At 45.7% G+C, this 71,555-nt stretch overlaps 3 protein-coding genes across 7 annotated transcripts in view; all 3 read left to right on the forward strand.

The window, feature by feature from the left end:
* The first annotated feature begins 1,523 nt into the window (after nt 1-1,523).
* LOC123483165 (tripartite motif-containing protein 16-like) lies at nt 1,524-11,353 on the forward strand. The gene is made up of 5 exons (XM_045212682.1): nt 1,524-1,640; nt 8,728-8,961; nt 9,101-9,260; nt 9,387-9,446; nt 10,764-11,353. The coding sequence occupies exons 1-5, from the start codon at nt 1,524-1,526 to the stop codon at nt 11,279-11,281; spliced, it is 1,089 nt and encodes a 362-aa protein (XP_045068617.1). The 3' UTR covers nt 11,282-11,353.
* An 8,302-nt stretch (nt 11,354-19,655) lies between these two features.
* LOC123483159 (leukotriene B4 receptor 1-like) lies at nt 19,656-47,605 on the forward strand. 5 transcript variants are annotated; one of them, XM_045212676.1, is made up of 8 exons: nt 19,656-19,938; nt 33,167-33,181; nt 43,185-43,577; nt 43,940-44,209; nt 45,106-45,209; nt 46,340-46,436; nt 46,657-46,700; nt 46,874-47,605. In XM_045212676.1, exons 3-8 carry the CDS (start codon nt 43,194-43,196, stop codon nt 47,193-47,195), a joined length of 1,221 nt encoding a protein of 406 aa, XP_045068611.1. In that variant the 5' UTR covers nt 19,656-19,938; nt 33,167-33,181; nt 43,185-43,193; the 3' UTR covers nt 47,196-47,605. The 5 variants fall into 5 exon arrangements, with proteins under 5 accessions (XP_045068611.1, XP_045068609.1, XP_045068610.1 ...); XM_045212674.1 differs by lacking the exon at nt 33,167-33,181; XM_045212675.1 differs by lacking the exon at nt 19,656-19,938 and having other exon boundaries at nt 32,744-33,181.
* Nucleotides 47,606-64,302: 16,697 nt separating this feature from the next.
* Nucleotides 64,303-71,555, forward strand: part of LOC123483174 (leukotriene B4 receptor 1-like) — an 11,946-nt gene continuing 4,693 nt past the window's right edge. The window contains exons 1-3 of the mRNA XM_045212693.1: nt 64,303-65,788; nt 65,967-66,529; nt 67,471-67,747. Of these exons, the coding sequence (XP_045068628.1) occupies nt 66,018-66,529; nt 67,471-67,747 (789 nt within the window). The 5' untranslated portion in view covers nt 64,303-65,788; nt 65,967-66,017. The remainder of the gene's footprint in view (nt 65,789-65,966; nt 66,530-67,470; nt 67,748-71,555) is intronic.

The raw sequence follows: 71,555 nt of genomic DNA on the forward strand, positions 1-71,555 counted from the left end.
AATTGACATATTTTAAAAATATAATTAAACATAACGAGCGTGGCTCTAGATTGCAGGAAAAAGCAGATTCAGGTGTTTGACAAATGCAAGTTTCTCCAACTTCCGGACTGGCGGCCTAGCTCCCTCTGGACTTCCCTCAAGCCTCCTCACATACTTTGTTCCCCCTCAGATTTTTGGGATGCAAGACGCCTCTGTCTATCTGTCCGTCTCTCTCTTTGTGTCTGTCTGTATGTCACTCTCTCTCTCGTTCTCGCTCTCAAACATGTTTGTGCTTTTGCCTACTCCATTGTCATTATCTATCCAAACATGTTTTCCATGACAATTCCATAATGAGTTGGCAAGATAGCAGAAACAGACTGTCATCCAGGCTACTCTAACCCCGCCCCTCTGGCAGAACCACTCCCACCAGAACCACTCCCACACTCTCTTATGAGGAAACTAAACTGATCAGTCTCTGTGTTGTCTGTCTGTGTGAGAGTGAACAACAGTCCAAATGGCTCAACAAGGAACTCTGCTGAACCAGGACCAGCTCTGTTGTTGTTCTATCTGACTGGATCTACTGAAGGAGCCGGTCTCCATCCCCTGTGGACACAGTTACTGTAGCAGCTGTATTGAGGGCTGCTGGGATCAGGAGGATCTGAAGGGGGTCTACAGCTGCCCTCAGTGCAGAAAAACCTTCACTCCAAGGCCTACTTTGATGAAAAATAACTGAGATGGTGGAGAAACTGAAGAAGACAGGACTCCAGGCTGCTCCCCCTCCTGCTCTGTGCTATGCTGGACCTGGAGATGTGGCCTGTGATTTCTGCACTGGGACCAGAAAGCAGAAAGCCCTCATGTCCTGTATGATGTGTCTGGTGTCTTACTGTGAGACTCACCTCCAACCTCACTATGAAATTCCTGGACTAAAGAAGCACAAGCTGGTCAAAGCCACCACACAACTGCAGGAGAAGATCTGCTCTCATCATGACAAACTGCTGGAGGTTTACTGTCGTACTGATCAGCAGTGTATCGGTCTACTGTGTGTGATGGATGAACATAAAGGTCATGATACAGTGTCAGCTGCAGCAGAGAGGACTGAGAAACAGGTAAGACCAGAACAACTTGTTGGAGATTAACAAATATGTAAAGATACAATGGGAAGGCTGTTTGAATATGAGAGAAACATATGTAGTTAGTTATTCACATGAAAAAGATTCTCCAAAAGATTCTCCAAATGTATCACCATTAAATGAAGGTTAAAATAAAAAATAAAAATAAAGTTGTTGTCGTCAAACACCATCATCAAAGTTCAGTCAAAGCTCGATGAGACGTACTGTAACGCTATAATCATATACAGTATTTAACAACATAGATAATGACTTTTAAAGAGACTTCCAAAGAGACTGCCCTATTCTCTATGGGCCCTATGCCATTAGCTGTATGTTTGTAAGGATATTACCATACTATTGGACTATTGGCCGTGCAATATGGTATCATAGTATTTTGACATAAAAACATTGACATCAGTGTAGGTTGATAGCTAAATGAAGAGTGTATCTCCACAGAGGCAGCTGGGGATGAGTCAGCAGAAGTTCCAGCAGAGAGTCCAGGAGAGAGAGAAGGTTCTGAAGGAGCTCAAACAGGTTGAGGAGTCTCTCAAGGTGAGTATTATTATTATTGATCAGAGGAGACGCAAAATGTCACTTCCCTCCTCCAGTAAATGAGAGAGAGGCCACTCTTTAATCCGACTGAGGGGAACAGGGCTCTGAGTAAGAGAGTGAATAGACTGCTTAACATGGACCCTTCTCTCTCTCTCTCTCGCTCTTTCAATTCAATTTAAGGGCTTTATTGGCATGGGAAACAGTAGGCAGTAGGCAAGGATGGTGAAACAAGGATCTTTACTGGTGGTCCAAAAGCCAGGATACAAAACAACAGACTATACACAAAAACAAATGAGGAGCACATAGGTCTCCAAAAAACAGGCTGACAGCAAACAATACGAAATACTAATTCTGACTGGAAAAACACAATGACTTCTCGAGGACCTGTAACTCCATCACGTGATCCGACACTGATACGTACTGCTTGACATCATGGAACTAGCAGACAAAACTGAGCAAGGGAAGTGAGGGCATAAATACACAGGTGAATCAGATAGCCACAGGTGACACCAATAGGCAGATAATTAGTCACGACTGTGAGTGAGGAGGTGCCTATGGTTGTCGGAGGATGACACCTAGTGGGTCACTCCGGAACTGCGACCCACTCCTGTAATTAGAACATGGCTTTTTTGGCGGGAAATTGTTGTTTTGGCGGACGGTTGTTGGGGTTGGTCCTGTGTTCTCCCAGGCGTCCTTTCCCCCTTGCAGCAGGTGTGGGATGTGGGTGCGTTTGCACGCTCGGCCCATTTCCTCCGCAGTCAACCATGTGGTGTGCATTTTTGTGTTTGGAAAGGTGCAGTGTTAATTGAGCGAGAGGGGAAATGGTTGCATATCCTAGAGCCGACGGGTGTCTATGAGCAGGGGTAGTGAGAGAGAACTTTCAATTTTGTGTAGATGAGGGATATACATTTTTAAATATAGTATACATCTAATCAAATTTTGTAATGTCCTATCATGATGGAAAGATCCCCAACCCTATATCCTGGACACCCACCTGAGTGACCCATACACCAAAGAGAAGTTCCCATCTCTTTTATGGACCTGCTGTGAGTATGCAGCCTAAACAGAGAAATAAATGCGGTCAGAGACCTACTTGAGCAGCACAGGCCCCTCAAGATTCTGAGCCTGCCTGGCAGGGTTGGTCCTACAAAGCCAGAGCCCCCTGATGGGAGAGCATTATATACAAGGAAATTCTCAAAGCCGCTAATGAGAACCTTGACGACCTTTTACTTAGCCGGTGGGGATTCCGGTGGGGTACCCCCACCCAGGTAGTGGCAGTGCTGGCAACACTGGCTGCAATAACCCATGGGGAGGGGGTCACACTCGGACAATCAGAGAGGGGGTTTATCATTGTGGCCCAGGTGGCACAAAACTTTGTTGGCAATGACACAGGTCAAACGTTTTTTTGTAAGTCTTCACAAGGTTTTCACACACTGTTGCTGGTATTTTGGCCCATTCCTCAATGCAGATCTCCTCTAGAGCAGTGATGTTTTGGGGCTGTCGCTGGAGCAACACGGACTTTCAACTCCCTCCAAAGATTTTCTATGGGGTTGAGATCTGGAGACTGGCTGAAGCCACTCCAGGACCTTGAAATGCTTCTTACGAAGCCACTCCTTCGTTGCCGGGCGGTGTGTTTGGGATCATTGTCATGCTGAAAGACCCAGCCACGTTTCATCTTCAATGCCCTTGCTGATGGAAAGAGGTTTTCACTCAAAATCTCACGATACATGGCCCCATTCATTCTTTCCTTTAACGGATCAGTCGTCCTGGTCCCTTTGCAGAAAAAACAGCCCCAAAGCATGATGTTTCCACCCCCATGCTTCACAGTAGGTATGGTGTTCTTTGGATGCAACTCAGCATTCTTTGTCCTCCAAACGCGACGAGTTGAGTTTTTACCAAAAAGTAATATTTTGGTTTCATCTGACCATATGACATTCTCCCAATCCTTTTCTGGATCATCCAAATGCACTCTAGCAAACTTCAGACGGGCCTGGACATGTACTGGCTTAAGCAGGGGACACGTCTGGCACTGCAGGATTTGAGTCCCTGGCGGCGTAGTGTGTTACTGATGGTAGGCTTTGTTACTTTGGTCCCAGCTCTCTGCAGGTCATTCACTAGGTCCCCCGTGTGGTTCTGGGATTTTTGCTCACTGTTCTTGTGATCATTTTGACCCCACGGGGTGAGATCTTGCGTGGAGCCCCAGATCGAGGGAGATTATCAGTGGTCTTGTATGTCTTCCATTTCCTAATAATTGCTCCCACAGTAATGGGATGGACCACAGTAATTATTTGCTAGGATAATAATTGCTTGTCAATAAATTAAATGTAATACAATGGCATTCCGGGTTATATGATAAAATCCTACGTATGAACTGCCAACATTATTACGCATATTAATTGATAATGATGGAAAATAAGATATGCAAGATATTTGAATAGATATATATTTTAAAATAGTAATATATAGAGGTGAAAGCATTGGAAATGCTTTTTGGCGGTTAATCTGCTTCTGTTTTGTGCGTGGCACTGTGTGCTGTTTTCAATGGATGGGTCCTGGCCTCTCGGGGCCCTAGGGATCCGGAGGGATGTGGGTGGGATGCCGATCACTGGGATGATGGCTCAACTTGGGATGGGGAGGGGCTTTAGCGGGGGAATTAGTGGAGAACAATTGAAGGGATACTTAGTAGCAATGCAAATATCATGGTACAGCTATATGGACACTCAATCATTACGGTATTTTTTTATGGTAAATTTACAAACATATATAATGATAAATAGACTTGAAACTTGTGTCTCATTATGGTGTATGATGAAATAAGTATAGCCAGTTATAATTGTAATGGCTTAGCTGATAATAACATTTATTTGCAAATTATGGTGGAAAATAAGTATTTGGTCACCTACAAACAAGCAAGATTTCTGGCTCTCACAGACCTGTAACTTCTTCTTTAAGAGGCTCCTCTGTCCTCCACTCGTTACCTGTATTAATGGCACCTGTTTTAACTTGTTATCAGTATAAAAGACACCTGTCCACAACCTCAAACAGTCACACTCCAAACTCCACTATGGCCAAGACCAAAGAGCTGTCAAAGGACACCAGAAACAAAATTGTAGACTTGCACCAGGCTGGGAAGACTGAATCTGCAATAGGTAAGCAGCTTGGTTTGAAGAAATCAACTGTGGGAGCAATTATTAGGAAATGGAAGACATACAAGACCACTGATAATCTCCCTCGATCTGGGGCTCTACGCAAGATCTCACCCCGTGTGGTGAAAATGATCACAAGAACGGTGAGCAAAAATCCCAGAACCACACGGGGGGACCTAGTGAATGACCTGCAGAGAGCTGGGACCAAAGTAACAAAGCCTAACATCAGTAACACACTACGCCGCCAGGGACTCAAATCCTGCAGTGCCAGACGTGTCCCCCTGCTTAAGCCAGTACATGTCCAGGCCCATCTGAAGTTTGCTAGAGTGCATTTGGATGATCCAGAAGAGGATTGGGAGAATGTCATATGGTCAGATGAAACCAAAATATAACTTTTTGGTAAAAACTCAACTCGTCGTGATTTGGAGGACAAAGAATGCTGAGTTGCATCCAAAGAACACCATACCTACTGTGAAGCATGGGGGTGGAAACATCATGCTTTGGGGCTGTTTTTCTGCAAAGGGACCAGGACGACTGATCCGTGTAAAGGAAAGAATGAATGGGGCCATGTATCGTGAGATTTTGAGTGAAAACCTCCTTCCATCAGCAAGGGCATTGAAGATGAAACGTGGCTGGGTCTTTCAGCATGACAATGATCCCAAACACACCGCCCGGGCAACGAAGGAGTGGCTTCGTAAGAAGCATTTCAAGGTCCTGGAGTGGCCTAGCCAGTCTCCAGATCTCAACCCCATAGAAAATCTTTGGAGGGGAGTTGAAAGTCTGTGTTGCCTAGCGACAGCCCCAAAACATCACTGCTCTAGAGGAGATATGCATGGAGGAATGGGCCAAAATACCAGCAACAGTGTGTGAAAACCTTGTGAAGACTTACAGAAAACATTTGACCTGTGTCATTGCCAACAAAGGTTATATAACAAAGTATTGAGAAACTTTTGTTATTGACCAAATACTTATTTTCCACCATAATTTGCAAATACATTCATAAAAAATCCTACAATGTGATTTTCTGGATTTTCTCATTTTGTCTGTCATAGTTGACGTGTACCTATGATGAAAATTACAGGCCTCTCTCATCTTTTTAAGTGGGAGAACTTGCACAATTGGTGGCTGACTAAATACTTTTTCCCCCCCACTGTATATATATTTAGCATTTTAATGAGGGAAATAAGTATTTGACCCCCTCTCAATCAGAAAGATTTCTGGCTCCCAGGTGTCTTTTATACAGGTAACAAGCTGAGATTAGGAGCACACTTTTAAAGGGAGTGCTCCTAATCTCAGCTTGTTACCTGTATAAAAGACACCTGTCCACAGAAGCAATCAATCAATCAGATTCCAAACTCTCCACCATGGCCAAGACCAAAGAGCTCTCCAAGGATGTCAGGGACAAGATTGCAGACCTACACAAGGCTGGAATGGGCTACAAGACCATCGCCAAGCAGCTTGGTGAGAAGGTGACAACAGTTGGTGCGATTATTCGCAAATGGAAGAAACACAAAATAACTGTCAATCCCCCTCGGCCTGGGGCTCCATGCAAGATCTTACCTCGTGGAGTTGCAATGATCATGAGAACGGTGAGGAATCAGCCCAGAACTACACGGGAGGATCTTGTCAATGATCTCAAGGCAGCTGGGACTATAGTCACCAAGAAAACAATTGGTAACACACTACGCCGTGAAGGACTGAAATCCTGCAGCACCCGCAAAGTCCCCCTGCTCAAGAAAGCACATATACATGTCCGTCTGAAGTTTGCCAATGAACATCTGAATGATTCAGAGGAGAACTGGGTGAAAGTGTTGTGGTCAGATGAGACCAAAATCGAGCTCTTTGGCATCAACTCAACTCGCCGTGTTTGGAGGAGGAGGAATGCTGCCTATGACCCCAAGAACACCATCCCCACCATCAAACATAGAGGTGGAAACATTATGCTTTGGGGGTGTTTTTCTGCTAAGGGGACAGGACAACTTCACCGCATCAAAGGGACGATGGATGGGACCATGTACCGTCAAATCTTGGGTGAGAACCTCCTTCCCTCAGCCAGGGCATTGAAAATGGGTTGTGGATGGGTATTCCAGCATGACAATGACCCAAAACACAAGGCCAAGGCAACAAAGGAGTGGCTCAAGAAGAAGCACCTTAATCCCATAGAAAATCTGTGGAGGGAGCTGAAGGTTCGAGTTGCCAAACGTCAACCTCGAAACCTTAATGACTTGGAGAAGATCTGCAAAGAGGAGTGGAACAAAATCCCTCCTGAGATGTGTGCAAACCTGGTGGCCAACTACAAGAAACGTCTGACCTCTGTGATTGCCAACAAGGGTTTTGCCACCAAGTACTAAGTCATGTTTTGCAGAGGGGCCAAATACTTATTTCCCTCATTAAAATGCAAATAAATTTATAACATTTTTGACATGCGTTTTTCTGGATTTTTTTGTTGTTATTCTGTCTCTCACTGTTCAAATAAACCTACCATTAAAATTATTGACTGATCATGTCTTTGTCAGTGGGCAAACATACAAAATCAGCAGGGGATCAAATACTTTTTCCCCTCACTGTATGTATATAAAAAAACATGGGGATTGGAAGTGATGCAGACAATTACATTGATGGAAGTTACAATATATCTGCAATATTATGCTGATCTACCCCCCTGAAAAAAAAAGGAAAAAAAAGAAAAGGCATCTCTGGAGTTGGGGTTTTGATTCCGGCTCGCTAGCACCCCTCCCGATACCAGCGAGCCCTCCCGTTTTCCCGGCTTCTACGGGCATGAGTCTCCGTGGTGACCTGCGTGGCCGCAGTACCGGAAACGTCCCTGCGGCAGACGCCTTTGCCTCTCTATCCGGGACAAGCGCGCCGCACCCGGCAGCATAGCCTCCTCCTGAGGCGTCTCCTCCCTGAATTGAGCCTTGCGTCATGCCTCTCTCGTACGCCCTCTCACGACGCCGATTGTCCACCCGCACCGAGAGGTCGACGAGGCCGTCCAGTTGCTCAGGCAGTGCCCTGAAGGAGAGTTCATCCTTCATCCCCTCTGATAGCCCCTGCGCGTACAGGATCACCAGGGCGGCCTCCTCCCATCCTGCCTCTCGAGCCCGGGTCCGGAACTCCACGGAGTAGTTCGCCACCGAACGGTCACCCTGCCGACAAGAGGTGTCGAACACCTTGCGTAACTCCTGGGTGAACTCTGGCTGCTGGGGCTGGTTGGGTGTCCACCTGGCTCTGAATGGTGATCGTCAGCTGGCGGAGATTCTCGATGATCTGCTGCAGGCTGCGGTCATGCTGATCCAGCATGGCTCCCTGCGCTGCCAATGCGCTATGATACTGTGCTGCCTCCGCTGGGTCCATATTGGCTCAGTTTTCTGTAAGGGTTGGTGTGAGGTGTGACCCAGGTGTGGTGCAGGATAGACAGTAGGCAGTTGGCAGAGATGGCGAAACAAGGATCTTTACTGGTGGTCCAAAAGCCAGGATACAAAATAACGGACTATACACGAAAACAAATGAGGAGCACATAGGTCTCCAAAAAACAGGCTGACAGCAAAAAATACGAAATACTAATTCTGACTGGAAAAACACAATGACACAGGGAGAACACTTCTCGAGTACCTGTAACTCTGTTACGTGATCTAACACTGATATGTACTGCTTGGCATCAAGGAACTAGCAGAGAAATCTGAGCAAGGGAACACAGGGAAGTGAGGGCATAAATACACAGGTGAATCAGATAGCCACAGGTGGCACCAATAGGCAGATAATTAGTCCCGACTGTGAGTGAGGAGGTGCCTATGGTTGTCGGAGGATGAGACCTAGTGGTTCGCTCCGGAACTGCGACGCACTCCTGTAACAGTTTACATTGCCAAAGCAAGCGAAATAGACTCTCTCTCTCTCTCTCTCTCTCTCTCTCTCTCTCTCTCTCTCTCTCTATCGTACAACAGAGCTCTGCACAAGCAGCAGTGGAGGACAGTGAGAGGGTCTTTACTGAGCTGATCCGCTCCATTGAGAGAAGACGCTCTGAGGTGAAGGAGTTGATCAGAGCCCAGGAGAAGGCTGAAGTGAGTCGAGTTGAAGAACTCCTGAAACAACTGGAGCAGGAGGTGGCTAAGCTGATGAGGAGAAACACTGAGCTGGAGCAGCTTTCACACACAGAGGATCACATCCATTTCCTCCAGGTAACTTACTAAACTATCTTTGTACAATAACTATAGGCTACATCGATCCATAATGAAGATATACAGTTTCTTAATCTTCTGCTCTCTCTCTCTCTCTCTCTCTCTCTCTCTCTCTCTCTCTCTCTCTCTTTTTCTCCAGAGTTTTCAGTCTCTCTCCATACCCAGTGTATCTTCAGACTTACCCAGCATTGTTGTCCATCCTCTTCAGTACTTCAGAGATGTGAGTAAGTCTGTGTCTGAGCTGAGAGAGAAACTAGAAAACCTCCTTAAAGGAGAATGGACCAAGATTTCCAGTACAGGTGGGTTGAAAATAATACTAAAAGGATAAATAATGTTAAATAATAACTTATGTACATTTATACATGCAATATGGTATGGTAATAGTAACATTCCCTCTCTCTGTGAATGTGTTTGTGTGTCTGTAGTGAAAACAGTGGATGTTTTACTGCCTCCAGAACCCAAGACCAGAGAACAATTCTTACAATGTGAGTCTCTTTATCTCTCACAGAGATACATTAAATTGTTGTATTTAATTGTGTGCTCTTTATCCTGAAATAACTAACAGTCTCTATTTACATTTACATTTACATTTTAGTCATTTAGCAGACGCTCTTAACCAGAGCGACTTACAGGAGCAATTAGGGTTAAGTGCCTTGCTCAAGGGCACATTAACGTCATTTAGCAGACGCTCTTAGCCAGAAGCGACTCACAAATTGGTGCGTTCACCCTATAGCCAGTGGGATAACCACTTTACAATTTGGGGGGGTTAGAAGGAATACTTTATCCTATCCCAGGTATTCCTTAAAGAGGTGGGGTTTCAAATGTCTCCGGAAGGTGGTGAGTGACTCCGCTGTCCTGGCGTCGTGAGGGAGCTTGTTCCACCATTGGGGTGCCAGAGCAGCGAACAGTTTTGACTGGGCTGAGCGGGAGCTATGCTTCCGCAGAGGAAGGGAGCCAGCAGGCCAGAGGTGGATGAACGCAATGTCCTCGTTTGGGTGTAGGGACTGATCAGAGCCTGAAGGTACAGAGGTGCCGTTCCCCTCACTGCTCCATAGGCAAGCACCATGGTCTTGTAGCGGATGCGAGCTTCCAACTGGAAGCCAGTGGAGTGTGCGGAGGAGGGGGGTGACGTGAGAGAACTTGGGAAGGTTGAACACCAGACGGGCTGCGGCATTCTGGATGAGTTGTAGGGTTTAATGGCACAGGCAGGGAGCCCAGCCAACAGCGAGTTGCAGTAGTCCAGACGGGAGATGACAAGTGCCTGGACCAGGACCTGCGCCGCTTCCTGTGTAAGGCAGGGTCGCACTCTCCGAATGTTGTAGAGCATGAACCTGCAGGAGCGGGTCACCGCCTTGATGTTGGCGGAGAACGACAGGGTGTTGTCCAGGGTCACGCCTAGGCTCTTCGCACTCTGGGAGGAGGACACAGCGGAGTTGTCAACCGTGATGGCGAGATCATGGAACGGGCAGTCCTTCGCCGGGAGGAAGAGCAGCTCCGTCTTGCCAGGGTTCAGCTTGAGGTGGTGATCCGTCATCCATACTGATATGTCTGCCAGACATGCAGAGATGCGATTCGCCACCTGGTTATCAGAAGGGGGAAAGGAGAAGATTATTTACTGACACTCCTCACAAGCCCTAAGATATACATATATAACAATAGTAGATATAGTCAGACTAGTTAGCTGCTTGTCTGATTCTCATATTGCTATAATCTCTACTCTGCTATAATCAAAGACAGTATCTGACTTAACTGATTGTTATATCTATCTCCCCTCATTGGTCTCTGCTCTGCTCTTCTCCTAGACTCCTGTCAGCTCACACTGGACCCAAACACAGCAAACAAACACCTCACCCTGTCTGAGGAGAACAGAAAGGTGACATGTACAAGACAACCCCATCCATATCCTGACCATCCAGAAAGGTTCACTGGGTGGTTTCAGGTGCTGTGTAGAGAGGGTCTGTCTGGACGCTGTTACTGGGAGGTTGAGTGGAGTGGTCACACTGTTCATACAGCAGTCTCCTATAAAGACATCAGCAGAGGGTCAGGTGATGACTCCTTATTCTGGCTACATAAAAAGTCCTGGAGTTTACGGTGCACTAGGAATGGTTATTGTTTCTTTCACAATACTGTTTTTACTAAAGTATCAGGCCCTCTGTCCTCCAGAGTAGGAGTTTACCTGGATCACAAGGCAGGTACACTCTCCTTCTACAGCGTCTCTTCTGACACAATGACCCTCCTCCACAGAGTCAGGACCACATTCACTCAGCCTCTCTATCCTGGGTTTTATCTTACTGGTACTGCAGAGCTGTGTAAACTGTAGAAATCCACAAACCAGATTGATGATTCAACATGATCTGTTTTTGTGCAATTATTTTTCTCAAATAATTTATATTTAGCTATATAATTCCTTCACTGTTTATCTTTAGAGATTGAAGGAATTAAATATACTTTGATAAAACACTATGTTTTAATCTTATATGTTCATATTCATCAAGAGTTTCTGACACAATGACCCTCCTCCATAGAGATCAGACAACATTCACTCAGCCCCTCTATAATGAGTCTGGGGTTTGTTACCAGCACACTAATGATACTTCAGAGCTGTGTAAACTGTTAGAGGTAACCATGCTAGAGTGAAGCTTTATAATGCTCTTTTCTGATTTGATCTTTGGCTATTTATTTCCTTTACATTTGTAATCTAGTACATTCAGATTCAGCACAATATATGTTCATTTTCATGTACAATACTGAACATTAGTATTCATCAATAATCCTCACTAACATGTAGTTAGTGTGTAACATGTAGTCATACATACTTAGGGGAGAATCCTAACCTCCGCGCCAAGTCAAATTTTCACTTACGCTTTGAACACACCGACTGCGGCGTTGCGCAAAATAGTATGCAGCATCATCTAGATATGTGTGCAACAAAAGTTCAACATTCACCTTCTGCTACCATTTCTGTCAACCCGTTTACGCATACAGTTTGACGTATACGTTCGATAAATCCAACGTATGCACCACACAGAACACACCGCAACTGCCTCTGCAACGCAATGCTGCAAGATTAACGCAGCGTTCAAGATTAATGCAGCGTTCAAGATTAATGCAGCGTTCAATTGGAAATGAATGTACTTCTGGTGTACCAAAACGCAATGACACTGTCGGTGTGTTCAAAGCGTTAGTCATGCAATTGATGTCAATGGGAGACTAAGTGGACATTTTACTTAAGAGGAAGTTAGGATTTTCCCTTAACTGATCATTGGCCGATTTAATTCGGGTAGTTTGCTCATGTGTAGCACATATTGCTCAATCAACCATCATAAACCTGTCCAGCTGATGGGGCTGTTTGCCAAACAATAAACAGCTTTGCTAATCTGTAGATCTGACACTCAGTAACTCAGTAATTTGCTTAATTTTGTATGAAATCTTTGGAGATGTATGGTGTTTATAATCTGCTATCTATTGTAGTGAAGAATAGATAAAGTAACTGATGCTACTGTTCAGGGGCTTAATAATAAAGGGTTTAAAAGGTTTTAAATCGCTTGTTGTCTCTCTCGCTCTTACTCTCTCAATTGGTTGTTATTAACGTGCATACTTACAACTCACTGGGATTGGCTATAGCATTCATTTAATTACTTCTAGAATTTGTTTGTTTTATAAATTCTAATTTCCCCTTTAGTCACAGCTATTTCTTTCTTTCTCTCTCTCTCTCTCTCTCTCTCTCTCTCTCTCTCTCTCTCTCTCTCTCTCTCTCTCTCTCTCTCTCTCTCTCTCTCTCTCTTTCAATTCAATTCAAAGGGCTTTATTGGCATGGGAAACATATGTTTACATTGTCAAAGCAAGTGAACTAGATAATAAACAAAAGTGAAACAAACAATCATAAATTAACAGCAAACATTACCCTCACAAAAGTTTCAAAGGAATAGAGACATTTCAAATGTCATATTATGGCTATGTACAGTGTTGTAACGATGTGCAAATAGTTAAAGTACAAAAGGGAAAACAAATAAACATAAATATGGGTTGTATTTGGTATTTGTTCTTCGCAGGTTGCCCTTTTCTTGTGGCAACAGGCACAAATCGTGCTGCTGTGAAACACTGTGGTGTTAATCATGGGGGTTTAAAAAATTTGTTTTCAATTTTTTTGGGTGTAATCTGAGGGAAATATGTTTCTCTAAAATGGTCATACATTTGGCAGGAGGTGGCCTTTCTCAATAGCAAGGCTATGCTCACTGAGTCTGTACATAGTCAAAGCTTTCCTTAATTTTGGGTCAGTCACAGTGGTCAGGTATTCTGCCACTGTGTACTCTGTGTTCTGACAAGAGTCCCAGGGCAGAATGTCATTGGACTTCTGATCTTCTTCACTTTTTACCCTTGAAACAGACGTCTTTCACTGAGGAACTTGCCATTGGAGTCACACAAGACGACAATGTTAGCTTCTTCTCCACTGAGTGTTTGCCACCTTTGTGGACTGTGGTGTCTTGTGCTAGGGCTATCAGTGGTGTATGTAGGTGGAGTAGCCGGGGGTACAGCTATGGTTATCAGTGTCATGAATGATGATGATGTGTGTCAGTTGTAGGGGTGAAGTAGGTCTGAGTATCAACAGTGTGTGTAGACTGTGTATGTGTGTCTATGAGGGAGGAGTTGGAGACCAGGTTGCCGTGCTCACAACTCTCAACTTCCTGCTCTACCTGGCCGACCTACACCGCACGCCTGGTGTTTGTCAGTGTGTGAGAGAGGATGGATAGGGAGGATGAGGGAGAGAGGGAGGAGGAGGGGGGAGGAGGAGGAGGAGGAGGGAGATTATGGAAAGGAGGGATGGGGGGAGAAGGCAGTCTTTCCGTGCCTCAACACTATTGTCTCTTCCTTTATTCTGACCTGGCATGAATGTATGAAGTGTTATGAAGACTAGTCAGACCTTTTGGGGGGAAGGGCTCTTTTTAACTATCATCTCATCCAGACCAAAAATAATTTGATGACGTCAGAAAGTCACTTTAAAGTTTCATCCTGTGGTTAACACTCTTAGCCTGCTACAAATCAGAGGTGTACTGTAGCGTCACCATAGAGATACTGTAAAGACCTGAGAATCTAGGAAGATCCATTTAGTTATCAAAGTGGGACATTGCTTGACATTATGGGAGAATGCTAAAGGTATTTTGGACAAAGTAAGAAGTGTGTCAAGGGGGTACAGCAAACTCTGTGATAAGCATGAGTAAAATTAGAGAATTAGTGAATTAGTGTGTTTCAATAGTTGAATATGTACACACCAGTCAGTGCTATACCACAGTAGGATGAACAAAAATGGTTTAATTCATGTGAAAATCAAGTTCAAACAAAGAAAAAATTTTCAGACAAATAAAACGTTATTACAGATCATTGTTTTAACAAACTTAGAGTAGTAAATGTTTAATTGAATGTCTGTTATTTTCAAATAATTAAAAGATAAATACTTTCCTTTCAATCTAAATGATGTAATGAGTAAAATGAAAGAAAAAGAGCATACAAAAAGAACACATTACACTATATATAACAGGCATGATTATAACTGCCATAACGCTGTAGGAGTTGAAAGAACTGGAGACAGAGAAGTGGCTCATAAAATCTTATTTACCATGACAAAGATTAGCTTGACATAGATAGCTTTTGGTTTATCTAAGTGTGTTTAGTGACATAAGCTCAATTGTGCAAATGTTGACTTTATTTACTCCAGAATATTCATTTTGTTTGTTGGGCCTTTGTGTGCCTCCACCAGTGGTTCCCAACCTTTTTCAGTTACTGTACCGCCAACTGAATTTTGCTCTGCCTGGAATACCCATGAAGTACCTCCTCATGTGCATTTTACCAGTAGGCCTATGGTCTCATGAGTCTTTTGAAGTACCCCCTATTGATAGGCCAAGTACCCCCGGTTGGGAAACATTGATATATATAGTGATATCTGCTGTCATCATTGATATATAGTGATATCTACTGTCATCACTGATATATAGTGATATATAGTGATATCTACTGTCATCACTGATATATAGTGATATCTACATTCATCATTGGTGGTTGTGGGTGTGGTCCTGTACGTCAGCCTGAGCGGAACGTTCCCCTTCAACGAAGGCGAGGACATCGGACAGCAGATCACCAACGCTGCCTTCATGTACCCCCGCCAGACGCGGCCCCAGGATAAAGTGACTGAAGGGCAGTTTACATTTTATTTGAATGATATTTAATTCTGCTTATATAATCACGCTATACCACAATAAACATAAAGTTCAAATGCAGAGATCATTAAGTGCTTTTGAAATCTGTAGCCTATCTCTGCTGCACTGTACCAGCACAATGGACAGCGCCCTACAGCAAGGCCGTTTTGGTAATGAATATAGGCTACAATATAGATAGGCTGTTTGTAATAGGTGAATTACCCTATGTGAATGCAGCTGCACACAAACCTGTCTTACCAAGATAATTCAAAATGAATGCTGAAAGTATCCTAGTTATTAGTGCATGCAAACAAAAATACTGGATAGCAGTTTGAATACTGACACAACTACGAATGCGAACGAATGAATGCAAACAGAAAAAAACTAGTAGTAGGCCTAGTAAACAAAATATCAGATCGATAAAGGAATGACACAATTTACACATTTATACCAATCATTAGAAACACTTTCCTAATTCGGCCTCAATTCATCAGGGCATGGACTCTACAAGGTGTTAAAAGCGTTCCACAGGGATGATGGCCCATGTTGACTCCAATGCTACCCAAAGTTGTGTCAAGTTGGCAGGATGTCCTTTGGGTAGTGGACCATTGTTGAAACGCACAGGAAACTGCTGAGCTTCAAAAACCCAGCAGATATGCAATTCTTGACACAAACCGGTGAGCCTGGCACCTACTACCATACCCCGTTCAAAAGCACTTAAATATTTTGTCTTGCCCATTCACCCTCTGAATGGTACACATAATTAATGTCTTAATTGCCTCAAGGCTTAAAAATCATTCTTTAACCTGTCTCTTTCCCTTCATCTACTCTGATTGAAGTGAATTTAACAAGTGACATCAATAAGGGACCATAGCTTTCACCTGGATTCACCTGGTCAGTCTTTAATTGACAGAGCAGGTGTTCTTAATGTTTTGTATGAGGGGTGCAACTTTCACTGGGGACATTTTGAAATTGCATTTTTGTCCCCCTAGTTTTATCATTGAATGTGATACAAAACGAAGCAAAGGGTGTGCTTTAGGACCATGAGGACTCATCCGAGCGGTCGAGTAGGCTGGAGTGTTTATCGGAGAGTAAAATCAAATAAATAAAAATAATTATTATTATGTCCCCCCCACTTCTAAAACCAAAGTTGCGCCCCTGTTTTGTATCCTCAGTTAGGATAGTTACATTAACAGTAGACAAACGCAGTAAATAAAAACTAATGGTGGTTCAAATAACCAAAACATAGCCTACTACAGTGAGATGCAGCCATGCACAGCTGTCTTGCCAAATATATACACGCCCGCTTTAAACATGGAAAATCGTCATGCTCGCTCATGAGTTCAGCAACCCTTTGTGAAATGGCACAATACACTTATGTGAATCAAATTGGACCCACTTAATCAATTAAGCAATACCAGCCTACTATAAACACGTTTTCAGTATGTACTGTTCCATACCGATATGTAGATATACCAAGGGGCGTCATTTGGATTCTTGCATTGGAATTATGTTGAATTCTGCTTATATCACGCTATACAACAAAATGCTTTTGACCAAGAAGTGACAGGTTCAATGGCATGAATTCATGCTGCACTCTATCAGCACCATGGACAACGCCCTACACACTACAGCAATATTTTGATGAAGAAACTAACCAGCTAGGTTGTTTAAATCTTACCTTTGCAAAAGAGTTTCAGCCTCCTTGATGCTCTGTGGAACTTCCTGAGTAATCAATCATTCCATTTGCCCCAAAATCTTCTTGTAAGATCCCCCTCAAATGCTAATTGGATTAGTTGAGCTTTCCTCATGTGTAGCATCCTTCTTCTGTGCTAACTGAATATGTTTGTCAAGTGGAAAAGGAGTTTTCGCAAGTATCTGTGGACGCCCTAAAAGTCAGTCCATGATTCAGTGCAGTAAACACGGTCGGTATAGTGGAGCGAGGCCCAGAGAATCGTTTTAGGATATCCCAGGCTGTGATATCAAGTTGGGTCCATTTGTCCATATCGGAGCCAGAGAGGGCGATTTCATTCTCCAAACACTGGCGAACAACACTAAACTCAGCTGCCACCAAATCTATTTTGCTTAGATCCAGCAGTGGTTTCACCTTTTCTACATCTAGAAAGTAACGTCTCTCTCTATTTTCACATCCAGTAGGATCCTTGGTTCCGTCTACCTTCAGTGTGTACCAAGATCCTCTGATTTCTTTAACTATTTCCTCAGTGACAATCTCACTCATGAGCCCTATGATTTCGTTTTCAATATCATGTGACATGTACAGTGGGGAAAAAAAGTATTTAGTCAGCCACCAATTGTGCAAGTTCTCCCACTTAAAAAGATGAGAGAGGCCTGTAATTCTCATCATAGGTACATGTCAACTATGACAGACAAAATGAGAAATAATTTCCAGAAAATCACATTGTAGGATTTTATGAATTTATTTGCAAATTATGGTGGAAAATAAGTATTTGGTCAATAACAAAAGTTTCTCAATACTTTGTTATATACCCTTTGTTGGCAATGACACAGGTCAAACGTTTTCTGTAAGTCTTCACAAGGTTTTCACACACTGTTGCTGGTATTTTGCCCCATTCCTCCATGCAGATCTCTTCTAGAGCAGTGATGTTTTGGGGCTGTCGCTGGGCAACACGGACTTTCAACTCCCTCCAAAGATTTTCTATGGGGTTGAGATCTGGAGACTGGCTAGGCCACTCCAGGACCTTGAAATGCTTCTTACGAAGCCACTCCTTCGTTGCCCCGGCGGTGTGTTTGGGATCATTGTCATGCTGAAAGTCCCAGCCACGTTTCATCTTCAATGCCCTTGCTGATGGAAGGAGATTTTCCCTCAAAATCTCACGATACATGGCCCCATTCATTCTTTCCTTTACACAGATCAGTCGTCCTGGTCCCTTTGCAGAAAAACAGCCCCAAAGCATGATGTTTCCACCCCCATGCTTCACAGTAGGTATGGTGTTCTTTGGATGCAACTCAGCATTCTTTGTCCTCCAAACACGACGAGTTGAGTTTTTACCAGAAAGTTCTATTTTGGTTTCATCTGACCATATGACATTCTCCCAATCCTCTTCTGGATCATCCAAATGCACTCTAGCAAACTTCAGACGGGCCTGGACATGTACTGGCTTAAGCAGGGGGACACGTCTGGCACTGCAGGATTTGAGTCCCTGGCGGCGTAGTGTGTTACTGATGGTAGGCTTTGTTACTTTGGTCCCAGCTCTCTGCAGGTCATTCACTAGGTCCCCCCGTGTGGTTCTGGGATTTTTGCTCACCGTTCTTGTGATCATTTTCACGCCACGGGGTGAGATCTTGCGTGGAGCCCCAGATCGAGGGAGATTATCAGTGGTCTTTTATGTCTTCCATTTCCTAATAATTGCTCCCACAGTTGATTTCTTCAAACCAAGCTGCTTACCTATTGCAGATTCAGTCTTCCCAGCCTGGTGCAGGTCTACAATTTTGTTTCTGGTGTCCTTTGACAGCTCTTTGGTCTTGGCCATAGTGGAGTTTGGAGTGTGACTGTTTGAGGTTGTGGACAGGTGTCTTTTATACTGATAACAAGTTCAAACAGGTGCCATTAATACAGTTAACGAGTGGAGGACAGAGGAGCCTCTTAAAGAAGAAGTTACAGGTCTGTGAGAGCCACAAATCTTGCTTGTTTGTAGGTGACAAAATACTTATTTTCCACCATAATTTGCAAATAAATTCATAAAAAATCCTACAATGTGATTTTCTGGATTTCTTTTTCTCAATTTGTCTGTCATAGTTGACGTGTACCTATGATGAAAATGACAGGCCTCTCTCATCTTTTTAAGTGGGAGAACTTGCACAATTGGTGGCTGACTAAATACTTTTTTCCCCACTGTATGTGGCATTGTGGGGTATGGTGCTAAACACCCTGGCAAGTTCCTTGTCTTTTCAGAAAGTATATTCCACTGCCCGCCTCACCCCAACTCTATCTCGACCCATGTCCCCCTCAGTGGTTGCTGGTTTAAAACAAGGAACTCAATAATGTCCACAATTACCAACAAATACATGTGATTTCTTGCCAGCTGCTCATCATTAACAAGTGTTGACATCGATGTTCCCATAGCACTTCAAACTAGTTTTTCTTTCCACAGTGCAGTGCACTTCAAATGCTCTTTGTTTGATGCGTGCCTAGCAAATACTTTAGTACTATCCCTAGCATTCTTTCAGGTAGAATACCCAGCTTGGGTGAAGGCCTTGTCTGCGTTAGCATTTGACCCAACACAGAACTTTCTACATGGGAAAGAAAATGCCGCATCTGCAGTAACCGAGTATTCCAACCACTGTCTTCCTATGAACCAGTTGCTATTAACTGAACGTTTTTGGACAGAAAACCTGTGGCTAGTGTAGGATTCTAGGCTAACCTGGGCTTTCTCCTCTGTTCCAAGATCATCAGGAACAGTCGGAGGTGGAGGCGGCTGTGGAGCCATTATCCTGGCAGAGCTTGTGGAAGGGTGGGTAGGCTCTGAGCACGGAGCTAACTGGAGCTCGGCAACGTCATCGCTGCTGGGCATGGCGGCAGCCTCGGTGGTTTGATACTGCGGCTGCTGCTCATCATCGCTCTCCTTCTCCTTTGTTTGGGTCCTTTGGAGAAGCCAATTTCTGACATCCATCGTTGCAGATTTGCAGGACCGGATTAAGAAATTATAGTCAGCGATTGTGGACATTGTATAGTTGCTTGCAGTGAATGAGCTTCCATTTTGAGGGAGTTTGGATGCGATTGACTTGATGGCAACTCTTCTAAATGGTAAGTGTTCAACCTTTATGACCCTGGCTGCTGTACCAGAATGATTAATTCATTGGTTTTGCCCATTGGTGTACTGCTATTTTGTTAAGTGAGAGAGCACAAAAAAAAAGAAGTTAAGTATGTCATAATGTCCTCAATTAAAGTTTGTACCGGCAGATGTAGGCAATTGAATTGCTTATCAATTGAATGCTTATCATAATAGAATATGTATAAAATGCATCCTCCAAATGCAACATCTTCCTATGCCCACACATATTGTCTCAATAAAATGTTATATTTTGAATACCCTCAAACACCAAGTTTGGCATAAGCTACTTAATTTCAAAATAGGACATCATCACTGTGAATGGTGAATGATAATTCTTCAGGTTTTACCGGTGAAACGTCCAAACTGCATCTCCATGCCAATCATTTGATTGATCTCAATCAGTTTCATGGGACTATGAATTTAGATCTTCTTGAATTAGGCTACTGTTTCGTGAGCGAATTAGAGCAGATGTGTTAACAAACTATTAGCCTTTCTTGTATTTTTGTTTCAATCAAAGCATATATCCTGCCTAGTGGCGCGCTCTGTTGAGTTTTGGGGCATTCAAATTTTGTTGTGACTGTTAAGCTTCAGTTAACCATCCTAAAATCTCATTAGAAATGAGGAGGTGTTTTTGGTGTAACAGTAATGTTATAGGCTTACTATGCTATGGTGTTATATTCGGTTCTGTTATGTAAAATGCAAATTAATCATTTTGTGATCTTGCCAGACATTGATTCAGCTTTAATCAAACTTTACTAAACGAGCACCATTGTGAGAAGTGAGAATCTTTCATTTGTAAATAATAATAATAATAATAATAAGTGATGAGTATGACTATTAGGTGTTGATGAGATGTCATTTTAAGCGATTGGAGCGCCTTTCGTGGTGCTGAAAGTACATCTACTGGTTGTTTGGCTGCACGGTGCGTTCTAGTGGCAAAATGACAGTTGTTGTGCGTGGCTGCATTTCAAATACACTTAATCGAGGCAGATTCAGATTGGCTACTGCCATGTAGGACATTTCACATCAGCTATGAATATAGAATATGCACTTAGTTTGATTTACTTTTCTTTTCTGAAACTCCCACAGGAAATATTGCGCACCTGGAAAACTGGAGGTTTGGCCTAGGCCTACTGTAGGTTACTCATTGCATTGTGTCACAAATCCGGCAGAAATGTAGCTTATTGTTGTATTTTCTTCGAATTATAGAAGTTTAAGCTATGTAGACTGTAACAATCGTCAACTTGATCTGTGCGTGTTGGTAGGCGCAAATGTACGGCAGTTGGCATTTCGGATACACTTTTATATTGTTGTGGGGGCCGGGCCAATATCTTTCTTGTGATATTATATAAAATGTTGGTTGTTGATGTGTATGGCTACATTTCAGACACATTTTGTATATTTAAACAGTAGTAGGACCAATCTACCTTGTGTTTTTAGGACTCTAAAGCAATAACGTTGTGCCCCCCATTGATTTAAAATGCCCCCTCATGCATTTCATCTTGGAGCTGGGCCTGAGCAGAGGCATTTTTAGGATTTAGGATGCATTTCATGCAATTCTACATCATTTACATGACAGAAGACATTAGCTGAATATTTTTTAATCCCACATAAATTACTGAAATGAGTGGCTACTCTGACACTGACAAACTGATCAATCTGGTCTTGAATTCAAAAGAACAATAGCCCAGGCCAATGAAGCGACTAACAGATTGTACAATATTTGGAGGAAATATATAAATATATATATATTTTATAGGGTACATTAGGCTACTAAATAACATTACCAGTGGCACACTGACTCGCCATCAGGCATTTGCTTTCCAAACTACACGTTTTTCCCCGTGATTGTATTTTGAAATCTGCAAAAGGTAAACCTACAGCCACAACAAGCCATAGAAATATAAACCATAGATGGCAGTTTTTTCTACCCGCTCTGTTGACAAGTGTTTTTCTCCGCTCATAAAGGGTAAAGGCCTAGTGCACCAATGTTTTGGGGATAAAAAAATAAATAAATGTTTACTTTAATTTACATTTTTATTGTGATTTATCAGGGGGTGCTGCATCACCCTCAGCACCCCTACTTCCCGTGGCCCTGTCTCTCCATATGACTACTGCCTGCCCTGGTCTGACTGTAAGTAGCGCTGGTTAATAGCATCTGCTAAATGACTCAAATGTAAATGTAAAATGTAATCTCCAGATTTGACACTCAGTAACTCAGTAACTTGCTCCAATTATGGTGTTTAAAATCCACTATCTAGGGTGACAATATATAAAGTAACTGATTATACTGTTTAGGGGGTAAATAATAAAGGTTTTAAACGGGTTTAAATCTCTTCTTGCCTCTCTCTCTCTCGCTCTCTCTCTTACTCTCTCAATTGATTGTTATAAAGAGATGCATATGTACAACTCACTGTGATTGGCTATGACATTATTTCATTACTCCTAGAATATTTGTCAATTTAATAAGTTCACATTTTCCCCTTTGTTCTCTCTCTCTCTCTCTCTCTCTCTCTCTCTCTCTCTCTCTCTCTCTCTCTCTCTCTCTCTCTATCGCTCTCTCTCTCTCTCTCTCTCTCTCTCTCTCTCTGTCTCTCTCAATTTCAATTCAATTCAAAGGGCTTTATTGGCATGGGAAACATATCTTTACATTGCCAAAGCAAGTGAAATAGATAATAAACAAAAGTGAAATAAACTAACAGAAATGAACAGCAAACATTACACTCACAAAAGTTTCAAAAGAATAGAGGCATTTTAAATATTATATTATGGATATGTACAGTGTTCTCACTCACTCTCTCTCTCCCCCTCCTTCCCTCTAACACCACACCTCTGGAAGAACCCCTCCCACACTCTCTTCTGAGGAAACTGAGTCTCTGTGTCATCAGTCTGTGTGAGAGTGAACAACAGTCCAAATGGCTCAACAAGGAAATTCCTGGACTAAAGAAGCACAAGCTGGTCAAAGCCACCACACAACTGCAGGAGAAGATATGGTCTCATCATGACTCATCCACTCTAAATTCCAAGCATCTGCCTCTAACCCTAGGAAGTTCTTTGCCACCTTCTCCTCCCTGCTGAATCCCCCCTCTGTGGATGACTTCCGGCCAACCATTTTGAAAAGAAGGTTGACGACATCCGATCCTCGTTTGTTAAGTCAAATGTCACCGCTGGTCCTGCTCACACTGCCCTACCCTATGCTTTGACTTCTTTCTCCCCTCTCTCTCCAGATGAAATCTTGCGACTTGTGACGGCTGGCCGCCCAACAACCTGCCCGCTTGACCCTATCCCCTCCTCTCTTCTCCAGACCATTTCCGGAGACATTCTCCCTTACCTCACCTCGCTCATCAACTCATCCTTGACCGCTGGCTATGTCCGTTCCGTCTTCAAGAGAGCGAGAGTTGCACCCTTTCTCAAAAAACCTACACTCGATCCCTCCGATGTCAACAACTACAGACCAGTATCCCTTCTTTCTTTTCTCTCCAAAACTCTTGAGCGTGCCGTCTTTAGCCGACTCTCTTGCTATCTCTCTCAGAATGACCTTCTTGATCCAAACCAGTCAGGTTTCAAGACTGGTCATTCAACTGAGACTGCTCTTCTCTGTGTCACGGAGGCTCTCCGCACTGCTAAAGCTAACTCTCTCTCCTCTGCTCTCGTCCTTCTAGACCTATCTGCTGCCTTTGATACTGTGAACCATCAGATCCTCCTCCCCACCCTCTCCGAGTTAGGCATCTCCGGCGCGGCTCACTCTTGGATTGCGTCCTACCTGACAGGTCGCTCCTACCAGGTGGCGTGGCGAGAATCTGTCTCCGCACCACGTGCTCTAACCACTGGTGTCCCCCAGGGCTCAGTTCTAGGCCCTCTCCTATTCTCGCTATACACCAAGTCACTTGGCTCTGTCATATCCTCACATGTCCTCTCCTATCATTTCTATGCAGACATCACACAATTAATCTTCTCCTTTCCCCCTTCTGATAACCAGGTGGCGAATCGCATCTCTGCATGTCTGGCAGACATATCAGTGTGGATGACGGATCACCACCTCAAGCTGAACCTTGTCAAGACGGAGCTGCTCTTCCTCCCGGGGAAGGACTGCCCGTTCCATGATCTCGCCATCACGGTTGATGACCCTGGACCCTGGACAACACCCTGTCGTTCTCCGCTAACATCAAGGCGGTGACCCGATCCTGTAGGTTCATGCTCTACAACATTCGCAGAGTACGACCCTGCCTTACACAGGAAGTGGCACAGGTCCTAATCCAAGCACTTGTCATCTCCCGTCTGGATTACTGCAACTCGCTGTTGGCTGGGCTCCCTGCATGTGCCATTAAACCCCTACAACTCATCCAGAACGCCACAGCCCGTCTGGTGTTCAACCTTCCCAAGTTCTCTCATGTCACCCCACTCCTCCGCACACTCCACAGGCTTCCAGTTGAAGCTCGCATCTGCTACAAGACCATGGTGCTTGCCTACGGAGCTGTGAAGGGAACGGCACCTCCGTACCTTCAGGCTCTGATCAGTCCCTACACCCAAACGAGGGCATTGCGTTCATCCACCTCTGGCCTGCTGGCCCCTACCTCTGCGGGAAGCACAGTTCCCCGCTCAGCCCAGTCAAAACTGTTCGCTGCTCTGGCACCCCAATGGTGGAACAAGCTCCCTCATGACGCCAGGACAGCGGAGTCACTCACCACCTTCTTGAGACACTTGAAACTCCACCTCTTTAAGGAATACCTGGGATAGGATAAAGTAATCCTTCTACCCCCCCTTACCCCACCCCACCCCCCAAAAAATAATAAAATAAAATAAAAAATACATCTTGTAAAGTGGTTGTCCCACTGGCTATCATAAGGTGAATGCACCAATTTGTAAGTCGCTCTGGATAAGAGCGTCTGCTAAATGACGAAAATGTAAATGTAAATGACAAACTGCTGGAGGTTTACTGTCGCACTGATCAACAGTGTATCTGTTATCTGTGTGTTATGAATGAACATAAAGGCCATGATACGGTGTCAGCTGCAGCAGAGAGAACTGAGAAACAGGTAAAACCAGAACAAATTGTTGGAGATTAAATAATAATTAAAGATACAATGGGAAGGCTGTTTGAATATGAGATAAACATATGTACAGTGGGGGAAAAAAGTATTTAGTCAGCCACCAATTGTGCAAGTTCTCGCACTTAAAAAGATGAGAGAGGCCTGTAATTTTCATCATAGGTACACGTCAACTATGACAGACAAAATGAGAAAAAAAAAATCCAGAAAATCATATTGTAGGATTTTTAATGAATTTATTTGCAGATTAAGGTGGAAAATAGGTATTTGGTCAATAACAAAAGTTTCTCAATACTTTGTTATATACCCTTTGTTGGCAATGACACAGGTCAAACGTTTTCTGTAAGTCTTCACAAGGTTTTCACACACTGTTGCTGGTATTTTGGCCCATTCCTCCATGCAGATCTCCTCTAGAGCAGAGGCTCCTCTGTCCTCCTCTCATTACCTGTATTAATGGCACCTGTTTGAACTTGTTATCAGTATAAAGGACACCTGTCCACAACCTCAAACAGTCACACTCCAAACTCCACTATGTCCAAGACCAAAGAGCTGTCAAAGGACACCAGAAGACTGAATCTGCAATAGGTAAGCAGCTTGGTTTGAAGAAATCAACTGTGGGAGCAATTACAGTGGGGGGAAAAAAGTATTTAGTCAGCCACCAATTGTGCAAGTTCTCCCACTTAAAAAGATGAGAGAGGCCTGTAATTTTCGTCATAGGTACACGTCAACTATGACAGACAAATTGAGAAAAAAAGATCCAGAAAATCCCATTGTAGGATTTTTTATGAATTTATTTGCAAATTATGGTGGAAAATAAGTATTTGGTCACCTACAAACAAGCAAGATTTCTGGCTCTCACAGACCTGTAACTTCTTATTTAAGAGGCTCCTCTGTCCTCCACTCGTTACCTGTATTAATGGCACCTGTTTGAACTTGTTATCAGTATAAAAGACAACTGTCCACAACCTCAAACAGTCACACTCCAAACTCCGCTATGGCCAAGACCAAAGAGCTGTCAAAGGACACCAGAAACAAAATTGTAATAATAATAATAATATGCCACTTAGCAGACGCTTTTATCCAAAGCGACTTACAGTCATGCGTGCATACATTTTTGTGTAGTCCCGGGGATCGAACCCACTACCTTGGCGTTACAAGCGCCGTGCTCTACCAGCTGAGCTACAGAGGACCTGCACCAGGCTGGGAAGACTGAATCTGCAATAGGTAAGCAGCTTGGTTTGAAGAAATCAACTGTGGGAGCAATTATTAGGAAATGGAAGACATACAAGACCACTGATAATCTCCCTCGATCTGGGGCTCCACGCAAGATCTCACCCCGTGGGGTCAAAATGATCACAAGAACAGTGAGCAAAAATCCCAGAACCACACGGGGGGACCTAGTGAATGACCTGCAGAGAGCTGGGACCAAAGTAACAAAGCCTACCATCAGTAACACAATACGCCGCCAGGGACTCAAATCCTGCAGTGCCAGACGTGTCCCCCTGCTTAAGCCAGTACATGTCCAGGCCCGTCTGAAGTTTGCTAGAGTGCATTTGGATGATCCAGAAGAGGATTGGGAGAATGTCATATGATCAGATGAAACCAAAATAGAACTTTTTGGTAAAAACTCAACTCGTCGTGTTTGGAGGACAAAGAATGCTGAGTTGCATCCAAAGAACACCATACCTACTGTGAAGCATGGGGGTGGAAACATCATGCTTTGGGGCTGTTTTTCTGCAAAGGGACCAGGACGACTGATCTGTGTAAAGGAAAGAATGAATGGGGCCATGTATCGTGAGATTTTGAGTGAAAACCTCCTTCCATCAGCAAGGGCATTGAAGATGAAACGTGGCTGGGTCTTTCAGCATGACCATGATCCCAAACACAACCCCATAGAAAATCTTTGGAGGGAGTTGAAAGTCTGTGTTGCCCAGCGACAGCCCCAAAACATCACTGCTCTAGAGGAGATCTGCATGGAGGAATGGGCCAAAATACCAGCAACAGTGTGTGAAAACCTTGTGAAGACTTACAGAAAACGTTTGACCTGTGTCATTGCCAACAAAGGGTATATAACAAAGTATTGAGAAACTTTTGATATTGACCAAATACTTATTTTCCACCATAATTTGCAAATAAATTCATTAAAAATCCTACAATGTGATTTTCTGGATTTCTTTTCTCACTTTGTCTGTCATAGTTGACGTGTACCTATGATGAAAATACAGGCCTCTCATCTTTTTAAGTGGGAGAACTTGCACAATTGGTGGCTGACTAAATACTTTCCCCCCCACTGTAAGTATGCATTTCACTGTAAGGTCTACACCTGTTGTATTCGGCGCATATGACAAATACAATTTGATTTGATAATGCTCTTTTCTGATCTGATCTTTAGCTATTTATTTCCTTTACTGTTGTAATCTTGTACATTCAGATTCATCACAATATATTTTCACTTTTATGTCAAATACTGAATATTGGTAATCATCACTAATTATTAACTATGTATGTCGATTAATCAATATAGGTCTCTGGTATCAATCTTAAATGTTAACTTAGTGGTATGTAATATAATATAATATGCCATTTAGCAGACGCTTTTATCCAAAGTGACTTACAGTCATGTGCGCATACATTTTTACGTATGGGTGGTCCCGGGGATCGAACCCACTACCCTGGCGTTACAAGCGCCATGCTCTACCAATTGAGCTACAGAGGACCACATGTAGTAATACGTACCTAGGGGAGAATCCTAAACCCCACTTAGGTCGAATTTTCACTTAGTCGTGCAATGATGTCAATGGGAGACTCAGTGGAAATTCAAATTAAGTGAAAGTTTTGATTTGCCCCTATTTGATCAATGGATTGATTTGATTGGGCAAGTTTGCACTTTACTGCTTGATCAACCATCATAAGACTGTCCAGCAGATGTCGATGTTCACCAAACAATAAACAACATTGTTAATCTATTGATTTAATACCCACTAACTCAGTTACTTTCTTCATTTTCCTTTAAAATATTTGGAGATGTATGGTGTTTATAATCCACTGTCTAGAGTAGATAAAGTTACTGCTGCTGCTGTTTGTGTCACGGTTTACTAAGCCAGAACCCAGAAGCAGACCAGGACAAGGTACGTTGAGACAAAGGTGAGTGTTTATTTAATGGATTCCCGAGTGAGGCTGAATAATCCAGGGAACAGAGCGGGTGGCGTGGATGGGTTGTTGAGGGTGCAGTGGTTGGTCCGGTAATGGCTCGGCAGCCGCCGACCATCAGGCAGAGGTTGGGAGAAGGTTCCGGGTGAGAGACTGCAGATAGAAACAAACGGAGGTAAGTACACGGCAAGCCAACAATGTGCAAAACAACAAAACTAACACTAGTAGCTCAGAGGCTGATACGCTAACAAACATACTGTTCATGGCTAACGATCCGGCAGGAACTGGATGTTAGGCCAGAGCCTAAGAAGGGTGATGATCAGGACCAGGTGTGCAGATTGCTGATGGGATGCAGGTGCGGAAATCAAGAGCGCTCCCCGGAGCGTTCCCGAACCCTCGGGAAACTGGAGCTCACGAACAGAAACACTAGTCACCAGACAGGACCCGACTCAGACTGCCGGGATCGTTACAGTACCCCCCTCCGACGAACGCCACCGGGCGGACTCCCCGGAGCGCCAGGATGGAGGCGGTAGAAGTCACTGATGAGGTCAGCATCTAGGACCTGTCGCCGCGGAATCCAACTCCTCTCTTCAGGGCCATACCCCTCCCAGTCCACGAGATACTGGAAACCCCGGCCCCGCCGTCTGGAATCCATGATGCGACGCACCGTGGTAGGCAGGACCACCTCCGATCATCCGAGGAGGAGGAGGAGGAGGCGGAGGAGGCAACAGAGGACTGAGGAAGACAGGCTTGAGGCAGGAGACATGAAAGGTGGGATGGACTCTGAGCGTCCTCGGTAGTTTGAGTCGAACTGCCACTGGATTGATCACCTTCTCCACCACAAACGGACCAATGAACTTGGTAACAACTTCCTAGACTCAGTCCGTAACGGAAGATCCCGTGTGGCCAACCAAACCCTATCTCCGATGGTATAGGTGGGAGCGGGAATCCGGCGACGATTCGCCTGGAGCTGATACCGGTCCGAAACTCTAAGGAGTGCCTTTCTGGCCCGATGCCAGGTCCGGTGGCAACGCGAATATGGGCCTGAACAGAAGGCACTGAGAGCTCCTTCTCCTGAGAAGGGAACAGGGGAGGTTGGTAGCCATACAGGCACTGGAAGGGAGACATCCCAGTGGCAGATGTAGGGAGAGTATTGTGGGCATACTCAACCCAAGGCAACTGAGAGACCCAGGAGGTGGGGTTGGAAGAGACCAGACAGCGTGAGCGTGGATTCCATCTTCTGGTTGGCTCTCTCCGCCTGACCATTGGATTGGGGGTGAAAACCAGATGTGAGACTGACTGTAGCTCCAATGGCCAAACAGAAGGACTTCCAGACAGCAGAGGTAAACTGAGGGCCACGGTCGGAAACGATATCACTGGGCAAACCGTGGACCCTGAAAACCTCCTAACCAGGATCTCGGACGTCTCCGAGGCAGAGGGAAGCTTGGCAATTGGCACAAAGTGGGCGAACTTGCTGAATCTGTCCACGATAGTCAGAACGACCGTGTTCCCCTCAGAAGCGGGCAACCCAGTGACGAAGTCCAGGGCCAGATGCGACCATGGACGCCGGGGAATAGGAAGGGGGTGAAGTAGTCCAGAGCTGGGCCGATTGGTACTCTTATTCTGCGCACACACTGGACAGGCAGCAACAAAACCCCGAGTATCCTCGGCCATGGCAGGCCACCAAAAACGTCTGCGAAGAAACGCCATTGTCCGAGCCACGCCAGGGTGACAAGCCATCTTGCTGGCGTGGGACCATTTGAGGACAGCAGGACGAACCGACTCAGGCACAAACAACCGACCGGGTGGACCGTTACCGGGACCGGGCTGAGTCCGAAGGGCCGCCAGCACCTCCTCCTCAATCTTCCACATAACTGCTCCCACGACGCAGTTCCGGGGGAGAATTGTCTCGGTCTTGGACCCACTCTCCTCCGTCTTGGAGAACATCCGGGACAAGGCGTCCGCCTTGCCGTTCTTAGATCCAGGTCGGAACGTCAGGGAAAACTTGAATCGTCCGAAAAACAACGCCCACCTGGCCTGAACGGGAGTTGAGACGTTTAGCGATTGCACGTAAGCAAGATTCTTGTGGTCAGTCCAGACAATAAACGGTTGCTCCGCCCCCTCCAACCAGTGACGCCACTCCTCCAAGGCAAGTTTCACCGCGAGAAGCTCCCGGTTACCCACATCGTAATTCCTCTCCGCAGGCGAAAGGCGACGAGGTAGTAGGCGCAGGGATGGAGTTTACTGTCCGTGGAGCATCGCTGCGACAGGATGGCGCCAACTCCCACATCAGACGCGTCCACTTCAACGACGAACTGACGGGCCGTGTCCGGTTGAGAGAGAATCGGTGCGTTGGTGAATCGCCTCTTCAAATCCAGAAACGCTCGATCCGCCTCGGATTCCACTTGAAGGTCCTGATACTGGAAGTCAAGGCAGTTAACGGAGCGGCCACACGGCTGTAATCCCCGGATGAATCTGCGGTAGAAATTCGTAAACCCCCAAAAATCTCTGGAGCTGCAATCTCGTACCGGGCTGGGCCCATTCCAGAACCGCTCTAACCTTCTCCTGGTCCATCCTAATCTCTCCCCTGGAGATGATGTACCCGAGAAAGGATGTCGTGTGGGCGTGAAACTCGCACTTCTCGGCCTTCACGAACAGGCGATTCTCCAACAATCGCTGCAGAACCTGCCGGACATGCTGGACGTGGTCGGAAGGTTCCTTCGAGAAGATCAGAATGTCATCCAGGTAAACAAACACAAAGAGACCGATCATATCTCTCAGGACGTCGTTCACCATACTCTGGAATACCGCTGGAGCATTGGTCAGTCCAAACGGCATCACCTGATACTCGAGTGACCCATCGGTGTATTGAAACCCGTCAACCACTCGTCCCCCTCTCTGATCCGGACCATGTGATACGCATTGCGTAGGTCTAGCTTGGTGAATACCGTAGCACCCTGTAAGGAGTCGAAGGCAGAACTCATCAAGGGCAGGGGATACTTGTTCTTGACCGTGATGGCATTCAACCCCCGATAATCAATACACGGTCGAAGAGAGCCATCCTTCTTACCCACAAAGAAGAATCCTACCCCAGGGGTGATGACGAGGGACGAACGAGACCAGCCGCTAGGGACTCCTTGATGTAGGTCTCCAACGCCTCACGTTCAGGTCGGGAGATACTGTATAACCTTCCCTTGGGGTAGACAGCTCCCGGGAACAGGTTGATGGCACAATCATATGGTCGGTGGGGAGGGGAGTGACAGAGCCTTCTGCTTACTGAAAACTTCCCCAAATCGTGATATGTCTCGGGAACCAGGGACAAATCTGGGGGTTTAGCCTCAATCACCTGACTGGGAACCGAATGGGGGCAGGCAGTCTTGAGACAGTTAGCATGACAATCAAGGCTCCAACTCGTTACCTTGCCCGTCACCCAATCGAACGTGGGATTGTGTTCCTTCAGCCAGGGGTATCCAAGGACCAGAGGAACATGGGAAGACGGCAGAATGAAGAATGAAATCATCTCAGAATGATTCCCCGACAACCGCATCTTAACCGGTTCAGTCCTCATCGTGATACGTGCCAGACTACTGCCGTTCAGAGTGGTCGCTTCAATGGCTTCCGGCAATTGCTCCTTGGAAAGCCCCAGCTGTTCCACCAACTCGGCATGCCAACAATGTGCAAAACAACAAAACTAACACTAGTAGCTCAGAGGCTGATACGCTAACAAACATACTGTTCATGGCTAACGATCCGGCAGGAACTGGATGTTAGGCCAGAGCCTAAGAAGGGTGATGATCAGGACCAGGTGTGCAGATTGCTGATGGGATGCAGGTGCGGAAATCAAGAGCGCTCCCCGGAGCGTTCCCGAACCCTCGGGAAACTGGAGCTCACGAACAGAAACACTAGTCACCAGACAGGACCCGACTCAGACTGCCGGGATCGTTACAGTTTGAGGGGTTAATAATAAAGGTTATAACAGGGTTTAAATCTCTGGTTGTCTCTCTCTCTCACACTCTCAATCGATTGTTATAATAATAAATTGTTATTAATTGTACGTACAACTCACCATGATTGGCTTTAATATTATATAATTACTCCTAGAATGTTTGTCAGTATATCAAAAGTTCTTTCTCTCTACTCTCTCTCTCCTCTCTCTCTCCCCTCTCACTCTCTCTCTCCTCTCTCTCTCTCTCTCTTTCTCTCTCTCTATACTCTCTTTCTCTCTCCTCTCTCCCTCTCTCTCTTTCTCTATCTCTACTCTCTCTTTCTCTCTCCCCCCTCCCTCTATCTCTCTCTACTCTTTCTCTCTCTCTACTCTCTCTATTTCTCTCTTTCTCTCTCTCTCTCTCTCCCCTCTCTCTCTCTTCTCTCTCTATTTCTCTCTCTCTCTCTCTCTCTCTCTCTCTCTCTCTCTCTCTCTGTCTCTCTACTCTCTCTCTCTATTTCTCTTTCTCTCTTTCTATCTCGCTTTCTCTCTACTCTCTCTTTCTATCCCTCTCTCTAATTTCTCTCTCTCTATTTCTCTTTCTCTCTTTCTTTCTCTCTGTCTCTGTAAAGCAGGATGTGATGACAGGTTGTGAAACAGACAGATGGGTCTGATTCACCTGTTTTTCCTGTGTTTGTGTATTAGTGTCTGTGTGTGTGTGTGTGTCAGTCACCCTTATCTCAATGCCCAGGAGGCGTCATTACACATTAAGACTACATTACAAGCTGTTGAAAGATAGACAGAGGAAGGCTGCTATCGGAGAGAACACGACACACACCCTTCACTACAGCAAGAGTGACAGATCAGTGAAAACACATAGTTAGAGAGAGAGAGCTAGCGTGATAGAGAGAGAGAGAGAGGGATAGTGAGAGAGAGAGAGTTAGGGAGAGTGATTGAGAGAGAGAGAGAGAGGGAAGAGTTCTGAGGAAAGTAGGAAGAAGATATACACCAAGACTGGAAGAAATGAAATAAAGGAAGTCTTTCCCTGACTCTTCTCCATCTCTTTCTCTACCCCAGGATTAGGACTATTTGGTAAGTATGTTTTCAGTCTTCCCCCTCTTTCTTCCCCAACCTCCCTCCTGATTGTGGTCCTGTCAGTCAATGGGAATAGACGGTACAGTAATAGAAGTACAGTAATGTAATATAAAGTAAAGTCAACTCTAACAGGAGCTATCAGTGTACCCTCAGATAACAAAATATATAGATGTGATGTAAACACATTGGTTTGATAGTCCTGGGGCCGTATGTATCCTATCATGCCTCTCAGAGTAGGAGTTCTGATTTAGGATCAGCTTTGCCTTTTAGATCATAATGATTAGCAGTCGTAGTCTGAGACACTTGATACATACAACCCCTGGTGTGTACTACACACCACATCAAACATTATAATTGTGTTCAGAAAGTAGTACCAGCTGTTCTCAATGGAACATCATAGGAGTGATAATGAGTCTGATACCAACTCTTATAATCAGAGTCATATCCTCTCTCCTCTCTCTCTCTTCTCTCCCTCTCTCACTTCTCCCCCTCTCCCTTCTCTCGCTCTCCTACTCTCTCTCACTCCCCCCCTCTCTCTCTCTTGTCGGAGTGCATGCTGGGAGTGAGTCGGGAAGCAAGAGCGATTGTGGGAGTGACTAAAATGTTTTCATTCTATTGGGTTTTGGTGTTTTCTGTGTGTGTGTATATATATTGATTAGTGTAGTTGTTTTAAGGTTGTCTTGTCTCACTGTCACTAAGAACGTGCAGGGGTGGTGTGATCGTTGAGGTTGTTTTTCTCGAGGGCGCAACCAGCGGGTGGGGCAACCAGTGCCCTCTCCCTCTCCACCCTCTCTTCTCTCCCTCCCCCTCTTCCCCCTCTCCCCCCTCTCTCTCTTCTCCCCCCTCTCTTCTCTCCCCCTTCCCCTCTCTCTCCCTCTCCCCCTCTCTCTATTATCTCCATCTCTTTCTCACTTCTCTTTCCCCCCTCTCTTTATCTTCTCTCCCTCTCTCCTCTCTCTCACTACTCTCCCTCTTTCACTCTCTCCTATCTCTCTCTTCTCTCCCCCTCTCTCTCACTTCTCTTTCTCTCCTCCTCTCTTTCTTCTCTCCCTCTCTCCTCTCTCTCACTTCTCTTCTCCCCCCCTCTATTCTATCCCCTCTCTCTTCTCTCCCTCTTCCACTCTCTCTCTTCTCTCCCTCTCCTCCTCTCTTCTCTCTCTCTCCCCCCTCTATTCTCTCCCCCCTTCTCTCCCCCTCTCTTTTCTCCCTCTTCCCCTCTCTCTCTATTCTCTCCCTCTCTCCTCTCTCCCTCTTCCCTCTCTCTCTTCTCTCTCCCTCTCTTCTCTCCCCCTCTCTCTTCTCTCCCTCTATCCTCTCTCTTCTCTCCCCCTCTCTCTTCTCTCTCTTCTCCCCCTCTCTCGTTTCTCCCTCTCTCCCCCTCTCTCGTTTCTCCCTCTATCCTCTCTCTCTCTCTTCTTTCCCTCTCTCCCCCTCTCTCTCTTCTCTCCTCTCTCTCTCCTCTCCCCCCTCTCTCTCTTCTCTCCCTCTCTCCTCTCTCTCTAAGGTATGTATAATATGTTAGTGAGCATAGGAACATTTTCTACCGTTGTGCCTAAGAGCAGTCCTAACTTGTTTCTCTCTGTGAGTCTGGGCCCTTTTGTGTGTGTCAGCTGTTGATCTCAATGATTGGGAAAATGATACAGTGTTCTCTACACACAGTGTCCATTTGGCCGTGATCCCACTCTCTAAAAGGTTTGTCTCAGGGAGAGTTGGGATATGCAATAAAACACATTTCCAATTCACACGTGTATAATACACACTTGTACATGTGTGAAATAGGACAGACATAAGCACCCACCAAATTATTATAATACTATTTTTATTATTCGACATTGTCTGTTGCTTACAAATAGAGTTGTGACAGCGCGGCAATGGCAATGTCCATGCAAAAATGTGTCCTCTAGCTAACTCTATGGTGCTACAGTACAGCACACCTGATGGGTCTACTAGCTAACTCTATGGCTCTACAGTACAGCACACCTGATGGGTCTTCTAGCTAACTCTATGGCTCTACAGTACAATACACCTGATGGGTATTCTAGCTAACTCTATGGCTCTACAGTACAATACACAGAAGTCTCCCTGAAATGTCTAATACTCTGCACATCTATTTTCTCACTCTACCTGTTACCCAGCTTAGCCAAAAGTTCACATCTAAGCATTGCTTGATATTTAACGCATGAATGACTGTCATTGTAGAAATTAATTAATTGACCCCCACACCATCGTACACACTCACATACACTCTATAATCACTCATAATTATAGCAGAATTACAAGACAAACTACTGTGAGAGTGCAAAGAGGTTCATTTGGCGTGTGTGTGTGTGTGTGCGTGCGTGCATCTGTGTCTGTGTGCGTTAGTGCAAGATGATAAATTGTTATTTTACTGAGTAGGCCTAGTGGTTAAGAGTGTTGGGCCAGTAACTGAAAGGTTGCATGTTTGAATCCCCGAGCTGACTAGGTGAAAATGTGTCAATGTGCCTTTGAGAAAGGCAGTCAACCCTAATTGCTTCTGTAAGTCGCTCTGGATAAGAGTGTCTGCTAAAAGACTAATTGTCACGGTTCAGACAGACGACAAGAGGACCACAATTGCGTCACACCAGAAAGTTTATTAAAACTTAAGGGAAAAGGGAAGTAGGGAGGGAGTGAAGGCTCCAGGGGTTATCCCGTCCAATGTGCTGGGGTCTGTGCCCCCCCAGTGGCAGCGATGCGTCCGATGACGCCGGTGGTTGGTGGTCCAGAAGTCCTGGGGGAGGAAACACAGACACAACGGGGCGGATGAAACAAGGCAGAAGTACAGTTCAAGGGAAATCCAAATACGTTGTAGCAAGGCAGAAGGCTGGTCAGAGTTACCGGGTCGAAGAGTAGTCAGGAGTCGTAATGGCAGAGAGCAGGTCTGGTTTTCCTGGGGCAGAAGAGTATCCACCGAATCAGGCAGGTCCGGGGTCACAAAACAAGGGGTGAGCCAGAAGCGCGAGCACACAGGTTCCGGTGTGAGCTTTGCAGACGATCTGACAAAGGAGAGCTGAAAGACGGGACTTTAAATACTGGGAGAGGTTAGTGGGAGCAATGCAGCGCAGCTGGCAGAGTAATTAGAGCCGAGCAGAGCAGGGACAGGTGGAGCTCGTTAGGCTGAGTAGAGAGAGAGAGATGAGCAGAGTGGAAGATAGTGGAAACACATTAAGGTGGTAACCCGGTGGAGTGAGAGGGCTCATGACAGAACCCCCCAAGGGACGGCCCCAGAAGTCCCAAGAGCAACACCACGCCGGGCGGGAGGAGGGGAGCCGGAGGGGGGCTAGAACTCCTCCGAACGGTCCGAGCGAACGCCCTCATCCTCGGAGGAAGCCGGAGGGCCGTGGTCGGGAGATGGGACAGGTCCCGAGACAGGATCAGGCACAGGACAGGAAGCCGAGCGGGCAGGACGGTTAGGGATCCCTCTGGGGCGGCCCCCTACGGATTGCAGGTTGATCAGGATGCCGTTGGTGGAAGGCGGTGATGAGAGTCCTATCCACAATCCGACTAGCTGGCACCCAGGTCCTTTCCTCAGGTCCATAGCCCTCCCAGTCAATGAGGTACTGGAGACCCCTACCCCTCCGTCTGGACCGAAGCAGGCGGCGGACGGTGTAAACCAGACCACCATCGACGCAGCCGTGGAGGAGGAGGACAAGGCGCAGCAGGGACCAGCGGACTCTCATGAATGGGCTTAATCTTAGACACATGGAAAGTGGGGTGCACCCTCATGGAATTAGGCAGTTGGAGCCGGACAGCAGTTGGGCTAATCACTCTTATGATAGGGAATGGGCCAATGAACCGAGGTGCCAACTTCTGCGACTCCACCCTGAGTGGCAGGTTCCTTGACGACAACCACACCCTTTGACCAACATGGTAGGTGGGAGCAGGGATTCTCCGACGGTTGGCCCCGGTAGTGTAGCTGGCAACGGATCTGAGAAGTGTGGCTCGGGCCTGTGACCAGGTGCGGCGACATCGACGGGCAAACGCAAGTGCAGATGGGCAAGTAACCTCCCCTTCCTGACTGGCAAATAGAGGAGGCTGGTATCCATAAACACATTGGAAAGGGGACATACCGATGGCAGAGCAGGTCAGAGAATTGTGTGCGTACTCCACCCATGTCAATTGCTGCGACCAGGAGTGGGGGTTGCGTGAAGTCATGCATCGTAGTGCCTTCTCGAGCTCCTGATTTGCCCGCTCTGACTGCCCATTGGATTGGGGGATGGAATCCGAAGTCAGACTGACTGTGGCTCCCAGCAGGTGACAGAACTCCTTCCAAAAAGCGGAGGAGAATTGTGGACCACGGTCAGAAACTACATCCTTTGGCAGTCCGTGGATCCGGAAGACGTGTTCCAGGACCACCTGGGCGGTCTCCTTGGCGGTTGGGAGCTTGGGGGAGGGGAATGAAGTGTGCCATCTTGCTGAATCGGGTCAACTATGGTGAGAATGACGGTCTTGCCCCTTGAAGGGGGCAGCCCCGTGACAAAGTCAAGGGCGATGTGAGACCAGGGACGTCTGGGCACAGGCAGGGGCTGCAGCAATCCGGCTGGGGGCTGGCAGGACGACTTGTGTTGGTTGCAGATGGGGCAGGCTTGGACGAATTCCCGTACATCCTTTCTCAGAGCGGGCCACCAGAACCTCTGGGCGAGCAGGTTGTAAGTGCGGGTGGAGCCAGGGTGACAAGCTAGGCGGGAGTCATGTCCCCACTGAACGACCTGGGACCTTAGGTTTTCGGGGACAAAAAGGCGGTCAGCTGGACAAGTGCTGGGACCGGGCTGGTTACGGAGAGCTTCCAGCACCTGTTCCTCAACAGCCCAGGTCAGAGCTGCTACGATGCAGGGACTTGGCAGAATAGACACAGGATCCTTGGAGGGGTTGTCATCCTTCTGGAATTGACGGGAGAGGGCGTCTGGCTTGGTGTTGCGTGATCCAGGCCGGTATGACAGAGTGAAATTAAACCTGGTGAAGAACAGGGCCCAGCGGGACTGCCTGGAGTTCAACCGTTTGGCCGTGCTGGATGTACTCCAAGTTCTTATGATCGGTCCAAACGAGAAATGGAATGGTGGACCCCTCCAGCCAGTGACGCCACTCCTCCAAGGCAAGCTTTCACAGCCAGCAGCTCTCGGTTCCCTATGTCGTAATTGCACTCAGAGGGGGACAACCGACGTGAGAAAAAGGCACAGGGATGGAGCTTCCTATCCTCCGCAGCCCACTGAGAAATCACAGCACCAACTCCCACATCCGAGGCGTCCACCTCCACAATGAATTGCCGGGTCCACGTCAGGCATCTGGAGGATGGGAGCGGAGGTGAACCTTACTTTGAGGGTACTGAAGGCCTTGTCGGCTGCTGGGGTCCAGGTGAAGGGGTTGCTTGGTGCTGGTTAGAGCAGTGAGAGGGGCAGCAACGGTACTGTAGTTCCGGATAAACTTTCTATAGAAGTTAGCAAACCCCAGAAACTGTTGCAGCTTCTTTCTGTTCTCCGGAACTGGCCATGACGTGACTGCTGATACTTTGGCAGGATCCATTTGGATACTTCCCTCTGCCACTATGTACCCCAGGAAGGCCACTGTCTTGACGTGAAACTCACATTTCTCTGCCTTGGCGTAGAGGGAATTCTCCAGAAGACGATGAAGGACTTGCTGGACATGGCGGGTGTGTTCAGACAGGTTTCTGGAGTAGATTAAGATGTCATCCAGGTAAACGAAGACAAACTTGTTTAACATGTCCCGCAGTACATCATTCACTAGAGCCTGGAACACAGCAGGAGCATTGGTGAGGCCAAAAGGCATAACCAGATACTCGTAGTGGCCTGTTGGTGTATTGAATGCGGTCTTCCATTCATCTCCCTCCCGGATCCGCACTAGGTGGTAAGCGTTTCTGAGATCCAACTTGGTAAAAACAGTGGCTCCCTGGAGCAACTCAAAAGCAGAGGTGAGCAGAGGGAGAGGGTAACGGTTTTCACTGTGATGTCGTTGAGTCCCCTGTAGTCGATGCAGGGCGAAGAGATCCGTCCCTCTTCCCCACAAAGAAGAAGCCAGCACCAGCCGGAGATGAAGATGAACGGATCAATCCTGTGGACAGAGAGTCATTGATGTAGTCCTCCATGGACCTTCTTTCAGGAGCAGACAACGAATAAAGACGGCCCCTTGGAGGGGGCTGTTCCAGGGAGGAGGTCGATGGCACAGTCGTGCGGTCGGTGAGGGGGCAGAGATGTGGCTCTTGCTTTGTTAAACACTTCTCTGAGACCATGGTAGCATTCTGGGACATGGGAGAGGGAGAGGTCAGGGGCGGAGTTAGTAGGTACTGGCCGAGGGGGTAGTGCGGCAGCAAGCAGGCAGGTTCGGTGGCAGTCCTCTCCCCACTCCCTGATCACCCCGGTCACCCAGTCGAGCTGAGGGTTGTGCCGGGCGGAGCCATGGGTAACCCAGGATGAGGGGTTGGCCTGGAGAGGGGAGCAGGTGAAACTGGATAGTCTCTTGATGGTTTTCGGACAGACCCATCAAGACCGGGGCCGTGACATGAGTGACCGATCTGAGTAAGTGTCCGTCCAGTGCCCGGGCAGGAATAGGAGGTGTCAAACGGAGGTTCTCCAGTCCCAGTTGGCGTGCCAGCTTGATGTCCATTATGTTGGCTTCGGCGCCAGAATCCACCAGAGCAGCCAGGGTGTGAGTAGAGTCAGAGAGGCGGAGGTGAACTTGCAGCAAGGGTTTGCGGTCGGAGGACTGGATGGTCATTGAGCTCAACCGGGACTCCCCCTATGCCCGGTGAGCTTCGGCTTTTAAAGGGCAGGTTACCACACGATGTCCATCACCTCCACAATAGAGGCAGAGGTTTGAGGTGAGCGGCGCTGGCGCTCTGCAGGAGTGAGAGAGGCTCGCCCAATCTCCATAGGCTCAGACTGATCAAGCTGACTTGGGTGAGTGGCAGTAGCTGACAGGAGCCCAGTCGGATCTCTCCGAATGCCGGTAGTTGGTGGACCTTGGCGCCCCCTCTCACGACGAGCGGGTCTGTATCCTTCTGTCGATCCGGACAGTCAGTGCGATGGCTTCATCAAGAGTGGAAGGCAGTTCATGGGAGACCAACTCGTCCCTTGATATAGTCAGCCAAGCTATGGAAGAACGCGTCCACCAACGATGGTGTGTTCCAAGAACTTCGTCTTGCCAGGGTTCGGAAGTCGATGGAATGGTCTGCGACTGTACGTCTGCCTTGTCGAATACTGAACAGTTCACGAGACGCCTCTGCGGTTGGTGAATCCAGGTCAAACACCTTCAGCATCTCCTCAGCAAACAGGTCGAAGGTTGCACATGCGGGGGTTTGACGTTCGAACTCTGCTGTTCCCCAGAGTCGAGCTCCGGCCCGCCAGGTGAGTGATGGCATACCCGGCCCTAGCCCCCCTCCGTGGCGAAGGTCCTTGGCTGCAAGGAGAACTGAAGTCGGCAGCTAGTCAGGAATGGCCGGACCTGGGTAGAATCGCCGTTGAACCGCTCAGGGTTTCCAATCTTGGGTTCCGGGGCAGCGGCTGAAATGACCGGGGCAGGTAACTCGGAGGCAGGGCTGGTGGGCAGACTGGCTGGGGTAAGGTTGGTGAGGAGTTGGATGATCCTGGCGAGTTGTTGTTGCTGCTGCTGGGACTGCTGCTGGTGCTGCTGGAACTGCTGATGCTGTTGGTGGCCGACCTGAAGCAGAGAGGTGATGTCGCCGCTCATGCGACCTAGCTCTCTCTCAGTGTGTTCCAGGCGTAGCATGGCGGTGGGTTGCTCAGGTTCTTCGGTTTCCATGTCGGGGGAAGTGTAAGCTGAGTCCATGAGGGTCAGATCGTACTGTCACGGTTCAGACAGACGACAAGAGGACCACAATTGCGTCACACCAGAAAGTTTATTAAAACTTAAGGGAAAAAGGGAAGTAGGGAGTGAGTGAAGGCTCCAGGGGTTATCCCGTCCAATGTGCTGGGTCTGTGCCCCCCCAGTGGCAGCGATGCGTCCGATGACGCCGGTGGTTGGTGGTCCAGAAGTCCTGGGGGAGGAAACACAGACACAACGGGGCGGATGAAACAAGGCAGAAGTACAGTTCAAGGGAAATCCAAATACGTTGTAGCAAGGCAGAAGGCTGGTCAGAGTTACCGGGGTCGAAGAGTAGTCAGGAGTCGTAATGGCAGAGAGCAGGTCTGGTTTTCCTGGGGCAGAAGAGTATCCACGAATCAGGCAGGTCCGGGGGTCACAAAACAAGGGTGAGCCAGAAGCGCGAGCACACAGGTTCCGGGTGTGAGCTTTGCAGACGATCTGACAAAGGAGAGCTGAAAGACGGGACTTTAAATACTGGGAGAGGTTAGTGGGTAATGCAGCGCAGCTGGCAGAGTAATTAGAGCCGAGCAGAGCAGGGACAGGTGGAGCTCGTTAGGCTGAGTAGAGAGAGAGAGATGAGCAGAGTGGAAGATAGTGGAAACACATTAAGGTGGTAACCCGGTGGAGTGAGAGGGCTCATGACACTAATTTTATTTTTTATATCTTCGACGTGTATTGACTTTCTGTCAAGTTATTACTTGATACGACAAGATAAGACAACAACATTAAGATATACTTAGATGTGCAATGTACTGTAATATTTGCATATAGCTATGTACAGTATACAATGTGTGCGTGTGCACCGTGGGAGGAGCTATAGGAGGAGCTATAGGAGGATGGGCTCATTGTAATGGCTGGAATGGAATTAATGGAGTGGAGTCAAACATGTGGTTTACATATGTTTGATGTGTTTGAAACCCCATTCCACTTTTCCAGCTCCAGCCATTACCATGAGCCCGTCCTCCCAAATTAAGGTGCCACCAATCTCCTGTGATGTGGACGCACGTGAGTTCATGATTATTACAGGTGTGCGTGCATAGGATAAGAAAAGCCTATACGATACCATATGTACAGTTGCAAGGAAAACACAGGATAGATTAGATTGTCATGTTACTATTAGACCCATATATTCTCACACCATGGCCTTCTCCATCCCAAACACTAAGATATAGGATTGTCTGAAATAGCACCTTATTCCCAACAGGTCCTGGTCAAAAGTAGTGCACTACCTAGGGAATAGGGTGCCATTTTGAAGGCAGATAGTGATTTGAAAAAGTCCTCGGAGTGAGGTAGAATGATTTCTCAAACAAACATTGTAGATACAAGACTTAGTGTTTGTTTTACCAGTCAAGTCTGGTCTTGCTGGTTAGGAATTAGAAACCTGTTACAATTCCTTAACACTCCTCCCATTGTTTCAACCTCAGACCAATAAAAACACAGACTTTTGGAAGAAATAACATACAGTTTCGGGGGAATTATGTCTGTTGCTTTGAAGTTTATTCAGTAAGCTAAAAGATTGAAATAAAAGCAGAATTTGAAGTCAGGTAAGTCAGGTAATTTAGAGTAGTAGGCCTGTGCATGCAACACACACACACACACACACACACACACAGACACACGTATACACACACACGCATACACACCCACACATGCACGTACACACAAGCATGCACACACAAACACACACACACACACACACAGGCACACAAAGGAAACCCTGGCCTAAGCTATAGATGTTTGACTTGCAATTAGAACCACCACAGTGTTTGAATGGATTATGGCACTGCACCCTCTTCAATGCAAATACGTTCTCTGTATCTTTACCATTTAAAGTCACACGTTCTAAGCTAAGCTTGTTTCATATTCTATCAGACCTGGGTTCAAATGCTATTTGAAATCTTTCAAATACTTTGAGCGTTTGGTCTAGCCTGCCTAGAGTGACAGATGTGTGGGATTTGCAGTTTTAAGACAATTCTGTTGGGTCATTAAACCAGGAAAGCTCAATCAAGCACATATCAAGTATTTGGACCTATGTCTGTAACCTATACCACCACAAACTATTCAACATCGGTGCTAATACAAGTTAGTAGCACTTCTACCTCAGTGTTTTGAAAGCAATAACCTTTGACCTTTCCGTCCCTTGCAGATCACTGACATGGCCCACAACCAAACCATCCCCCTCACAAAACCCTCCTCGTCCCTTTCTCTGTTCTCCTCCTCCACGCCCCCCATCCTGTTCCTGTCCGCCTCCAACCACATCCTGAACACCACCATGTCTGTTTTTGCGGCGAACCAAAGCATTGTGGGTAATACCACCTCCACAACAGTAGGGTCGCTCATTTTGGGTCTGGTGTTTCTCCTTGGCGTCCCCGGCAACCTTTTCATCATCTGGAGTATCCTGGCCCGCGCCCGCCGCCGATCTGTCACCACCCTCCTCATCCTCAATCTGGCAGCGGCCGACGGCTCGCTCATGGCGCTCACGCCGTTCTTCATCGTGTACCTTGTGAAGAGCTGGATTTTTGGCAACATCATGTGCAAGGTAGGGGCTCTTCTTTTTGTTGATTGCTGCATTCCAGGCTGACTACACTGTAGACATCTGCCAGATCTCACAACGCCTGTATAGGTGTTTAACATATCTGCTAACCACACCATATGATATAGCAATCTGATGCCCGACTGCGCAGTCCATGATGTAGCATGCAACCATTGGTTGATGCAATGCAATGACTGCAATGTAGTCGGCCTGGAACGCAACCAATATGTAAATGTTGAAATGATGTAATTTTCTGTCCAGGTGTTTGAAAACACCATTGACACTTGACATGCAGTTAGTACTTTTTCATTGAATCCTTATCCTTTTGAAATGACAAGAAGAAGCTGCTTTCTTTTTGTCTGTATCAGATACTCTTCTACCTGTGCCTGGCCAACATGTACGCCTCCATCCAGCTGATCATGCTGATGAGCCTGCACAGGCTGGTGGCCGTGGTGTGGCCGCGGCGCGTTGCTGCCCTCGCTGGTCGGAAGGCGGTACTGCGGGGTGTGCTGGTACTGTGGATCCTGGTGCTAGTTGCGTCCATCCCCGTGTTGCTGTTCAGGGGCCAACTGATGGCCACGTACCCCAACGGGAGGAGCCGTATGGTGTGTGAGTCATTACACAAGCAGCAGAGTCAAGTGAGTGACTTACTTCCTTATTTACTGACTGACTGACTGACTACTGACTGAATTACTGACTGACTCACTGACTGAATTACTGACTGATTGACTAACCGACTGATTGACTGACTGAATCCTTACTTAGTTTGCTAATTATCTTCATTCCTGGAGTGAGTGACAGGGGAGGGGTAAAGAGCAACCAATCAAACCATGAATCAGGTGGTGGAAAAAAAAGTACAGACTTTTCATGACAGTTTTCTATCACCGTAGTTTATTCACATTCTTATCGGTAGTCAGATCATCCATAAAAACATTTTATTTTGATTGACTGACTGAATTACTGACTGACTGACTGATTTACTGAATTACTTATTGATTGACTGAATTACTTACTGACTGACTGACTGAATCATTGACTGACTGACTGATTGACGACTGGCTGATTGACTGAATTACTGACTGGCTGATTGGCTGACTGACTAACTAATTGACTGACTGTTTGACTGACTCACTGACTGAATTACTTACTGTGACTGACAGATTGACTGACTGACTGATTGACTAACCGAATGATTGACTGATTGACTGACTGAATTACTTACTTACTTTACTAATTATCTTCATTCCTGGAGTGAGTGACAGGGGAGGGGTAAAAAGCAACCAATCAAACCATGAATGTATATCAGGTAACAGAAGAAAAACATACTGACTTTTCATGACAGCTTTCTATCACCGTAGTTACCTGTTTATTCACATTCTTATCGGTAGTCAGATCATCCATAAAAACATTTAAAGGTATGGAGTTTACAGTACATTGATTTTGTGTATATAGTGTCATTGACGCTAACCAATCAAGCTGTCAATCAAGGTGTTCTCTATGCTGATACTGTACACGCCCTGTTCCCTCAGCGCAGGTGGTGGTCCAGTACACGTTGGAGACGGTGCTGGGATTTGTAGTTCCTTACGGGGTGATTGTAGGCAGCTACATCTGCATCCTGCGGAGGATCAGACAGACCAGGTCCACTGTTGTTTTACTATCTTCATTTCATATCTGTATTGTTTTGATCTTTCTCACTTTGTATCATTAGTGGTTCAAGCCAGCGAAGTGAAACCCTATTGTATTGGTTGGCGTTCATTATTATTATTCGGGTTCTTCCATACATTTTGTGAAAAAATCTAAATTCCTGTTTGATGGTAAGGCCCAGGAGGGTGCAACTTTGCATGATGGTAAAGGGCCCAGGGCCACACGCGCTCATGCAATGCCAGTTGGCCACATGGTGGTGCTAAAACAAGCGATTGAAAATGCAAACTTTTGAAATTCTGTTCATTTGCCTCAAGGACCATTAAGGTCTGCCATGTTTGATTTTCCACTATTTGGTATTTTTTGAAAAACACTTAAAACTCTACTGCTATGGCACTGAATGACCAATCTGCACGAAACTTGATATATGGCCTCTATGGACCAAGCTCGCACAAATGATATTTTTTCCAGCATCTCAAAAAACATGGCCCCTGCTGACCAATAAACATTCACATGGACATAGTCTGGAACGTAAATGTATATAACTCCTATATGGCTATTCATGTTGTATCAAAACTTGGTGCACATGTTATAAACAATGTCAAGACTCAACCTATCTAAGCACATTCAGATAGACCACACGGTGGCGCTATAACGGGCACATGTTTATATTTCTTGATCTGTTGGACTCAGAGTGATACAATTTGGGCCACATGCTCAGGGATACAAGTCAAGCTAACCTGTAGAGGATGGTTCAGTTTGGCCGCATCGTGGTGCTGTTGGTCAGGAAAAATATTTTATTCAAGCTCATAGCGGCCATATTGTTTGAGCAAGAGTCTTGGAAAACATCAACATTATAAAAAATAGTCCAAAATACATTTTTGGCGTATTGCATGATCTGTTTTATTTTGAGTTCTGATAATTGGCAAGTGTGGTAAGGAGTACAGAAGTACCTCAACCTAGGTCGATGTGTCCAATTTGTCCTGATGGTGGCAAAGTGGGCCCACAGCTTGAATCCCGGCATTGCTGATTGCAGCTATATTTTTATTTATGTTTGTTAAGCACTTTGAACTGCATTTTATGTAAGAAATGTGCTGTATAAATAAAGTTTTATTTTATTTGACCAGGTTCAGGAGAAGGATCCACAGTGAGAAACTCATCCTAACCATCGTGGTCACCTTTGGAATCTTCTGGCTGCCCTACCATGTCATCAATATTGTGCAGGTGGGGTGTGTGTATGTGTGTGTTGTTTGTGTGTGTGTGCATGCGCGCACGTGTGTGACTGTGTGCTTGCGTGTGTATGTCTTTCTCTCTGTGTGTGTGTGTGTCTGAGTTATAGCCAGGGCCTCACACTCCTTAGCGGGGCTAAAACAGCAGGTGCTGCTGTAACTGGCCTGTCTGTTATGATGAAATCTGTTCTCATAGATTAAATATGTCCTTACAGGTTGCTGCAGCACTTTCTCCGAACGATTCAGCTATAAAAGCAAGGTAGGCTTACTGAAAGGTTTTCTTAAATGACTGTTTCATAAGATCCTCACCTCACTACATTTATCATTTGTAGTGTCATAATATCCTTTACTTAATTGTATTGTTATCCCTAATTAAATGTTCATAAAAACAATGAACAACCATTTTTTTCTGTTTTCATATCCACCCTCCAGACTGGACCTTATCTGGAAGTCCAGCCGTGTGGTCACATCGACACTTGCATTCATCAGCAGCTGTGCCAATCCAGTCCTCTATACCTTCGCCGGCAAGTCCTACATCCGGCGGGAAGGCTTTGCCTTCATGGCCCGTCTGTTCGAGGGCACTGCGCTGGACTCCGGGACCAGGAAGAACCGACAGAACAGCCAGAACAGCCGAGAGAGAGACAGGGACGCAGAGGGGGTCGGGCTGAAGGAAAAGGAGCTAGAATCCACGACCAGCGCCAGCGCCAATGTTGTGAGCCCCATCAGTGTGAAGCCTGTGAAAAATGGCAAATAATGACCCTTACAGGAACTGGATGCTATTGTGGCGGAAGCTGTTTTGGAGGGATAACACTGCCTAAGACGGGTGGTTTCCTGCAGTTCACCAGGCGGCCACTAGAGGTGTGTACAAGTCATGTTCCCTAATGGTTATGACTGACTGACTGAACCTTATTATGTTTTTAGAGGTGGTGATTCAAGCTCAGGAGGGATGGGGGAGAATTTTGTAAATGATCTTAGCAGTATGTTTTGTCTGACTGTCTCTTTCTCTATTTGTGTGTGTGTGGTTTACTGCTGTAAGGACAGCAATAAGAGCACTGTAATGTTTTACCAATATTTTCATACTTTTTTTGCTACATTTATTTTCTCAAAATCATTAAGACATGTTGCCATGTTGGGCCAGCAATAAAATAAAACACACTTTTCTCAGATCAGATTTGGCTGCCATTCATTGATTAGGAAACTCTTAAAGGGAGAAAAAAACAGCTCACAGAAGAGTCATGACTGGCTGGCAGGCAATAGCATGCAGGTCCTTCACAGTCTGTTCAGTCATTTCTTTGCCTTCAGGCCATTCTTTTCCCTCTTCCTCCTCCCCCTCTCTTTCTCCTGGAACTGTTCTCCTCTCTTTTAACTCTTCATCCAGCTCCCCACCTCCTCCGTTCTCCTCTTTCTCTCTCCCGCTCCCATCATGCTGGTCTCCTGCTGGGCGTGTCCATGTTGGAGGCGGTCCCCTCCAGCAGCTGTGCCCCCTCTCTGTGCCTGCCATGGCGTAGAGCAGAGGGTTGACAGAACTGCTGAGATAAGCTAAAGCGGTGACCACCGCTCTGGCCCTCAGACAGAACCCCAGCAACCCTGGGAATGATCCAGAGAGAACGCCCCCCACCTGAAACAAGGAATCATACGTTTCATTTTGACCTTCAATAATGACAGTACAACATTTGTACGATTTTTATATGAATGTGATTTTTTCAAGTCTCACTCGCAGAGGGTGTGGCATTAGCTCTGGGTCATTATGGCATAGTAACCGTTGCTCATGTGCTGCACATTGACAAGGTGGTACGGAGCCCAAAATAGGGTAAAGGTCGCCACTATCAGGGCGAGGAGGCGGTTGCTCTTGCGGTGGTGGCAGCGGGTACGGCCGCATGCTCAAGTACGAGTGATGCGTAAGTATCAGACCGCCATGATGCCGAAGGGGACCAGGAACGCAGTTAGAAAGACAGACAGAGAAAGAGAGGTAAATCATCAAGTGGTTATGAAATGATTTGTCGTTTAGGTTGAGGAAGTTGATTAAGACATAATGTTGGGACACATAACTACCCCTTACCACACACTTATGCAAAGTTGAGACACATGTCAACTCCTCCTCACAGAAAGGCACATTGACATTATCCAACACAAATGCAACATATCAGAGACGAACAATCCATACTTTTCAAGACCTTAAAACTTCAATGTCCCATTCCACAATTTCTTTTGCAATTCTAAAACACAAGAAATCATTCATAAAAATGATGCAAATAAGAAAATACCTCTTATCTCTTCAGCGTCCCATTAATATGTACTAGTAGGCCTACTTGGCTTCCTCATCATGTTGTTTCCTGAATTCTCACAGTTCCTGTAAGGTTCTGTATTTATTTTCTTAGTTCACCTTGTGTTCTTGAACGTAGCCCTGTTTCTTTGTGTTCTTGAACGTAGCCCTGGAGGAAATCTGCCATCTTCTCCGCCAGCCTATCCCTACTCCTCCGATGCCAGGTATCGTATCCCATAGCCCTCCTTCATTCATATCCATGCCTGGAAAATATGGCGGTTCACCTGGGAAATGTCAGGGATTTCTGATGCAATGCAGCAAATACATTGAGCACAACCCCACTAACAGTGGTCCTCTGTAGCTCAATTGGTAGAGCATGGCGCTTGTAACGCCAGGGTAGTGGGTTCGATCCCCAGGACCACCCATACGTAAAAATGTATGCACACATGACTATAAGTCACTTTGGATAAAAGCATCTGCTAAATGGCTTATTATTATTATTATTATTAACTTCGCCGCCGACAAGAGCAGGGTGGATTTTGTTGTGTCTCTACTCACAGGCAAAGCCCTGGATTGAGCCACCGCCATATGGACTGCCAACAGCACAGAACTCGGCTCCGAGACCCATTTCCACACCCTCTTCAAAGAGGTATTCGATCACTCTCCTTCCGGTCGTCCTATAGGAGACCTCCTCATAGAACTTCAACAAGGACACAATTCAGCTGCCGAGTATGCCTTAGAGTTCTGCACCATGGCTGCAGGGAGTGGATGGACTGTAGAGGTGACCTTCAGGATTTAAATCAATGCATTCGTATGTCCATCTCCATCGACCACCTCATCGCCGACCACAGAAGAACTCTGCCACCCAGGAACCTGAAACCTTCTCTTTCCATGATTCCGCCATCCTGTCCGAGTCTTCCAGAGCCCATTCAGTTGGGCCATGCTCCTCTCCCGTGTATCGAACGTCAAAGGCAGATCCAAGAAGGGCTCTGCCTATACTGTGGAGGGAAAGATCATCTACTTAGCCATTGCCCTGTTCGCCCCCCACGGAGAGATGAGAAGGGTCCCTCCGCTGCCATGCAGGTAGAGGTGTCCTTATTTCTAAATATCTCCCAGAAGCAATTCTCCATCCCAGTATTGATAACCGTGAAGGGGGTTACTAAGTACGTAGAGGGCTTGATAGATTCGTGAGCAGCAGGTAATTATATCGATCACCAGCTAGTACAAGAGCTTGACATTGATCTAACACCTGTCACCCCTCCCTTAAGGATTAACACCCTGGATGGGCAGCCATTGGGCACGGGCTTTATTACGCACCTGACACAGAGCATCACCCTTCAGATTGGAGTCTTCCACAACGAAACCATTCAACTCATGGAACTCTCATCCCCCAAACAGCCACTCATCCTTGGACACCCCTGGCTTTGTCGTCACGACCCTGCCATCTCGTGGCGACAAGGTGAACTACTGTCCTGGTCTTCTACCTGCTTCACCAGTTGTCTCAGCCTACCCTGCAGAGCCACCAGCATTGAGGACTCTGTCTCTGCAGTGCCACCCACCATACCATCTGAATACGCCCAGTACAGTAATGTCTTTGGCAAAATCAAGGCCTCCACTCTGCCACCACATTGCCCAGGGGACTGTGCTATTGACTTACTCCCTGGAGTGTCCCCACCGAAAGGCCATGATTACCCCCTCTCTATCCCGGAAAATGAGGCAATGGAGAACTACATTGATGAAACACTCAAACGGTTTCATTCGTCCTTCTTCTTCCCCGGCTGCGTCCAGCTTCTTCTTCTTTGAAAAAAAGTATGGTTGTCTCCGTCCATGTATTGATTACCGTTCCCTGAATGACGTCACGGTCAATAACAGTTTCCCTCTGATCCCAGCGACCCTTGAACAAGTGGGCCGCGCCAACATCTATACAAAACTCGACCTGCGAAGTGCATATATCTTTGTCCGTATACGTGAAGGCGACAAATGGAAGACAGCCTTTATCACCGCACGAGGGCACTACGAATACCTGGTCATGCCCTACGGCCTTACTAATGTCCCCGCCGTCTTCCAATCCTTTATGAACAAGGTTTTCCAGGATATGATCAACCGCTTTCTCATCGTCTACATTGGTGACATCCTGATTTACTCCCTCTCCCTGAAGGAACACATACAGCATGTACAAAAGGTTCTTCAAAGGCTCCTTGACCATAACCTTTATGTGAAGACTGAAAAGAGCACCTTCCATGTAACCTCTATAAACTTCCTCGGTTTCGGAGGGTCGGAGGGGTCAGCATGGATGAGAACAAAGTCACCGGCGTCAGTAACTGGCCCAAACCCACCACCGTTAAGTAACTCCAACGTTTCATTGGGTTCTCCAACTACTATCGCCGGTTCATTCGGAACTTCAGTTCTACTGCCGCTCCCCTCACTGCCCTTGCCAGCCAAAAGACCCGGACCCTTCAATGGACTGATACCACCCTGACTGTTTTCAACACCTTGAAAGGCCTCTTCACCTCAGCTCCTGTCCTTCGCCATCCTGATCTGACCCTTCCTTTCACCCTGGAGGTGGATGCCTCCGAAGTAGGAGTATGAGCCATACTCTCTCAGCGGGTGGGAACACCTCCAAAATCACATCCCTGTGCCTTCTTCTCCAGGAAGTTATCCTCCGCTGAGAGGAATTACGATGTGGGGAACAGAGAACTCCTCGCCATCAAGCTGGCCCTCGAGGAGTGGCACCACTGGTTGGAGGGCGCACAACATCCCTTTCTCGTCCTAACAGATCATCGTAATCTGGAATATATCAGAGGGGTCAAGAGGTTAAACTCCAGACAAGCCCGCTGGGCTCTCTTCACACGCTTCCATTTTCATGTTACTTACATCCCTGGAAAGAAAAACGTAAAAGCTGATGCTCTCTCCCGCCAGTTTGACCTTCCGACCAGTAACTCAGAACCTACACCCATTTTTCCTTCCTCTTGCATTATGGGACCGGTACAGTGGGAGGTTAACTCTGCCATACAAGAAGCCCTAACCTCAGACCCGGCTCCTCCTGAGACACCAGCTGGGAAGAGTTACGTACCAGCTGCTGTTAGACCCCAACTGACGCAATGGTGTCACACGTCCTTGGGGTCAGGACATCTGGGCATTACACGAACCACTGAACTTCTAGCCCGTAAGTTCTTGTGGTCCTCACTGGCATCCGACATAAGGGATTACGTACTCTCCTGTCCAGTCTGTGCCCAAACCAAAAGCCCTCGTCATCTCCCTTCCGTTAAGCTTCAACCTTTGCCAATCCCTCACAGACCCTGGTCCCACATAGCTGTTGACTTCATCACAGACCTTCCTGAATCCTCTGGTAACACCACTATCCTTGTCATAGTAGACCGTTTTTCAAAAATGTGTCGTCTGGTTCCTCTTCCTCATTTACCTAACGTCATGGAATTGGCTGAGTGTATGTTCCAGCAGGTGTTCCGTCTGTATGGGATTCTGGAGGACATTGTCTCTGACCGCGGGCCCCAGTTTGTCTCCTGGGTGTGGCAAGCCCTCTGTGACTGACTGTGGGTCGCCCTCAGCCTCTCCTCCGGGTACCATCCCCAGACCAACGGGCAGACGGAACGCCTGAACCAAGAAATAGAGAAGTACCTTCCGACTGGATTCGATATATGGCCTGGGCCGAATACGCTCAGAACTCACTCATGCATTCATCTATCCACCTTACTCCATTTCAGTGTGTACTTGGTTACCAACCCCCCCATGTTTCCCTGGGAGGCGGAGCCTGGTACTGTCCCAGCTATCTACATTGTAGAATAATAGTGAAGACATCAAAACTATGCAATAACACAAATGGAATCATGTAGTAGCCAAAAAAGTGTTAAACAAATCCAAATATATTTGAGATTTTCAAATAGCCATCCATCGCCTTGATGACAGCTTTGCACACTCTGAGCATTCTCTCAACCACCTTCACCTGGAATGCTTTTTCAACAGTCTTGGAGGAGTTCCCACATGCTGAGCGCTTGTTGGCTGCTTTTCCTTCACTCTGCCGTCTGACTCATCCCAAACCATCTCAATTGGGTTGAGGTCAGGGGATTGTGGAGGCCAGGTCATCTGATGCAGCATTCCATCGCTCTCCTTCTTGGTAAAATAGCCCTTACACAGCCTGGAGGTGTGTTGGGTCCTTGTCCTGTTGAAAAACAAATGATAGTCCCACTAAGCCCAAACCAGATGGGATGGCGTATCGCAGCAGAATGCTGTGGTAGCCATGCTGGTTAAGTGTGCCTTGAATTCTAAATAAATCACAGACAGTGTCACCAGCAAAGCACCACCACACCATAATACCTCCTCCTCCATGCTTCACGGTAGAAACTACACATGCGGAGATCATCCGTTGACCCACACCACGTCTCACAAAGACACGGCGGTTTGAACCAAAAATCTCAAATTTGGACTCCAGACCAAAGGACAAATTCCACCTGTCTAATGTCCATTGCTCGTGTTTCTTGGCCCAAGCAGGTCTCTTCTTCTTATTGGTGTCCTTTAGTAGTGGTTTCTTTGCAGCAATTCAACCATGAAGGCCTGATTCACACAGTCCCCTCTGAACAGTTGATGTTGAGATGTGTTTGTTACTTGAACTCTGTGAAGCATTTATTTGGGGTGCAATTTCTGACGCTTGTAACTCTAATGAACTTATCCTCTGCAGCAGAGGTAACTCTGGGTCTTCCATTCCTGTCGCGGTCCTCATGAGAGCCAGTTTCATCATAGCGCTTGATGGTTTTTGTGACTGCACTTGAAGAAACGTTCAAAGTTCTTGAAATGTTCCGTATTGACTGACCTTCATGTCTTAAAGTAATGATGGACTGTGGTTTCTCTTTGCTTATTTGAGCTGTTCTTGCTATAATATGGACTTGGTCTTTTACCAAATAGGGCTATCTTCTGTATACCCCCTTACCTTGTCACAACACTACTGATTGGCTGATTAAGAAGGAAAGAAATTCCACAAATTAACTTTTAACAAGGCATACCTGTCAATTTAAATGCTTTCCAGGTGACTACCTCATGAAGCTGGTTGAGAGAATGCCAAGAGTGTGCAAAGCTGTCATCAAGGCAAAGGGTGGTTATTTGAAAAATCTTTGTTTAACACTTTTTTGGTTACTACATGATTCAATATGTGTTAATTCATAGTTTTGATGTCTTCACTATTATTCTACAATGTAAAAAATTGTAAAAGTAAAGAAAAACGTTTGACTGGTAGTGTATGTACAATCTCTCTCTCTATCTCTCTCACCTCTCTACCCACACCAGTCACAGCTAAACGGTGGAAGAGAACAAATTCACACGTACATACTAATGCAGCGTCAACATCCTGTAAAAATGTTGACTCTACACAATAGACAGACTTGTTATACTGTGGAATATACTTATAAGCACTGAGTATACAAAACATTAAGAACACCTGCTCTTTCCATGACATAGACTGACCAGGTTAATCCAGGTGAAAGCTATGATCCCTTATTGATGTCACTTGTTAAACCCACTTCAATCAGTGTAGATGAAGGGGAGGAGATAGGTTAAAGAAGGATTTTTAAGCCTTGAGACAATTGAGCCATGGATTGTGTATGTGTGCCATTCAGAGGGTGAATGGGCAAAACAAAATATTTAATCTCTCTCTCTTCTCTCTCTCTCTCTCTCTCTCTCTCTCTCTCTCTCTCTCTCCAATTTGTTGGCATGACATAACAATGTACATATTGCCAAAGCTTACTTTGGATATTTACAATATAAAAATAATAATAATAAATATTGTCAAGGGGACAACAGTAACAACAATAACCAAGGGTCAAAATAACCACTGAACAATAACAATATAGAGGACATGCGCAGGTTGGTTTGTCTGTCAGACACTGTCCCTCATCTTACGGCAGGCAGCAATGTAGTGCGCTGCCAACTCACATTGTTTTTTATTTTTGACATTTTGTCAGGAAATGCAGCTCCGTCTCAGGTTCTGCTGTGGTGCAGTGGTTCCTTCTGTGTCTACCCTTCTCAATGTCAAGGCTGTGCTCACTGAGCCTGTACTTTGTCAAGGTTTTTCTAAGGTTTTGATCAATAACCATGATCAAATAGTTTGCCACGGTGTACTGTCGATTTAGGGCCAGATAGCACTGCATTTTACTTTGTGCTTGTGTTTCTCAATAAGCAATGTAGTTTTGTTTTGACTGTCCTGAGGCGTGTTAATAGAACAGGTTTGTGAACTCAGCCCCAGGACCAGCTGGATGAGGGGATTATTTTCTTTGCTCAGCTCTTGGCATTGCAGGGCTTGGTAATGATTTGAGAGGGGTCACTGTATTTTAGATTTACATTTACATTTAAATCATTTAGCAGAAGCTCTTATCCAGAGCGACTTACAAATTGGTGCATTCAACTTATGATAGCCAGTGGGACACCTTTTTTATCTTCTTTTTTTTAATGGGGAGGTGGGGGTAGAAGGATTGCTTTATACTATTCCAGGTATTCCTTAAAGAGGTAGGGTTTCAAGTGTCTCCGGAAGGTGGTCAGTGACTCCGCTGTCCTGGCGTCGTGGGGGAGCTTGTTCCACCATTGGGGTGCCAGAGCAGCAAATAGCTTAGACTGGGCTGAGCGGGAACTGTGCTTCTGTAGAGATAGGGGAGCTAGCAGGCCAGAGGTGGATGAACGTAGTGCCCTCGTTTGGGTGTAGGGTCTGATCAGAGCCTGAAGGTAAAGAGGTACCGTTCCCCTCACAGCTCCGTAGGCAAGCACCATGGTCTTGTAGTAGATGCGAGCCTCAACCGGAAGCCAGTGGAGTGTGCGGAGGAGCGGGGTGACATGAGAGAATTTGGGAAGGTCGAACACCAGACGGGCTGCGGATTTCTGGATAAGTTGTAGGGGTTTAATGGCACAGGCAGGGAGCCCAGCCAACAGCGAGTTGCAGTAATCCAGACGGGAGATGACAAGTGCCTGGATTAGGACGTGTGCCGCTTTCTGTGTAAGGTAGGGTCGTACTCTGCGAATGTTGTAGAGCATGAACCTGCAGGATCGGGTCACCGCTTTGATGTTAGCAGAGAAAGAAAGGGTGTTGTCCAGGGTCACGCCAAGGCTCTTCGCACTCTGGGAGGAGGACACAATGGAGTTGTCAACCGTGATGGCGAGATCATGGAGCGGGCAGTCCTTCCCAAGGAGGAAGAGCAGCTCCGTCTTGTCGAGGTTCAGCTTGAGGTGGTGATCCGACATCCACACTGATATGTCTGCCAGACATGCAGAGATGCGATTCACCACCTGGTTATCAGAAGGGGGAAAGGAGAAAATTAATTGTGTGTCGTCTGCGTAGCAATGATAGGAGGGACCATGTGAGGATATGACAGAGCCAAGTTACTTGGTGTATAGAGAGAATAGGAGAGGGCCTAGAACTGAGCCCTGGGGGACACTAGTGGTGAGAACACGTGGTGCGGAGACAGATTCTCGCCACGCCACCTGGTAGGAGCGACCTGTCAGGTAGGACGCAATCCAAGAGTGAGCAGCGCCGGAGATGCCCAACTCGGAGAGGGTGGAGAGGAGGATCTGATGGTTCACAGTATCAAAGGCAGCGGATAGGTCTAGAAGGATAAGAGCAGAGGAGAGAGAGTTAGCTTTAGCAGTGCGGAGAGCCTCCGTGACACAGAGCAGAGCAGTCTCAGTTGAATGACCAGTCTTGAAACCTGACTGGTTTGGATCAAGAAGGTCATTCTGAGAGAGATAGCAGGAGAGTTGGCTAGAGATGGCACGCTCAAGAGTTTTGGAGAGAAAAGAAAGAAGGGATACTGGTCTGTAGTTGTTGACATCAGAGGGATCGAGTGTAGGTTTTTTGAGGAGGGGTGCAACTCTCGCTCTCTTGAAGACGGAAGGGACATGGCCAGCGATCAAGGATGTTGATGAGCGAGGTGAGGTAAGGGAGAAGGTCTCCAGAAATGGTCAGGAGAAGAGAGGAGGGGATAGGGTCAAGCGGGCAGGTTGTTGGGCGGCCGGCCATCACAAGTCGCAAGATTTCATCTGGAGAGAGAGGGGAGAAAGAAGTCAAAGCATAGGGTAGGGCAGTGTGAGCAGGACCAGCGGTGTCATTTGACTTAATAAATGAGGATCGGATGTCGTCAACCTTCTTTTCAAAATGGTTGACGAAGTCATCCACAGAGAGGGAGGACGGAGGGTGAGGAGGATGAGGAGGAGGATTCAGCAGGGAGGAGAAGGTGGCAAAGAGCTTCCTAGGGTTAGAGGCAGAGGCTTGAAATTTAGAGTGGTAGAAAGTGGCTTTAGCAGCGGAAACTGAGGAAGAGAATGTAGAGAGGAGGAAGTGAAAAGATGACAGGTCCGCAGGGAGTCTAGTTTTCCTCCATTTCTGCTCAGCTGCCCGGAGCCCTCTTCTGTGAGCTCGCAATGAGTCATCAAGCCACGGAGCAGGAGGGGAGGACCGAGCCGGCCGGGAGGATAGGGGACATAGAGAGTCAAAAGATGCAGAAAGGGAGGAGAGGAGGGTTGAGGAGGCAGAATCAGGAGATTGGAGGGAGAAGGATTTAGCAGAGGGAAGAGATGATAGGATGGAAGAGGAGAGAGTAGCGGGAGAGAGAGAGCGAAGGTGACGGCACATTACCATCTGAGTAGGGGCAGAGTGAGTAGTGTTGGAGGAGAGCGAGAGAGAAAAGGATACAAATTAGTGGTCGGAGGGGAGTTGCAGTGAGATTAGTAGAAGAACAGCATCTAGTAAAGATGAGGTCAAGCGTATTGCCTGCCTTGTGAGTAGGGGGACGGTGAGAGGGTGAGGTCAAAAGAGGAAAGGAGTGGAAAGAAGGAGGCAGAGAGAAATGAGTCAAAGGCAGACATAGGGAGGTTAAAGTCACCCAGAACTGTGAGGGGTGAGCCATCCTCAGGAAAGGAACTTATCAAGGTATCAAGCTCATTGATTAACTCTCCAAGGGAACCTGGAGGGCGATAAATGACAAAGATGTTAAGCTTGAATGGGCTAGTGACTGTGACAGCATGGAATTCAAATGAGGAGATAGACAGATGGGTCAGGGGAAAAAGAGAGAATGTCCACTTTGGAAAGATGAGGATTCTTGTGCCACCGCCGCACTGACCAGATGCTCTTGGGGTATGCGAGAACACATGGTTAGACGAGGAAAGAGCAGTAGGAGTAGCAGTGTTTTCTGTGGTAATCCATGTTTCCGTCAGTGCCAAGAAGTCGAGGGACTGGAGGGTAGCATAGGCTGAGATGAACTCTGCCTTGTTGGCCGCAGAATGGCAGTTCCAGAGGCTGCCAGAGACCTGGAACTCCATGTGGGTTGTGCGCGCAGGGACCACCAGATTAGAGTGGCAACAGCCACGTGGTGTGAAGCGTTTGTATGGCCTGTGCAGAGGGGATAGACAGACACATAGTTGACAGGCTACAGAGAAAGGCTACAATAATGCAAAGGAGATCGGAATGAAATGAACTAAACATCTGGGAAAGCGAGAGAGCGGGGCCTCCCTCACTTACGTTTCACTGAAACACTCAAATATATCTCTCCCAACTTCCACTTTAGAAATTATAATTATTGTAAACTACAGCGGTTCAATGTTTCTAGGAATAGACTCTAACTTAGTTTATTCAGCTAGCTAACTTGGTACACCGAATCATATGACGCCAAAGCCAACTAGCATGCCAGCCTCCAATAACACGGTTTAGCACCAATACTCGGTTACAACAAACCACCATTGTGTTAACACGCCAAGCAGATAATTAGTGTCCGTGTCTAACGTTGTGTAAAGTTTTGGGGTAGTTTTGACAGTTTTAGTGAGTACGTCGTCAACTTATTCAGCCAGTTAGTTAGCTAGAATAGTTAGCATACTAGCTAGCCATTGCTCTCTGCCAACGAACTAACCCCTCCTCCCACGGCACGGACACACAGAGAGCCAAGCTAACGTTAGCTAGTCACCCATGTCCCGAATTCCCTTGAACGACTCTGGTTAGCAGTATGTAAAAACAAAACAAAAATAAATGTAGGTTATAGCTTACACTTAGTAGCTACTGTTAGCCAGTTAAGTGCAAAGCTAGCCACTGAATCGATTCAGCCAGTTCGCGTCTGTCCCAACGGAGAGAAAGCGTCTCCAAATATTAACGCTAGGTTGTTCCAGCTATTGTTTAGTTAGCTATCCAGGTAGCTACATTTTGAGTACAGTAGCTACTAACTACCTAACGTTAACGCTTCAGATAATGAGGTTAGAAAAACAGCTGAATGGTAGGTAGCTAGCTGGCATAATTACAGGTACTCTTAAGCGTGGAATAACATTGGAAACAACTATCCACAGTTGCTAATAGTTACCAGTAGCTACCCGCTAGCTAGCTAGCTTTATTCGTCCAGGTAGTGAGTTAGCTAGCCTCGTGCTTCATCGGGTTCAGCCGAATACAATACTTACCTACAATAATTACCTACAATAACCTACAATAACTACCTAGATAAACTACCTACAATACCTAACTACAATACCTACCTACCTACAATCTAAATACATGGTTTAATCTTTACTCGACACCATATGAGCCAAGCTTACCTCCCGCCAGAGAGAGACACAACCTCACCCGTCGCGTACTCCTCTTCGCGACGAGCAATACTAAGAGCAAAACTTAATTGCTATTTTTTTAGTTTGTATTATTATTGGATATTGGCCGATTTATGTATTGTTTGTAGTTTCCCTCTGGACATGTAGGAGAATCTTACAGAACTCATCATGCAGGGTTTCAATGGGGTGTTCGCCCCATTTAGTGAAATCTTGTTTTGCAAGTGGACTCCACACCTTGCTGCCATAAAGTGCAGTTAGTTTTAGCCAAATTTTAATAGGTATTTCAATTTGACTTTGTTTTTTAATGCCGTAGAATGCCCTGCGTGCTTTCTCGCTCAGTTCATTTACTGCATCATTAAGTTGTCCAGTTGAGCTTATTTTTAAACCTACGTAATTGTAATGTGTGCAGTACTCTATATATTTTGTACCAATTGAGAACTTTGGTCTAATTCCCTGAGATCTTCTCTGAAAAATCATTATTTTAGTATTTTTGGGGTTTACTGACAGGGCCCAGGTCTGGCAGTACTGCTCCAGCTGGTCCAGGCTCTGCTGTAGGCCATGTGCTGTGGTTGACAGCAGGCATAGGTCATCTGCGAAGAGACTAACACCAGGGGCTGAGGATTTTTCTAGAAAAGTGGCCAATTCATTGATGCAAATATTGAAGAGTGCTGGGCTCAGATTGCAACCCTGGCGAAGGCCACGCCCCTGGTTAAAGAATTCAGTTATTTTCTTGCCAATTTTGATGCGGCACATATTGCCAGTACACATTGATTTAATTATGTCATATGTTTTACCCCCTACACCACTTTCAATAACTTTGTAGAACAGTCCTGTATGCCAAATAGAATCAGATGCTTTTTGGAAGTCGATAAAGCAAGCACACATTTTGGTAATATTTTGGTGGACATGTTTATCTATCAGGGAGTGTAGGGTGTAAATACAGTGGCTTGCGAAAGTATTCACCCACCTTGGCATTTTTCCTATTTTGTACCTTTACAACCTGGAATTAAAATGGATTTTTTTGAGGATTTGTATCATTTTATTTACACAACATGCCTACCACTTTGAAGATGCAAAATATTTTTTCTTGTGAAACAAACAAGAAATAAGACAAAAAAACAGAAAACTTGAGCGTGCATAACTATTCACCCCCCAAAGTCAATAATTTGTAGAGCCACCTTTTGCAGAAATTACAGCTGCAAGTCTCTTGGGGAATGTCTCTATAAGCTTGGCACATCTAGCCACTGGGATTTTTGCCCATTCTTCAAGGCAAAACTGCTCCAGCTCCTTCAAGTTGGATGGGTTCCGCTGGTGTACAGCAATCTTTATGTCATACTACAGATTGGATTGAGATCTGGGCTTTGACTAGGCCATTCCAAGACATTTAAATGTTTCCCCTTAAACCACTCAAGTGTTGCTTTAGCAGTATGCTTAGGGTCATTGTCCTGCTGGAAGGTGAACCTCCGTCCCAGTCTCAAATTCCCTGTATTTAGCGCCATCCATCATTCCTTCAATTCTGACTAGTTTCCCAGTCCCTGCCGATGGAAAAACATTCCCACAGCATGATGCTGCCACCACCATGCTTCACTGTGGGGATGGTGTTCTCGGGGTGATGAGAGGTGTTGGGTTTGTGCCAGACATAGCATTTTCCTTGATGGCCAAAAAGCTCAATTTTAGTCTCATCTGACCAGAGTACCTTCTTCCATATGTTTGGGGAGTCTCCCACATGCCTTTTGGCGAACACCAAACGTGTTTGCTTATTTTTTTCTTTAATTAATGGCTTTTTTCTGGCCACTCTTCAGTATAGCCCCGCTCGTTGGAGTGTACGGCTTAAAGTGGTCCCATGGACCTCTGTAGCTCAGCTGGTAAAGCACGGTGCTTGTAACGCCAGGGTAGTGGGTTCGATCCCCGGGACCACCCATACACAAAAATGTATGCACGCATTACTGTAAGTCGCTTTGGATAAAAGCGTCTGCTAAATGGCATATTATAGATACTCCAATCTCCGCTGTGGAGCTTTGCAGCTCCTTCAGGGTTATCTTTGGTCTCTTTGTTGCCTCTCTGATTAATGCCTTCCTTGCCTGGTCCGTGAGTTTTGGTGGGCGGCCCTCTCTTGGCAGGTTTGTTGTGGTGCCATATTCTTTAAAAAAAATTTATAATGGATTTAATGGTGCTACGTGGGATGTTCAAAGTTTCTGATATTTTTTCATAACCCAACCCTGATCTGTACTTCTCCACAACTTTGTCCCTGACCTGTTTGGAGAGCTCCTTGGTCTTCATGGTGCTGCTTGCTTGATGGTGCCCCTTGCGTAGTGGTGTTGCAGACTCTGGGGCCTTTCAGAACAGGTGTATATATACTGAGATCATGTGACAGATCATGTGACACTTAAATAAAGTCCACCTGTGTGCAATCTAACTAATTATGTGACTTCTGAAGGTAATTGGTTGCACCATATCTTATTTAGGGGCTTCATAGCAAAGGGGGTGAATACATATGCACGCACCACTTTTCCGTTATTTATTTTTTTGAAATTTCTGAAACAAGTTATTTTTTTTATTTCACTTCACCAATTTTGACTATTTTGTGCATGTCCATTACATGAAATCCAAATAAAAAAAAACATTTAAATTACAGGTTGTAATGCAACAAAATAGGAAAAACGGCAAGGGGGATGAATACTTTTGCAAGGCACTGTATGATCGGTCGTGCAATGTTTTGGTAAAAATTTAATTTGGCTTTTACTCAAGACATTGTGCTTATTAAGGAAGTCTAGAATTCTTACATTTATAATACTACAGAAAACCTTCCCCAGGTTACTGTTCACACAAATGCCTCTGTAATTGTTAGGGTCAAATTTGTCTCCGTTCTTAAAGATTCCAGATGTCAGGGAAATAACACTCAGGAGCATATTAAACACTTTTAATATAGCCAATTGACATTTTGCACTAGTGAATTTGAGCATCTCATTTAGGATGCCATCAGGTCCGCATGCTTTTTACATTTGAGGGCCTGAAGTTTCTTATAGAGCTCCTGGTCAGTAATTGGGGAGTTCAATGGATTTTGATTGTCCTTTATAGCTTTTTCTAATCCATTCAACTTCTCATGAATTTGGCATTGTTCTGCGTTTGTGTCAGTTTGAACGGTGTTGTAGAGTGTTTTAAAATGGGTTGTCCATATGTAATAATAATATAATAATATGCCATTTAGCAGACGCTTTTATCCAAAGCGACTTATAGTCATGCGTGCATACATTTTTGTGTATGGGTGGTCCCGGGGATCGAACCCACTACCTTGGCGTTACAAGCGCCGTGCTCTACCAGCTGAGCTACAGAGGACCACAATGTGTCATCATTTTGTATCGCTAATTCCTCGTTTTGATTTTTTTTGTTTATGGACTCCTCAATTAGTGTCAGCTGTTTGCTGTTGTACTGTGCTTTTTTGGTTCTGAGTGTACGTTTATATACTTTTAAAGTCTCACAGTAATGAAGACTTTAAAGACCATTATTTGGGTCTCTGTGCTTTTGGTTTGATAGTGTTCTAAGTTTTTTCCTTATAATTTTACAATCTGCATCAAACCAGTTGTCATCTATGGTCTTTTTTGTTTGGTTTGTTATCAAATTCAGTTGTGCTTCTTTTGCCTTTTGCCTGAAAATATAGTTAATGTTTTTTACAGCTAGATTGATGCCTTCTTTACTGTGAGTGAATGTGGTATCCAGAAAGTTCTCTGAGTGTTTGGATATTTTGGTTACTGGTTGCTTTCTGGTATTCTTCTATGCTGTGTTGGGCCCATCTGTATGAATTTCTGATGTTGTACAGCTTACTGGGCTGTGAATGTGTGGTTGTTTCCATGTCTGTTCTTTTGAGGAACAATGTAATTTGGCTGTAATCAGACAGAGGTGTTAGTGGTCAATGTCTGTAATCATATAGTCTACTGTGCTGTGGCCAAGAGGTGAGCAATAGGTGAATCTCCCCAAAGAGTCCTCCCGTAACCTACCATTGACAAAGTACAAACCCAGTCTTCGACAGAGCTGCAACAGATCCCTTCCATTTTTGTTGATGGTGCTGTCACTGTTGTTTCTATGGGGGAGATTAAGATAGTTAGAAACAGTATGGCCTGTAATAAAGCTGTCCCCTCGTGTGGTCATTAGATCAGGTAGTGTTCCTGTGCGCGCATTTGTGTCCCAACAGATGAGCAAATTTTTTCTGGGCCTGGAAATGGCACGTCTCTTCCTCAAGGGTGGGGAATATCTCCTCTGAATCTCTCTCTCTATCTCCCCCTCTCTCTCTCCCCCCCCTCTCTCTCTCCCCCTCGCTCTCTCTCTCCCCCTCGCTCTCTCTCGTTCACTAGCTCTCTCTCGTTCTCTCTCTCTCTCTCTCTCTCTCTGTCTCTCTCTCGCTCTGTCTGAGAGAGAGAGAGAGACATCTAAAAATACAGTGACCCCCTCTCATATCATTACCAAGCCCTGCAATACCAAGAGCTGAGCAAAGAAAAAAGTGCCCTCATCCAGCTGGTCCTGGGGCTGAGTTGTTCTCTCTCTCTCTCTCTCTCTCTCTCTCTCTCTCTCTCTCTCTCTCTCTCTCTCTCTCTCTCTCTCTCTCTCTCTCTCTCCCCCTCGCTCTCTCTCGTTCACTAGCTCTCTCTCGTTCTCTCTCTCTCTGTCTCTCTCTCGCTCTGTCTGAGAGAGAGAGAGAGACATCTAAAAATACAGTGACCCCCCTCTCATATCATTACCAAGCCCTGCAATACCAAGAGCTGAGCAAAGAAAATAGTGCCCTCATCCAGCTGGTCCTGGGGCTGAGTTGTTCTCTCTCTCTCTCTCTCTCTCTCTCTCTCTCTCTCTCTCTCTCTCTCTCTCTCTCTCTCTCTCTCTCTCTCTCTCTCTCTCTCTCTCTCACATACACACAGCCCCACCTGCGATAGAAGAGCATGGGCAGAGCTAAGACGAAGGCCAGCACCCAGATACAAGATATAAAATATTTAAGTGCCTTTGAACGCGGTATGTATAGTCCTTCCCCCTGACGAATTGAGGCTGTTCTGAGGGCAAAAGGGGGTGCAACTCAGTATTAGGAAGGTGTTCCTAATGTTTGGTATACCCAGTGTAGTATACATCATATAGTGTATTTCCTCCTTAAAGCTGTCATGCAGTAATGGATGCAGTAATATAAAAATAGAGTTAGGGTGGATGCAGTCATATATAGAGAGAGTTAGGGTGGATGCAGTCATATAAAGAGAGAGTTAGGGTGGATGCAGTCATATAAAGAGAGAGTTAGGGTGGATGCAGTCATATATAGAGAGAGTTAGGGTGGATGCAGTCATATATAGAAAGAGTTAGGGTGGATGCAGTTATATAAGGAGAGAGAGTTAGGGTGGATGCAGTCATATAAAGAGAGAGTTAGGGTGGATGCAGTCATATAGAGAGAGAGAGTTAGGGTGGATGCAGTCATATAAAGAGAGCGTTAGAGTGGATGCAGTCATATAGTTAGGGTGGATTGATATGACGTGTTTTCACAGTGTTGTAGGAACGATGTTAAATCCATTAGATTTGTCAATCTTGATGCCACAGAGTCTGAATGCCAATGATTTCAGTATGTCGAGGGAGCTTACTGGTGTTTATCTTAGAATGATTGATATATGGAATATACTGCCTGGTTACAAGGGGATAACATCAGGGTGGGGAGTGCCAACTGATGGTTACCATATGTTGTTGAAGGAATGTGTAAAGAGGCTATATAACTGAGAGATTTCCTTTGTCTAGGAGTTTGGGTTCCAATGGGCAACTCACGTGCCGTTTGTTATACGAACCCGGTACCGCATCTATTAAATACATTGTATCAATTCTCCATCTAAGTGTTAAATATCTTCTTGCATATTGAATTCCTTGATACCCGAGAAACTCATCATAACAGTGGATGCAGTCATATATAGAGAGAGTTAGGGTGGATCCAGTCATATATAGAAAGAGTTAGGGTGGATGCAGTAATATAAAAAGAGAGTTAGGGTGGATGCAGTCATATAAAGAGAGAGTTAGGGTGGATGCAGTCATATAAAGAGAGAGTTAGGGTGGATGCAGTCATATAAAGAGAGAGTTAGGGTGGATGCAGTCATATAAAGAGAGTTAGGGTGGATGCAGTCATATATAGAGAGATCATGCATCATGGTACGATGCACACGGTCAAATGTGATGAGCACAGACTTCCTTCCTGACTTGTGGTGTTAGCAAGTCTCCTGTGTTTCCTCTTGTATTAAACTCAAAAACATGATGAAAGAAAAACAGACTGACAGAAGGGGAAGAAGAAAGAGGATAGAAAAAGGACTGAGACCTGTGGAGACGGATGGACGAGCAGTCAGTCAGACAAGCGGACAGACATACAGTCAGATAGACAGACAGACATGCATTAAGACAGACAGGCAGACAGAGACAAAAGCATAATACAAAATAGCTAATAAAAAGCACTTCCTGTGGATTTGAGAAGATCCAGGTTAAAAGGAGGATAAATCCATCTCATAAAGGTCAGTGTTGTGAAGTATAAAGCTATTTTAAGTGCTCCTTCAGTTGATATAAATATTGTGATATTTGTTGATACAAACATTGTATCTGTGTGTCTCTCGTCTCTCTCTGTGTGCTTCCCATAGTTATACGTCATACTATGTGTTCTAATTCTATTTCTATGGTCATCCTATCCAACAGTGGATTAACCCAAAGGTCCAGAAACACCAGATTCTTCAGTTGCCTTCGAAAATGGCGTCAGACCTCTTCATCTCCACCGCTTCCCCCCAGCTCTCCTCCACCCCTCCTCTTGTCTCCTTCTCCCCTCCTCTCTCCATCTCACACCAGATCGGTATCTCCATTCTGGTCCTGGCCTTTGTCTTTGGTTTCCCAGGCAACCTGTTCGTGGTGTGGTCGGTGCTGTGCCGCGTGAGGCATCGCTCCGTCACCTGCCTGCTCGTCTTAAATCTCGCCGTGGCCGACGCCCTGGTGCTGCTAAGCGCCCCGCTCTTCCTGCACTTCTTGGCAGGCAGGCGAGGCTGGGAGTTTGGGGCTGTGGCCTGTAAGACGGTGCACTACCTGTGCTGCGTCAACATGAACGTGTCCATCTACCTGATCTGCTTGATGAGCATGGATCGCTGGCTGGCCGTGGCGAGGCCCTTCCTGTCACAGAGGATGAGGACCAAGAAAACCCTGATGGCTATTCTGCTGGGTATCTGGGTGCTGGCCTTCGTCTTAGCTCTGCCCATGCCCTTCTATCGCAGGTGGGGCTGTGTGAATGTGTGTGGTGTGTGAAAGTGAGTGTGAAAGTGAGTGTGAGTGTGAGTGTGAGAGAGTGAGAGAGAGAGACTTAAATATTTTGTCTTGCCCATTCACACTCTGAATTGCACACATACACAATCCATGTCTCAATTGTCTCAAGGCTTAAAAATGCTTCTTTAACCTGTCTCCTCCCCTTCATCTACACTGATTGAAGTGGATTTAACAAGACATCAATAAGGGATCATAGCTTTCACCTGGATTAACCTGGTCAGTCTATGTCATGGAAAGAGCAGGTGTTCTTAATGTTTGTATGCTCAGTGTATGAATATATATATATATATATATATATATATATATATATATGAATATATAAGTATATTATGAAGTATAATAAGTCTGTGTGCTGTCTATTCTGTAAAAGAAGAACTGAAGTGGAGTCAAAATGTTGACAGGATGTTGATGCAACATACTGTAAGTATCAGTGGAGGCTGCTGGCCTTCGTCTCATAATAATGTCTGGAATGGCAGACAATGGCTGGAATGGAATGGTATCAAACACATTAAAACCATGTGTTTGGTACTATTCCATTCACTCCATTTCAGCCATTATGATGAGCTGCCTTCCCCTCAGCAGCCTCCACTGATAAGTATGTCTGTGTGAATTTGTTCTCTGACCACCATGGATCTGTGACTGGTGTGGTTGGAGAGGCATGAGAGGCGAGAGAGAGAGAGACAGAGTGAGAGACATCTAAAAATACAGTGACCCCCCTCTCATATCATTACCAAGCCCTGCTGAGTTGTTCCCTCTCAAACCTGTTCTCTCTCTCTCTCTCTCTCTCTCTCTCTCTCTCGCTCTCTCTCTCTCTCTCTCTCTCTCTCTCTCTCTGTCTCTCTGTCTCTCTGTCTCTCTGTCTCTGTCTGTCGCTCTCTCTCTCTCTACCCAGTAACCTGAAGCCCTTCCTGCACAAGAACATCTCCATGAACATCTGCATGCCGTATCACTGGGGCAGTGTGGGTCACCAGGTGTTCCAGTACCTGTTTGAGACCGTCCTGGGCTTCTTACTCCCCTTCACCTTCATCATCGTCTGCTACACCTCCGTCATCTGCCGGCTACGCAGCGCCATGTTCCAGCGCAAGGGACGGGGAAACCGCCTCATCCTCCTCATCATTGGCGCCTTCGCTCTCTTCTGGCTGCCCTACCACCTGGTCAACATCTTACAGGTATGCGAGTTCCTCAATGTATTTGAAAGTTATTATGTAGCAGTTCAATGTATCAGGTATAATAATAATAATAATAATAATAATAATAATAATAATCATAGGTATTATAATATTATTATTATTATTATTAATAATAATAGGCATAATAATAATATTATTAATAATAATAGGTATTATAATCATATTAATAATAATAATAATAATAATAATAATAATAATAATAATAATAATAGGTAGAATCCCTATCAGTGTCTCTGATGTTTATCTGTCTCCTCTCAACTCTTCACCTCATCCTCTTTCTCTTCTTCCTCCTCTATCCCTCTCTCTCTTCCTCCCTCTCTCTCGTTGGAGTGCATGCTGGGAGTGAGTCGTGAAGCAGGAGTGATTGTGAGAGCGACTGGATTTTTTTTCACTCTATTGGGTTTTGGTGTGTATATTATTTATATTGATTAGTTTAGTTGTTTTAAGGTTATCTTGTCTAACTATCACTAAGCACGTATAGGGGTGGTGGGATTGTTGAGGTTGTTTTTCGCGAGGGCACAACCAGCGGGTGGGGCTGGTTGCAATGGCCACTCGCGGAAGTTTGGAGTTTGAAAAACTTAGTCGGCGACATGGGAGTAAAGATTCCTGCTGCGGCCGGGTGTTCAGTGGAAGAATGTAGCTTGGCAGTGGGTGCTATCATTGGGTATGATAGCATCAAATCAGCCTCAAGGATGAATAGCGCTGTAGTGATATTTTTAGATTCCATTGAAAAGGTGAATATGATAGTTGAGAGTGGTGTTGTGTTGCGGGAGACGCAGACGCCGGTATTTCCGCTTATGAATCCGGCGAAGAAAGTTATACTTTCTAACGTGCCACCATTTGTTAGAGATGAAGTGTTGGAGCGAGAGTTATCTCGTCATGGTCAAATTGTATCTACAATAAAGAAGGTTCTTTTTGGATGCAAATCTCCGTTGCTGAAACATGTCGTGTCTCATAGGAGACAAGTGCATATGATTTAAAAAAAGGACATTGATGAACTGAATTTAGCATTCAGTTTTAAGATTGATGGATCTGATTATGTCTTCTACGCTTCTACTGAATCAATGAAATGCTTTGGCTGTGGAAGAGAGGGGCATTTGGTGCGTAATTGTCCCGAGAATGAGCGCGCAGATTCTGGTAGCAGCTCTAGTGCTGGTGCAGCTAATGCACCACCGCGAAGGGATGAACATGCTAAGGGTGCGGGTGCTGGGGAAGGGAGGAGGTGGGCAGATGTGGTAGGAAAAGTAGGAGAGGAAGGCAGTGTGGATACGGGGGCAATGGTGGTAGATCAGAACAAATAAGGAGGGGAAAAAGTCGGTGAGATTGCGACTGCCGTTGCTGAGGTGGTGCTGGAAAATGAAATTGGAGGTCAAGAGGAGATTGAAATAATAGAAAAGGAAGCAGCTGTTTTCAAAGTACCGAGGAGTAAGAGGAAGAATGTAAGGGGTGGTGAAGGGTCTAATTCCAAGAGGAAGGTAGAGATTGATAAATCAGTTGAAGATAAACAGGTTGTAGAGATGGTGGAGTTTTCTTCTGGGGAGGATAGCGAGAGTGAGTCATCTGATGCGTCACAACAAAATAGTGAAAAACAGTGGTGTGTAGTCATAAAAACTCAAAAAGTGGGGGTGTGGCCATCTTGTTCTCAAAAGGGTTTTTGCCTTTGTCATATGAGGTTGAAGAGGTAGTTGAGGGGAGGTTATTAAAAGTTAGAGCAAGGTATGAAAACATCACTATGTGTCTGATAAATGTATATGCCCCAGTGGTGGCAGTTGAGAGGGTATGTTTTTTAGAGACATTATCAAATACCATTGAGAAATGTAATAATGAAGATTATTTATTTATTGCTGGGGATTTTAACTGCACAGTCAGTGATTTAGATAGAAATCACAAAGAACCTCATATAGCCTCAAGGACTTTTTTAAAAACGCCTCATTATAACACATGGACTGTGTGATATTTGGCGGAGTCAACATGGAGGCACGAGACAGTACACCTGGGTGCATGTGAGAGAGAACACCATCTCTATGGCCAGGTTAGATAGGTTTTATTGTTTTGAGCATCAATCTCAGGTCTGTAAATCAAGTGTGATAACCCCAGTGGGATTTTCTGATCATTGTTTAATAACAGAGGTGGTGTTCATTAACGATGTAAAACCCAAAAGCGCATATTGGCATTTTAATATAACTTTATTGAGTGATGCTCACTTCAGGAAATGTTTTAGTTTTTTTCTGGGAGAGGTGGAGGTCTCAAAAGGCCAGTTTTGTATCCCTTCAACACTGGTGGGATATAGGGAAAATCCAGATTCAACAATTATGTAATCAATACACGAGGAATGTCACCAAGGATATCACCAGATCAATGAAAGCCCTAGAGACTGAAATAGTGGAACTCATGACGTTGGTTGAGACCACAGGAGATCGAGGCCATACTCAGGCCCTCAAGAGGAAAAAAGCTGCATTGGCAGACCTGCTGGGTATCAGAGCACAGGGGGCATTGGTAAGAAGTAAGTTTCAGGGAATCTCTGAAATGGATGCCTCATCCAAATTTTTCTTTGGTTTAGAGAAAAAGAATGGACAAAGAAAAATTATTAATTGTCTCAAATCAGCTGTTGGACAGGAGCTCACTAGCCCTAGTGAAATTAGAAAGAGGGCAGTAGAGTTCTATGCTGAGCTCTACAAGTGTGAGTACAAAGAGGATAAAACAGTGACACAGCAGTTCCTTGATGGGCTCCCACAGGTGGCTGCAGAAGCTCAGGTTGAGCTAGAGCAACCATTGTCTTTGCAGGAGCTATACACTGCATTAAAAGGCATGGAAAATGGAAGGGCACCAGGCATTGATGGGCTTCCCGTTGACTTTTTAAGTCTTTTTGGGCTATGTTGGGAGAGGATTGGCTAGCAGTAGTTAATGATAGTTTAACCGGAGGGTTACTACCAATAAGCTGCAGAAGGGCTGTCCTCACCCTACTGCCCAAAAAGGGTGACCCTAGGGAGGTGAAGAACTGGAGGCTGGTGGCTCTATTGTGCACTGATTATAAGATCCTGTCAAAGGCTTTGTCCAACAGGCTGAGGGAGGTGATGGGGCAAATCATACATACGGACCAGTCCTACTGTGTTCCTGGCAGGCAGATAGGGGATAACATTTCTCTGATTCGTGATTTTTTGGACGTCTCTAGGGCTATTGAGTTGGATGCTGGTCTAATTTCAATTGATCAGGAAAAGGCATTTGACCGAGTTGAACATCAATACTTATGGCACACTTTTGAGGCGTTTGGGTTCAGCTCTGGTTTTATTGCCATGATAAAGGTGATATATGGTGACATTGAAAGTGTATTGAAAGTTAACGGTGGTTTGAGTGCTCCTTTTAAAGTGTGTAGAGGTATTAGGCAGGGATTTTCTTTGTCGGGAATGTTATATGCCATTGCTATAGAGCCACTACTAAATAGCATTAGAAGTCGCATTGAAGGGGTGTACCTTTCAGAGGATATTCCTCCTATCCGTCTCTCAGCCTATGCTGATGATGTAGTTGTTTTAGTGAAAAATCAAGCGGAGGTGGATAGTTTGAGTCTAATGGTTGATCGTTTTAGGGGAATATCCTCTGCAAAGGTAAATTGGGAAAAAAGTTGTGCTTTACAGATTGGAGAATGGTCTGGAGGGATCATGGCTTTGCCAGGGGGGCTGGAATGGTGTAAGGGAGGTTTTAAGTATCTTGGAGTGTACCTAGGAGATGAGGGGACAATGGAAAAAATTTGGATTGGGGTGGTTGAAATGGTGGAAGGGAGGATGAGGAG

Source organism: Coregonus clupeaformis, unplaced genomic scaffold (genome assembly GCF_020615455.1).
Source record: "Coregonus clupeaformis isolate EN_2021a unplaced genomic scaffold, ASM2061545v1 scaf0039, whole genome shotgun sequence".
In the NCBI taxonomy this organism is placed as follows: Eukaryota; Metazoa; Chordata; class Actinopteri; order Salmoniformes; family Salmonidae; genus Coregonus; species Coregonus clupeaformis.

Bases quoted from the DNA above. Each gene is read 5' to 3' on its own strand.
- LOC123483165 (XM_045212682.1), top strand. From the start codon at position 1,524: ATGAAGAGTGTATCTCCACAGAGGCAGCTGGGGATGAGTCAGCAGAAG. The intron at 1,641-8,727 runs GTGAGTATTATT...ATCGTACAACAG, and splicing joins AGGTTGAGGAGTCTCTCAAG to AGCTCTGCACAAGCAGCAGT. The intron at 9,447-10,763 runs GTGAGTCTCTTT...CTCTTCTCCTAG, and splicing joins CAGAGAACAATTCTTACAAT to ACTCCTGTCAGCTCACACTG.
- LOC123483159 (XM_045212673.1), top strand. The intron at 45,210-46,339 runs GTCCACTGTTGT...TTATTTGACCAG, and splicing joins CGGAGGATCAGACAGACCAG to GTTCAGGAGAAGGATCCACA. The intron at 46,701-46,873 runs GTAGGCTTACTG...TCCACCCTCCAG, and splicing joins GATTCAGCTATAAAAGCAAG to ACTGGACCTTATCTGGAAGT.